We start from the raw sequence: 72089 nt of genomic DNA, 5'->3' as shown, positions 1-72089 counted from the left end.
GGAATTCCAGGTGCAGACAGGCAGGAAGATTCAGGTGTGGACAGGCAGGCAACCACAGGTCCAGACAGGCCAAGGAACCACAGATACGGACAGGCAGGGAACTGCAGGCGCAGACAGGTACAGAACCATTTTTTCGAACAGGCAGGGAACTGCAGGTGGTGACAGGCAGGGAGCCGCAGATGTGGGCAGGCAGGGAATCGCAGGGGCGGACAGGTATGAAACCGCAGGTGTGGTCAGGCAGGAAACTGCAGGTGCATTCAAGCTGGGAACCGCAGATGTGGTCAGTCAGGGAACCGCAGATGTGGTCAGTCAGGGAGCCGCAGATGTGGACTTGCAGGGAATCGCAGGTGCGGACAGCTATGGGACCATACAGGGGGTACGGAAAGTATTCATACCCCTTGAAATCTTTCACTCTTTGTTTCATTGCAGCCATTTGGTAATTTCAAAAAAGTTTATTTTTTTCTCATTAACGTACACTCTGCACCCCATCTTGCCTGAAAAAAACAAATGTAGTAGTGTTTGCAAACTTATTAAAAAAGAAATGGTCAGCTGCTCCTGCTGTCACTGTTATTAGCACCAGCAGGGGTAGGCTGATGGGAATAATAGTCTTTTATTACTGAAATGTAACTCTTATCATTCTCCCCTGCTCGCACCAATCGCCAGCAGAGCAGGGAAGAATGAGGAGGGCTGTGTTCAGCACCCGGTGCTGGGAAACATCGCTTACTGTAACGCTTCTTCCCTGATGCCGATGCGTGTCACATGGATGACACCCATGTGTGTTATGTGTATGCATGTGTGTGGGACGTTTTATGGCCTGTGCTGACATAAAAAAATGGACATGTCAGCATGTTTTGCTCATGGACACACGGTCCATGGAAACACACTGACATGTGCACAGACCCATTTCCTTGAATAGGCAAATAGCACTCCGTTCCTCCCGAGTCTCTCCACATGACACCCATGGTGTCAATATGATCACTGCATCCCTAGCTGAAATCAATGAGAGGTGTAGTCTGTAAAATGGTGTCACTTATGGGGGGTTCTGCTGTTTTGGCACCTTATGGGCTCTCTCAGTGGGTGATGGCACCTGCAAACATAACAGTAAAATCTTGCACTCCTTCCCTTCTGAGCTCTGCCATGCATCCAAACAGTAGTTTACCCCCACAAATGGGGTATCAGCGTGCTCAGGACAAATTCCACAATTACTTTTGGGGTCCAATTTTTTCTGTTACCCTTGGGAAGATAAAAAATTTGGGGGGAAAAATCATTTTTGTGAAACAAATATTTTTTATTTTTACGGCTCTATGTTATAAACTTTTGGGGTTATAAACTTGGGGGTTCGAAGTGCTCACCACACATCTAAATAAGTTCCTTAGGGGTCTAGTTTACAAAATGTTGTCACATGTGGGGGTTTCCACTGTTTAGGCACAACAAGGGCTCTCCAAACGCGACAAGGTGTCCAATCTTAATTCCAGCCAAATTTGCATTGAAAAAGTAAAGCAGCGCTCCTTCCCTTCCGAGCTCTGCCATGCAAACAAACAGTGATTTACCCCTATATATTGGGTATCAATGTACAATGACAAATAGCACAGCAACCTTTGTGGTCCAATTTCTCCTGTTACCCTTGGTAAAAATAAAAAAAATTTGGTCTGAATTTAATTTTTTATGAAAAAAAATGCACATCACTTGGATATCATCCGAGTGATGTGCGTTATAAGCGGACTCCAGCAATGGAGGAGATGGAGAAATTATTTTCTCCGCCTCCTCCACAGCTGTGCTCTGATCCTCTCTGTGAGAGAGAATTGGAGCACAGACGCATGACACTCGGCTCCTGCTCTACTGCGAGCAGGAGTCGAGTGTCATTAGCATATCGCATCCAATGCTCTCACATCGGATGCAATATGCCAGTGTGACGCCGGCCTTACTTAGCTTGCAGTGTCTGAATCAGTATTTACTTCCACACCCACTGTGTCTGAATCAGTTCCTACCTTTAACCCCTTAACTCCAATAGGTATTTTAGTTTTTGCATTTTCATTTTTTGGTGCAATCCCACAGGTTTTTTTTGTTTTGCTTTTCTACTATGTTCACTAAATACTAATACTGACCAGCCATTATAATTCTCCATGCCATTACGAGTTTCTAAGGAGGTGAAACACAAGAAGAGTCTGGGGGCGGTTACCTTCTCAGCTCTGTGCCTGGAACCATTGAGCTGTGCTGCAGGTTCCCCAGGGGGCAGACTTAGAGACTGGGACAGGAAGGAAGCCGGAAAGGCATGCACGCAAGGGAGAGAGCAGCGTGAGCAGCGGTCAGAGCAGGGTGCAGCTGCGCTCCAGGGAGAGAGAGAGCTCCTGGTCAGAGGACAAATACAGGGAGATTGCCCAGAAAGACTGCAGCTTGTGAGTACATGAAAGTGGACTTTGCTGTGACTGGAGAGGGGTGCTTTGAGACCAGTGTAGAGACATTGGCTCGTGCATAGACTGCGACCCCCTGATACCCGCGGTATCAGTACAGAGACTGTGATTCCTGGTGAGAGACTTAACAGTGCAGAGCCCCTGATTCCTGGCTGTGCTGTAAAAGCTAAAGACTCAGAGCCTGTGCAGATCCCATTAACTCCCCAAACCCCAGGCAGTGGGCTCCTGGAGACTACTCAGCCCACGGACAACAGAGGGACGACAAGTGCCGCTGTTTCTTGGTGCCTATTTTAGAGAAGACGACCCTTCAAGCAAGTCCTCATCAGACTGATAAGTGTTCTTTTCTCAAGAAATCTTGCTTACTTCGGTTACATTGTTTGACTCCCATATCTTTGAACTGTTTTATTGCTAGTTATTTTCCATTGCTTCCTCGCTGCGAGGAGAACCTGATTCCTGTTATTAAACCCCTCATCTGTTGGTCTGTCTGTTCCGTGGTGACATACTCAGTACCTGCATACTATTACAAGTTCACAAACACCAATCATGTCTAGGTTCTTTGTTATCTGAGTGGTGAAAAAAAAATTCCAAACTTTGCAAAAAAAAACAAAAAACGCCATTTTCCCCTACCCGTAAAGTCTCCATTTTTTGTGATCTCGGGTTTGGTGAGGGCATATTTTTCGTGTGGGGGGTCTTCTTTCCAAAATGGGGTCACTTGTGGGGGGTTCCACTGTTTAGGCAAATCAGGGGCACTCCAAATGCGACATTGTGCCCGATCTCAATTCCAGCCAATTTTGCATTGAAAAGTCAAACGGCGCTCCTTCCCTTCCGAGCTCTGCCATGCGCCCAAACAGTGGTTTACCCCCACATACGGGGTATCAGCGTACTCAGGACAAATTTTAGAACAACTTTTGTGGTCCAATTTCTAATGTTACCCTTGGGAAAATAAAAAATTGGGGGCAAAAAAATAATTTTTATGAGATAAATATGATTTTTTTTTTTACGGCTCAACATTATAAACTTCTGTGAAGCATTTGGAGGTTCGAAGTGCTCACCACACATCTAGATTAGTTCCTTAGGGGGTCTGCTTTTCAAAATGGTGTCACTTGTGGGGGAAATCCATTGTTTAGGCATATCAGAGGCTCTCCAAATGTGACATGGTGTCCGATCTCAATTCCAACAAAGTTTGCATTGAAAATTCAAATGTCGTTCCTTCCTTTCCGAGCTCTGCCATGTGCCCAAACAGTGGTTTAACCCCACATATGGGGTATCAGCATAATCAGGACAAATTTTACAATGACTTTTGTGGTCCAATCTCTCCTGTTACCCTTGGTAAAATAAAACAAATTGGATCTGAAGTAAAAATTTTGTGAAAAAAAGTTAAATGTTCAATTTTTTTAAACATTCCAAAAATTTCTGTGAAGCACCTGAAATGTTAATAAACTTCTTGAATGTGGTTTTGAGTACCGTGAGGGGTGCAGTTTTTAGAATGGTGTCACTTTTGGGCATTTGCTGTCACATAGGCCCCTCAAAGTCACTTTAAGTGTGAGGTGGTCCCTAAAAAAAATGGTTTTGCAAATTTTGTTGTAAAAATGAGAAATCGCTGGTCAACTTTTAACCCTTATAACTTCCTAACAAAAATTATGTTTCCAAAATTGTGCTAATGTAAAACACACATGTGTGTAATGTTATTTATTATCTATTTTGTATGATATGACTCTCTAATTTAAGGGCATAAAAACTAAAATTTAAAAATTGCAAATTTTTCAAAATTTTTGCCAAATTTCCGTTTTTTTCACAATTAAATGCAAGTCATATCAAAGAAATTTTACCACTATCATAAAGTACAATATGTCACGAGAAAACAATCTCAGAATCACCAGGATCCGTTGAAGCGTTTCAGAGTTATGACCTCATAAAGTGACAGTGGTCAGAATTGAAAAAAAATGGCCTGGTCAGGAAGTTGAAAACAGGCTTTGGGGTGAAGGGGTTAACTGTTCAAAATAACAGTAATTGTGACCAAGGGTGCCCAAACTTTTACATGCTACTGTATTACACAGTGAAGTCTCTTAGAACCGTATCCAATCCTTCTCAAGCTTCATAGCACAAACACAGCATTATTAATGTCAGTGACCTCAACATATATGACTATATGTATGCAAATGCATGGTAATCCTTCTTTTCTTCTGTTCTGTCACACAACCTGTCTCTCTGTCTATAGCTTAGCTGTGATGTCATCCCACTATTCAGATTGATCCCCAAAATGGTTATTGCATACACTGCCTCAGCTTTTATATTGGCCATGAGAGTCCCTCCTGATAGACACTGTGTGCTCTCAGCTCCTGTAGTGTCAGATTCAAAATTTAATTCTTGCAGCACTCCAAAGTGAGCACTGTCACTCAACATAAAAGGAGGAGCTGATGATTATTTATAACTAGATGGTGGCCCGATTCTAACGCATCGGGTATTCTAGAATATGTATGCGTAGTGCACAGCCAATGTAGTATATTGCGCAGCCCACGTTGTACATTGCGCAGCCAACGCAGTACATTGTGCAGCCCACGCAGTACATTGCGCAGCCCATGCAGTACATTGCGCAGCCCACACAGTACATTGCGCAGCCCACGTTGTACATTACGCAGTACATTGCGCAGCCAATGCAGTACATTGTGCAGCCCACGTAGAACATTGCGCAGCCCAAGCAGTACATTGCGCAGCCAACGCAGTTCATTGCGCACCCAACGCAGTACATTGCGCATCCAACGCAGTACATTGCGCAGCCACGCAGTACATTGCGCAGCCCACGCAGTACATTGCGCAGCCCACGCAGTACATTGCACAGCCTGCGCAGTACATTGCGCAGCCAATGCAGTACATTGCGCAGCCCACATTGTACATTGCGCAGCCAACGCAGTACATTGCGCAGCCAACGCAGTACATTGAGCAGCCCACGTTGTATATTGCGCAGCCCACGTTGTATATTGCGCAGCCCACGTAGTACATTGCGCAGCCAACATTGTACATTGTGCAGCCCACGTTGTACATTGCGCAGCCCACGTTGTGAATTGTGCAGCCCACGTTGTGAATTGCGCAGCCCAAGTAGTACATTGCGCAGCCCACGCAGTACATTGCGCAGCCCACGCAGTACATTGCACAGCCACGCAGTACATTGCGCAGCCCATGCACTACGTTGCGCAGCCCACGCAGTACATTGCGCAGCCAATGCAGTACATTGCGCAGCCAATGCAGTACATTGCGCAGCCCATGTTGTACATTGCGTAGCCAACGCAGTACATTGCGCAGCCAACGCAGTACATTGCGCAGCCCATGTTGTATATTGCGCAGCCCACGTTGTACATTACGCAGCCCACGTTGTACATTGCGCAGCCTACGTAGTACATTGCGCAGCCCACGTTGAATATTGCGCAGCCCACGTTGTACATTGCGCAGCCCACGTAGTATATTGTGCAGCCCACGTTGTGCATTGCGCAGCCCATGTAGTATATTGCGCAGCCCATGTTGTATATTGCGCAGTCCACGTAGTATATTGCGCAGCTCACATTGTATAGTCACGTAGTATATTGCCCAGCCACGTAGTATATAGCACAGCCCATGTAGTATATTGCCCAGCCCAAGTAGTATATTGCCCAGCCACGTAGTATATAGCACAGCCCATGTGTTGTGAAATTGGATTTTGGGCTCCCCCGGTGGCCACTGGTGGAATTGAACTTGTGTGCATCATCCCCTCTGTTCACCTGTTCCCATCAGGATGTGGGAGTCGCTATTTAACCTTGCTCCTCTGTCACTTCCATGCCGGTCAGCATTGTAATCAGAAGCCTTTCTGTGCATGTTCCTGCTTCCAGACAACTTCCAGCTAAGTCGGACTTTTGTCCTTGTTTGTTTTTTGCATTTTGTTCCAGTTCACAGCTGCAGTTTCGTTTCTGTGTCTGGAAAGCTCTTGTGATCTGAAATTGCCACTCTGATGTTATGAGTTAATACTAGAGTCTTAAAGTAATTTCAGGATGGTGTATTGATAGGGTTTTCAGCTGACCATGAAAGTACCCTTTCTGTCTTCCGGCTATCTAGTAAGCGGACCTCGATTTTGCTAAACCTATTTTCATACTACGTTTGTCATTTTCATCTTAAATCACCGCCAATATATGTGGGGGCCTCCGTCTGCCTTTCGGGGAAATTTCTCTAGAGGTGAGCCAGGACTATATTTTCCTCTGCCAGGATTAGTTAGTCCTCCGGCCGGCGCTGGGCGTCTAGGGATAAAACGCAGGCTACGCTACCCGGCTACTGTTAGTTGTGCGGCAGGTTTAGTTCATGGTCAGTTTAAGTTTCCATCCTTCCAAGAGCTAGTTCCTATGTATGCTGGGCTATGTTCTCTTGCCATTGAGAACCATAACAGTTTGACCGGCCACAAAGGGTTAAATTAATTGGCAGAGAAAGGAGAGAAAAAAGAAGTCTGCTGAAAAATTTTTTTTTTTTTTTTTTTCCTTCAGTTCTGAGTGTGCTTTCAATTGAATCACTTGCAAGTCTGCCTATATTGCAGCCTTCCTCTCTCTCTCTCCTTCTAATCCTGGAATGGCTCTGTGTTCACCTGTTTAAAATGGATATTCAGAGTTTAGCTGCAGGTTTGAATAATCTCACCACGAAAGTTCAAAATTTACAAGATTTTGTTGTTCATGTTCCTATATCTGAACCTAGAATTCCTTTGCCTGAATTTTTCTCGGGGAATAGATCTTGCTTTCAAAATTTCAAAAATAATTGCAAGTTGTTTTTGTCCCTGAAATCTCGCTCTGCTGGAGATCCTGCTCAGCAGGTCAGGATTGTGATTTCCTTGCTCCGGGGCGACCCTCAAGATTGGGCTTTTGCATTGGCTCCAGGGGATCCTGCGTTGCTCAATGTGGATGCGTTTTTTCTGGCCTTGGGGTTGCTTTATGAGGAACCTCATTTAGAGCTTCAGGCGGAAAAAGCCTTGATGTCCCTATCTCAGGGGCAAGATGAAGTTGAAATATACTGCCAAAAATTCCGTAAATGGTCTGTGCTTACTCAGTGGAATGAGTGCGCCCTGGCGGCGAATTTCAGAGAGGGTCTCTCTGATGCCGTTAAGGATGTTATGGTGGGGTTCCCTGTGCCTGCGGGTCTGAATGAGTCCATGACAATGGCTATCCAGATCGATAGACGTCTGCGGGAGCGCAAACCTGTGCACCATTTGGCGGTGTCTACTGAGAAGACGCCAGAGAATATGCAATGTGATAGAATTCTGTCCAGAAGCGAACGGCAGAATTTTAGACGAAAAAATGGGTTGTGCTTTTATTGTGGTGATTCAACTCATGTTATATCAGCATGCTCTAAGCGTACTAAGAAGCTTGATAAGTCAGTTTCAATTGGCACTTTTCAGTCTAAGTTTATTCTATCTGTGACCCTGATTTGTTCTTTATCATCTATTACCGCGGATGCCTATGTCGACTCTGGCACCGCTTTGAGTCTTATGGATTGGTCCTTTGCCAAACGCTGTGGGTATGATTTAGAGCCTCTTGAAACTCCTATACCTCTGAAGGGGATTGACTCCACCCCATTGGCTAGTAATAAACCACAATACTGGACACAAGTAACTATGCGAATTAATCCGGATCATCAGGAGATTATTCGCTTTCTTGTGCTGTATAATCTACATGATGTGTTGGTGCTTGGATTGCCATGGCTGCAATCTCATAACCCAGTCCTCGACTGGAACGCTATGTCTGTGTTAAGCTGGGGATGTAAGGGGATGCATGGGGACGTACCTTTGGTTTCCATTTCGTCATCTATTCCCTCTGAGATTCCTGAATTCTTGTCTGACTATCGTGACGTTTTTGAAGAACCTAAGCTTGGTTCATTACCTCCGCACCGGGAGTGCGATTGTGCCATAGATTTGATTCCGGGTAGTAAATACCCTAAGGGTCGTTTATTTAATCTGTCTGTGCCTGAACATGCTGCTATGCGAGAATATATAAAGGAGTCCTTGGAAAAGGGACATATTCGTCCTTCGTCATCTCCCTTAGGAGCCGGTTTTTTCTTTGTGTCTAAGAAAGATGGCTCTTTGAGGCCGTGTATTGATTATCGGCTTTTGAATAAAATCACGGTTAAATATCAATATCCGTTGCCACTGCTGACTGATTTGTTTGCTCGCATAAAGGGGGCCAAGTGGTTCTCTAAGATAGATCTCCGTGGGGCGTATAATTTGGTGCGAATTAAGCAGGGGGATGAGTGGAAAACCGCATTTAATACGCCCGAGGGCCACTTTGAGTATTTGGTGATGCCTTTTGGCCTTTCAAATGCCCCTTCAGTCTTTCAGTCCTTTATGCATGACATTTTCCGTGATTATTTGGATAAATTTATGATCGTGTATCTGGATGATATTCTGATTTTTTCGGATGACTGGGACTCTCATGTCCAGCAGGTCAGGAGGGTTTTTCAGGTTTTGCGGTCTAATTCCTTGTGTGTGAAGGGTTCTAAGTGCGTTTTTGGGGTTCAAAAGATTTCCTTCTTGGGATACATTTTTTCCCCCTCTTCCATCGAGATGGATCCTGTCAAGGTTCGGGCTATTTGTGATTGGACGCAACCCTCTTCTCTTAAGAGTCTTCAGAAATTTTTGGGCTTTGCTAACTTTTATCGTCGATTTATTGCTGGTTTTTCTGATGTTGTTAAACCATTGACTGATTTGACTAAGAAGGGTGCTGATGTTGCTGATTGGTCCCCTGCTGCTGTGGAGGCCTTTCGGGAGCTTAAGCGCCGCTTTTCTTCCGCCCCTGTGTTGCGTCAGCCTGATGTTGCTCTTCCTTTTCAGGTTGAGGTCGACGCTTCTGAAATCGGAGCTGGGGCGGTTTTGTCGCAAAGAAGTTCCGACTGCTCCGTGATGAAACCTTGTGCTTTTTTTTCTCGTAAATTTTCGCCCGCCGAGCGGAATTATGATATTGGGAATCGGGAGCTTTTGGCCATGAAGTGGGCTTTTGAGGAGTGGCGTCATTGGCTTGAGGGGGCTAGACATCAGGTGGTGGTATTGACCGACCACAAAAATTTAATTTATCTTGAGTCCGCCAGACGCCTGAATCCTAGACAGGCGCGCTGGTCGTTGTTTTTCTCTCGGTTTAATTTTGTGGTGTCATACCTACCGGGTTCTAAGAATGTTAAGGCGGATGCCCTTTCTAGGAGTTTTGAGCCTGACTCCCCTGGTAATTCTGAACCTACAGGTATCCTTAAGGATGGAGTGATATTGTCTGCCGTTTCTCCAGACCTGCGGCGGGCCTTGCAGGATTTTCAGGCGGATAGACCTGATCGTTGCCCACCTGGTAGACTGTTTGTTCCTGATGATTGGACCAGTAAAGTCATTTCTGAGGTTCATTCTTCTGCGTTGGCAGGTCATCCTGGAATCTTTGGTACCAGGGATTTGGTGGCAAGGTCCTTCTGGTGGCCTTCCCTGTCACGAGATGTACGAGGCTTTGTGCAGTCTTGTGACGTTTGTGCTCGGGCCAAGCCTTGTTGTTCTCGGGCTAGTGGATTGTTGTTGCCCTTGCCTATCCCGAAGAGGCCTTGGACGCACATCTCGATGGATTTTATTTCGGATCTTCCTGTTTCTCAGAAGATGTCTGTCATCTGGGTGGTGTGTGACCGTTTCTCTAAGATGGTCCATTTGGTTCCCCTGCCTAAGTTGCCTTCTTCTTCCGAGTTGGTTCCTCTGTTTTTTCAAAATGTGGTTCGTTTGCATGGTATTCCGGAGAATATCGTTTCTGACAGAGGAACCCAATTCGTGTCTAGATTTTGGCGGGCATTCTGTGCTAGGATGGGCATAGATTTGTCTTTCTCGTCTGCTTTCCATCCTCAGACTAATGGCCAGACCGAGCGGACGAATCAGACTTTGGAGACATATTTGAGGTGTTTTGTGTCTGCAGATCAGGATGATTGGGTTGCTTTTTTGCCTTTAGCGGAGTTTGCCCTCAATAATCGGGCCAGCTCTGCCACCTTGGTGTCTCCTTTTTTCTGTAATTCGGGGTTTCATCCTCGATTTTCCTCCGGTCAGGTGGAATCTTCGGATTGTCCTGGAGTGGATGCTGTGGTGGAGAGGTTGCATCAGATTTGGGGGCAGGTGGTGGACAATTTGAAGTTGTCCCAGGAGAAGACTCAGCTTTTTGCCAACCGCCGGCGTCGGGTTGGTCCTCGGCTTTGTGTCGGGGACTTGGTGTGGTTGTCTTCTCGTTTTGTCCCTATGAGGGTTTCTTCTCCTAAGTTTAAGCCTCGGTTCATCGGCCCGTACAAGATATTGGAGATTCTTAACCCTGTGTCCTTCCGTTTGGACCTCCCTGCATCTTTTTCTATTCATAATGTTTTTCATCGGTCATTGTTGCGCAGGTATGAGGTACCGGTTGTGCCTTCCGTTGAGCCTCCTGCTCCGGTGTTGGTTGAGGGCGAGTTGGAGTACGTTGTGGAAAAAATCTTGGACTCCCGTGTTTCCAGACGGAAACTCCAGTATCTGGTCAAATGGAAGGGATACGGTCAGGAGGATAATTCTTGGGTGACTGCCTCTGATGTTCATGCCTCCGATCTGGTCCGTGCCTTTCATAGGGCTCATCCTGATCGCCCTGGTGGTTCTGGTGAGGGTTCGGTGCCCCCTCCTTGAGGGGGGGTACTGTTGTGAAATTGGATTTTGGGCTCCCCCGGTGGCCACTGGTGGAATTGAACTTGTGTGCATCATCCCCTCTGTTCACCTGTTCCCATCAGGATGTGGGAGTCGCTATTTAACCTTGCTCCTCTGTCACTTCCATGCCGGTCAGCATTGTAATCAGAAGCCTTTCTGTGCATGTTCCTGCTACCAGACAACTTCCAGCTAAGTCGGACTTTTGTCCTTGTTTGTTTTTTGCATTTTGTTCCAGTTCACAGCTGCAGTTTCGTTTCTGTGTCTGGAAAGCTCTTGTGATCTGAAATTGCCACTCTGATGTTATGAGTTAATACTAGAGTCTTAAAGTAATTTCAGGATGGTGTATTGATAGGGTTTTCAGCTGACCATGAAAGTACCCTTTCTGTCTTCCGGCTATCTAGTAAGCGGACCTCGATTTTGCTAAACCTATTTTCATACTACGTTTGTCATTTTCATCTTAAATCACCGCCAATATATGTGGGGGCCTCTGTCTGCCTTTCGGGGAAATTTCTCTAGAGGTGAGCCAGGACTATATTTTCCTCTGCCAGGATTAGTTAGTCCTCCGGCCGGCGCTGGGCATCTAGGGATAAAACGCAGGCTACGCTACCCGGCTACTGTTAGTTGTGCGGCAGGTTTAGTTCATGGTCAGTTTAAGTTTCCATCCTTCCAAGAGCTAGTTCCTATGTATGCTGGGCTATGTTCTCTTGCCATTGAGAACCATAACACCCATGTAGTATATTGCCCAGCCACGTAGTATATTGCCCAGCCCATGTAGTATATTGCCCAGCCCACGTAGTATATAGCAATGTGGGCACCATATCCCTGTTAAAAGAAATAAATAAAGTAAAAAATAGTTGTATACTCACCTACCGGAGCCCCCGGATCCAAGCGAAGCGGTTACCGATGCTGCTCATGCGCTCCTGTCTCAAGAGTGCATTGCGGTCTCGCGAGATGATGACGTAACAGTCTCGCGAGACCGCTACGTCATCATCTCGCGAGATCGCAGCATGGACCGGTTACCAGAGCGTCACGAGCGGGAAAGGCCTGTTGTCGATCTGGGGGCCGACGGACGGTGAGTATATAACTTTTTTTTTTTTAACATTACATCATTTTACTATTCATGCTGCATAGGCAGCATGAATAGTAAAAAGTTGGTCACACAGGGTTAATAGCAGCGGTAACGGAGTGCATTACACCGCGGCATAACGCGGTCTGTTACCACTGCCATTAACCCTGTGTGAGGGCAGACCGGAGGGGAGTACGGAGCGGGCACTGACTGCGGGGAGGAAGGAGCGGCCATTTTTCCGCAGGACTGTGGCCATCGCTGATTGGTCGTGGCTGTTTTGCCACGACCAATCAGCGACTTGGATTCCATGGCAGACAGAGGCCGCGACCAATGAATATCCATGACAGACAGAAGGACAGACAGACAGAAAGACGGAAGTGACCCTTAGACAATTATATAGTAGATTGAAGGAATGGAAAGCTCGACGCCTATCCACTAGAATGTTTTCATATAAAATAAAATGAGCAAAATCTACACTTCAAGTTTATTATAGGAGCACACTTGAAATTGTGCCAGAAAAGGAAGTATTTTTGCAATTACACATGGTTTGTTATACACAGTTTTATTTCCTTTGTGTGTATTGGCGTTAGGTGTCAAGTTCCTGCTTCTGCACAGGGGGTATCTCGAACCATCTCCATTGCAGTCTCCCATTCTTCTCCAGCCGCAGTGGAGCCTGCTCAGCGGAGACGTCGGTCCCAGCGACTAGCTCAGGCTGAAACTGGGCGACTGGTTACTACTGCTCTTCCAGGTTCTGCCTTTGTAGCCAGCACTGATCAGCAGCGAGCAGGTTTTTCTGGGACTAAGTCCTGCTTTTTCCATACTGAGCATGCCCACGGGACAACCTCCCATTGGATGTCGGGGTTCAGATGCTCAAGTCCTGTTGCGGCTCCTATTGGACCATCTGGAAGGTCTTGTAGCACTGCCACTACAAAAGGTTCACATGGACGCTCGGCCATGCGCTAGTGTACACTTGTAAACATGTGCGTGTTGATGTGTGAAAGTCGCTCTTTAATCATCCCCTCCCTTGTGTTTGACTTCTCGCGTAAGGTGGATGATTGCTATCTAACGCCCGACTTAGTTATCTGCACTTGAACACATAAAACAGCGTCTAATTGCTGTGACCGCCAGTGCGGCGCCGTGCGCTATCACAGTGCTTTCCTGACCCAAGTCTGGGTGGTTAGTGGCGTCCGCCAGAGCGGCACCGCAGGCACTCTCATGCATCTAAATTATTATTTCAGTCACTCTGATACCCCAGTTGCGGTGTTGTGTGCAAGAGGTCTAGATGAACTATAATCACGAGTCGTGGGATAGAGTTCTGTGACTCCTTGCTTGCGCTCTTTGTGCGGTACCGCGGCCATGTGACGCAACAGGGTTCGCTTTCTTCATACTGGGTGAAGTTAACCAGTGTGTGAATTCATATTGTACCGCCATATAGTCAGTCATTACTGAGCAGCAAGTTCTATCTCTGCACAGTGGACCCCGGGCTGCGAACGCACCTTATACTATCTTTCTAATTTTTTGGTGTGTTGCGCTAGCCCTAACAATTGGAACAACATAAAAAACTGAAAAAAAGGCAAATTGGATATAAATTCACACAAAACCTCCAAAATGGGCCTAACTAAATTGTTGACACCTTTTCAAAATTATAGGTAAACAACTTTGTTTCAACCATGTAATGCTCGTTCAAACTCACAATAAGAAAATCACACATGAAACCAAATAAAGGGAGAAGTTGACTCAACATTTGCATTGTGTATCTGTGCATGCCACACTAAGCATGGATGGACAGAAAGATGAGAAGAGTACTGTCTGAGAACTTGAGAAAAATATGAGACAGGATGGATGAAACAAAGATGGAGCTTTTTGGTAAAGCACATCATTCTACTGTTTACCAAAAATGGAATGAGGTCTGCAAAGAAAGAACGCAGTACCAAATATGGTGGGGGTTCAAAGATGTTTTCCGGTTGTTTTGCTGCCTCTGGCACTGGGTACCTTGCCTGTGTGCAAGACATCATGATATCTGAAGAATACCAAAGGGTTTTGGGTCACAATGTAGTGCCCTGTGACAGAAAGCTGGGTTTCAGTCCCAATTTATGTGTCCTCCAGCAGGACAATGACCTCAAACATACATAAAGAAGCACTCAGAAATGGATGAAAACAAAGTGCTAGAGAGTTCTGAAGTGGGCAGCAATAAGTCCAGATGTAAATTTCATTGAATACCTGTGGAGAGATTTTAAAATTGCTATTGAGAGAAGGCAACCTTCAAATATAAGAGACCTGGAGCAGTTTGCCACAGAAGAATGGTCCAAAATTCCAGTTGAGAGGTGTAAGAAGCTTGTTGATGGTTGTAAGAAGTGTTTGAATGCAGTTAATAATTCCGAAGGGTGTATAACCAAATATTAGAGGGTGCCGAAAATTTTGTCCCACCCATTTTTGGGGGTTTGTGTGAAATTATGTCCAATTTGCCCTGTTTGTTTTTTTGTGTTCTTCCAATACACACAAAGAAAATAAACATGTGTATAACAAAACATGTGTAATTGCCATAATTTTCTGGAAGAAATAACGTATTTCATTTTCTGGAACAATTTCAAGGGTACAATACTTTCAGCCATGAATGCATACAAGGTTTAACTTAAATTTTGGAGGTTTCGTATTTTATACATAGTTTATAGTCAGTAACAAAATTTTTCTGATATTGTGAAACAATGTAATAATTCTACTGCTAAATATACATTTAGTGAACTCTACACCTGATCTAAAATTTGTTTTATTTCCTCCCTTCTAAGCGAAACTGAGTCTTCTAGACTGGTGTAACTTACTGTCCTAAAAATACAGTATTTTTCATGTTGACATGGTTGCATAGTTTGATATAATCATATACAATGTATATTGGATATATTTTTAGAATACTAATTCACCTTAAGTCTTACGATGGTGGTCAAATCTCCTGAATCCCTTTTTCTGGGAATCTGTAAATTTTTTTTTTTCCTAGAATTTACTCACAGAAGTCATTGTAACATGTAATTTCTAGCCTAATCCCGCTGCATTAACCACAAATCTAAAGTTCTTCATAAGTCCATTTATAGATCTAATATAAATGGCAAAAACATCTCTGCTTAAGCTTGTACAACTGCAACGCAGCAGTTTATTTCCTATATAGGACATTACCAATAATAAAAAAAATGAGAATCTGTCACTAAAATAACTGCAGTGATCATTACTCCATATCACCCTTTATGTTATATTCCATTAACGTGACCTTTTATTTACTAATCAATGATCTCCGCAGTGCCATGCAATCGCCATCACACTAAATACTGGAAAATATTATGTATACTATTTATCAGTGCAACTATTGAGCTGCTCTAGAGACATATAGTTTACACCTTGTGCAAACCTTTGAAGTGTTGTATACTTTATATAGCAAGTTTGCATTAATCTATAATGCATGATCAAAATTCAACGTTGCTGGAACAGTTGCATGTACATAAATATAGTACATTCCTTATGTATTTTAAATATTAATATCTTCACATCAATATGAAGCTGAATGTCATATCTTAATATATACTTACCTTGTAATGTCTTCACATCCTGTTCCGTCCAGATGTGTCCGGATCCCAGAATTCCAAGCAGCGGAAGTTCACCAACCGCCATATTGGGACACCCAAGTGATGGGTGTCTCAATATGGAAACTGCTGGTGTTACCAGCCTCTTGCGCGGTACCACCAGCGGAACACAGTCGCACCACACACACACACCCACACACACACACACTGTATACGCCGTAAACACCACACACACACAAACACACACTGTATATGCCGTACGCACCACACACACATACACACACTGTATATGCCGTACGTACCCCCCACACACACTGTATACACCGTACGCAGCCTCTTTCGTGGTACCACCAGCGGAACACCATCGCGAACACGCTATTGCCGGGATCAGCTGAATGATTCACTAACCCCACCATCTTTGTACAGGAGAAGTGCATGCGCAGTTTTAATGTGACTGCCGCTATCTGTCTGCACAAAGATGGCGGTGGCCTGATTTACTGCACCTGTGTGAATTCCGCGCAGGTACAGTGAATCATTCGGCTGATCCCGGAGGCAGATGTATGACGTGTCTACACCGGCAGAGGAAGCCGGTCACATTAAAGGGGTTTTCCCGTGAACGAAAGTTTATTTTAAAAATTGCCTGTGTCTGACCGTGTATGGAGCATACCACATCTCCTTGGCAGGGGAGGAAGCAAAAGACAATACTGACATTACAGCAGGGGATCACAGAGGATTCATTTTGTCAGGTAAAATATTTCACTGACTGTTTTTAAACAATATTTTACCTTGCAAAATGTATCCTCTGCGATCTCCTGTTGTAATGTCAGTATTGTCTTTTGCTTCCTCCCCTGCCCAGGAGCTGTGGTATGTCCTGTACACGGTCAGACACAGACAATTTTTAAAATGAACTTTTGTTCGTGGGAAAGCAGCACATGAGGGAAGAACACAGCACAGGAAGGAGAAAGACAGCAGACAAGGGAGATAGCACATGGAGTAGACAGGTCAAAGAAGAACACAGATGGGAGAAGTCAGCACATGGGGAAAGAGAGAGTGGATAGGTGGGTGAGCACATGGGGGAGAGATTCTCAACACTGCAAATCCTGCTCCCATCGTGACATTACCACCCTCCATCTAGTAATCATAAAAGTGCTGAGGCTCTGTTATGTCACTACACTGTCAGTAACCCAATATGTAAGGCTAAGCTGTATGTTTAGCGCTCAGTGTGTTTGTCAGTCACTATTTCTTTTACTCCTCAATAATAAATGGGATGAGAGATGTTTGAAGTCAACTTTTTTTGTAAAAAAGGCTTTATGGTCCAGAGAACCGTCAATGGAAAAGTATGGCTGTAGGTGTTAGGGGTCGAGTTCCCGCCTCTGCACAGTGGAAATCTCAGGCCATCTCCGCTGAGGTCTCCCATTCTTCTCCTGCCGCAGTGGAGGCTGCTCAGCGGAAACGTCGGTCTCAGCGTCTCGCTCAATCTGACTCTGTGAAGAGGATTACTGCTGCTTTTCCAGCTTCTGCCATTGAAGTCAGTGCTGGGCAGCGGCGAGCAGACGCTTTTGGGACTAAGAAAAAGAAAAAGACTGACAGCACTCGCAAATTAGGGCGCCCGGTCCCGATCCAGAGAACCTTGCTGGATAATCCACATAGTCCAATAAACAAGTAAAGAACCAGCGCTCCATCCAGGTGTAGTATTCCAAGTTAGAACTTTATTGAGCCATGTTACAGCAACGTTTCGACCCAAAGGTCTTTTTCAAGCATAACAAATCCTGTCAGGGGACAGCTTTAAATAGCGTCGATGCCACACATTGCACCAATCGCGATCAAGCCAACCCCCATGCACAGTATATCACAGTTAAAAATATCAAAACAGACATCAACTATACACATAATAAAAATCCACCACCGCAAGTATAATCACCACTTAGTAAGTCCAAAAAACATATACATATATGGAATTACATAGATTGTTTACTTTTTCATCAACCAATCGGCATAATGTATCAGTCATTGCCATAGGAACACGGGCCCAATCAAAAGTAAGCCATATACTATCTCATATAATGGTTTAGGCCAATAGGTAACCTCCAAAACCAGCGCCTAAAGGACCCGATACCTATCAGAAGTCACTTACCAGCAAGCAGTCCATCAAACAACCAATCACTCAACATCTCACATAACGCACCACTCACGTCATATCTCTGCACCGGCTATGTCGTACAACAGTCCACTCCCCACCTTCAGTCATGTCGACGTCACCCCAGGAGTGCACACGCGCACACCATGCCGAAAGAGTGCACCGTGTGACGCGGTGAACCCAGCCGGCAGGAGCACCCGCCCCCACACCAAGCGGCAGCATCACATGACCGCGGCCAGAGGAAGTAACCTAGGCGATATCAGTAAGCACAACCATTCTAGCCGCATCATCCAACGCAGCCTCCTAGAAGTCACAGTTCGAGTATACACCACCGCAGAGGTGCGCACGCGCACCAACTGCCTGGTGAGGACGCCGCCTGTCGGCAGCAAACTCAGCCGGCAGGAGTACCCGCCCCCACATCCACAGCGGCGTCACACGCCTGAGACCAAAAAGAGTCACCTAGGTAACCAAAAAACAAAACATAGTCCTTCATTAATTTCATGATAGGGCGCTACATTCTAGAGATATAGACTCACCAGTCACACATCCAAAACTGCAAACAACAGCATATAACCCATCTATTATCACATAATGGGGAAAATGGAGTAGACAGGAGGCGGATCCAATAAACTGACCCCAACATACATCTTCCTCAACGAATCCAATCCCCAATCATCCGTATATATATAGAGCAACCTACAAAATAAAATCAAGGTAAGTATACAAATACTAAAACACGGAGTAGACAATATAAAAACAATACCAATGTGAGTAACTCGGATCCTATCAATGTGATGAAACTATCTCACACAAGTCTGTAAATTGAAATCCAAATTGAGACCCCTTGGTTGTAGGGATCCCAACATGTAAATCCATTTTAATTCCTTCTTTTTCAACAGTTGCAATCTGTCTCCCCCCCTCCTAAGAACCGGGACACTATCGATGACCCTAAATCTTAGCTGATTAACCGAGTGCTTATGTTCAAGAAAATGCTTCGGTACTGGTAACTCAGTAAGCCCTGTTCTCACGGTACTCTTGTGCTTACTGATGCGAACCCTAACCTCCATGGTAGTCTCACCCACATAGGTGAGTCCACACGGGCATACAATCATGTACACAACCCAACTCGAACTACACGTGTACCTCTCTTTAAGGAAAATCTTTTTACCAGTATGGGGATGGCAAAAAAATTCCCCCTTCAGCATGTTGTTACAGCACGCACAGCCCAAGCATGGGAAGTTACCATACTTGACTGTGCTAAGAGTCTTTTGTATTGAAATTGTTGATGTTCCAATATCAGAGCGAACTAACTTGTCCCTCAAATTTCGTCCTCTTCTGAAGGACATCAATGTGTATGCCCCGAAGCTAGGAATCGACGGGAGACCTCGTCGACGCTATTTAAAGCTGTCACCTGACAGGATTTGTTATGCTTGAAGCATCGACGCTATTTAAAGCTGTCCCCTGACAGGATTTGTTATGCTTGAAGCATCGACGCTATTTAAAGCTGTCCCCTGACAGGATTTGTTATGCTTGATGCATCGACGCTATTTAAAGCTGTCCCCTGACAGGATTTGTTATTCTTGAACGCATCAACGCTATTTAAAGCTGTCCCCTGACAGGATTTGTTATGCTTGAAAAAGACCTTCAGGTCGAAACGTTGCTGTATGATGTCTGTTTTGATATTTTTAACTGTGATATACTGTGTATGGGGGTTGGCTTGATCGCGATTGGTACAATCTGTGGCATCGACGCTATTTAAAGCTGTCCCCTGACAGGATTTGTTATGCTTGAAAAAGACCTTCGGGTCGAAACGTTGCTGTAACATGGCTCAATAAAGTTCTAACTTGGAATACTACACCTGGATGGAGCGCTGGTTTTTTACTTGTTTATTGGACTATGTGGATTATCCAGCGAGGTTCCGGGTGCCCTAATTTGTGAGTGCTGTCAGTCTTTTTCTTTTTCTTGACTGTTTGATCCTGGATTGACGTGCACACTATTACCATGATGGATACAAATGTTAACCCGGATGTGGGTGATTTGGGTAATGCCATGACTTTTTCTTATACCGACGATGATGCTGCTCGGATTTTATCTAATACCAATATGGACAGTGAGTTTCTGAGCAAACCAACAACTGAGATGCTCAGGAGGAAGCTAGAAAATGAGAAACGGAGATTAATCTCCTTTGAGCTTCATATTGTAACTTTGATGGAATACTTTAGGGTCCGTAGGATTCCACGTGGGTTGCGACCACACCTAAGACCTACTTTGCTCCCGGATAACATACAGTTTTGTATGAAATTTGAGTCCATTTCCAACAAATATGCATTTGACATCATGCTGCTGAATATTGAATTTTTAAAGGCAGAAACTGTGACTATTAATCAGAACATTGTTGGATTGGAGGAGCAATTAAAAATCCAACTGACAGCACAGGATTGGGGCTCCCTGGAAGCCAAGATGGATGAGAACCTGTCCAAATTCAGGAATGATATTGAAACCACTAAGAGAACTAAGTGGTTTTGTGATGCTGATGACTACAAACTAGGTCATATATTTTCTTGGCAGTCAGGTCCTAACCAACATCCCAGTGGTGGTAGGAAGAAATTCATGGCACCAAGGAGACGGAAAAAATCACAGAACAGGAAACAATCGAATTTTGTCTTTACTATGCCTGACTCCGAATCTACGGATGATTCCAGTTTGGGAGGAGCCAAGATGGATCATCGTCATTTTTTGGAGAAGGAGAGAACAGACAAAACAACTCCAGAAAGCGTGGCCGGAGAGGTGGCCATAAGCACAGGAGGTGGCAACACATCTCGAGGACAACGAGCGGGGCAGAATACCACAATGCGGACAAGGAACATGAAGGACAATTAACAACCAGCAGGGAACTGGTAGTTAACATCTCATCTGTTGCATTATTGGATATTGAACTTAAAGTTTTGTCTAAGGGTCTTTCTTTTTGTCCATCAAATAATCTGTATTGGTTTGGTCTGGAGGTTGATTTGCAGCCTTTTTTCAGGAGACTGAGGCTGTTATCCTATTTTTCTGATAGGGTGGATAGCCATAGCACTAATGGTGAGGTTTCAACACAGGGCTTCACTTTACGTGAGCTAGGTTTATATAACAAGAGTATGTTCCAACCACCGAGTAAGAATCATTTTGTAGAGTCCTATATTGAATTGGTGCAAAAGGAAGTTGATAAAATAAAAAAAGACTTTAGACCCTTGACAGCTGATAACTTAACATACATGGAGAGACAAACTGTGGATGCTTGTTGTGAATTCCGTTCTGGAGCTCCCTCCTGTGGTTGCTTATGGTATTTTTGTGAGTTCTGCCCTTGGGCTCCCACTGGTGGTTTCGAGTGGAACTGCTGCTGCTTCAGCTGGCTGTGCCTTCACTAATCGCCTTGCCTGGGTTTGTTATTTAAACCTGCTCTGGGCTTTAGTTCATGCCAGCTGTCAATGTTCTTGGTTGGATTTGGTTCTCTCCTTGGAATTCTCATATGGCCTGTCCTTGTCAGCAAAAGATAAGTTTTTGCTAGTCCTTGTTTGTCCATTTGTTTTGGACTTTATTGCTCTGCAAATATGTCTCTTTTTGTCCAGCTTGTCACTATGTCATATTCAGGCTAGCTGGAAGCTCTGGGAAAGCAGATTTGCCCCTCCACACCGTGAGTCGGTGTGGAGTTCATTTTTGTAAACTCTGCGTGGATTTTGTAGTTTTTAATACTGACCGCACAGTATCCTTTTCTCTCTGTCTATCAAGTTTAGTATTGGCCTCCTTTGCTGAAACCTGATTTCATTTCTGTGTACGTCATTTCCCTCTCCACTCACAGTCAATATTTGTGGGGGGCTATCTTTCCTTTTGGGGTTTTCTCTGAGGCAAGATAGCTTTCTATTTCCTTCTTTAGGGGTAGTTAGTTCTTAGGCTGTGAAGAGGTGTCTAGGGAGAGTCAGGAACATCCCACGGCTATTACTAGTGTTGTTGTTAGGATTAGGGACTGCGGTCAGTAGAGATACCACCTTCTCAGAGCTCGTCCCATGTTGCGTTTTAGCCACCAGGTCATATCAGTGCGGCCTCTTAACCACCAGGTCATAACAGTACAGCTGGCCCACAATGTGTTTAAATGCATCTCAAAAGAGGGAAAAGAAAGTTCTGAGTCATTTTTTTTTCCTTTGTAGCTTGTTTTGTCTTTTTTTCCCCTTAATCTCTGGGTGGTTCAGGATTTTGGTGCTGATATGGAGGTTCAGGGTCTGTCCTTGCGCGTGGATCAACTCGCTGCAAGGGTACAGAGTATCCAAGATTATGTTGTCCAGACTCCGGTATTAGAGCCTAGAATTCCTATTCCTGATTTATTTTCTGGGGATAGATCGAAATTTTTGAACTTTAAAAATAATTGCAGATTGTTTTTTGCTCTGAGACCCCGTTCCTCTGGTGACCCTATTCAGCAGGTGAAGATTGTTATTTCCTTGCTGCGTGGCGACCCGCAGGACTGGGCATTCTCCCTTGAGCCAGGAAATCCTGCATTGCTCAATATTGACGCATTTTTTCAAGCGCTCGGATTGCTGTATGACGAGCCTAATTCTGTGGATCTGGCAGAAAAAACTTTGCTGGCTCTGTGTCAGGGTCAGGAAGCAGCAGAAGTATACTGCCAGAAATTTAGAAAGTGGTCTGTGCTCACAAAATGGAATGAGTATGCCCTGGCAGCGATTTTCAGAAAGGGTCTTTCTGAAGCCCTTAAAGATGTTATGGTGGGGTTTCCCACGCCTGCTGGTCTGAATGAGTCAATGTCTTTGGCCATTCAGATTGATCGGCGCCTGCGTGAGCGCAAGGTGGTGCACCATATGGCAGTGTCCTCTGAGCAGAGTCCTGAGCCTATGCAATGTGATAGGATTTTGACTAGAGCAGAAAGGCAGAAATTCAGACGTCAGAATGGCCTGTGTTTTTACTGTGGTGATTCTGCTCATGCTATTTCTGATTGCCCTAAGCATACTAAGAGGGTCCCTAGGTCTGTTACCATTTGTACTGTACAGCCTAAATTTCTCTTGTCTGTTACCCTGATTTGCTCATTGTTGTCCTTTTCTGTTATGGCATTTGTGGATTCTGGCGCTGCCCTGAACTTAATGGACTTAGAATTTGCCAAGCGCTGTGGTTTTTCCTTGGAGCTTTTGCAGAGTCCTATTCCCTTAAGGGGGATTGATGCTACGCCATTGGCCAAGAATAAACCTCAGTACTGGACACAGTTAACCATGTACATGGCTCCAGCACATCAGGAAAATATTCTCTTTTTGGTGTTGCATAATTTGCATGATGTTGTTGTGCTGGGTTTTCCATGGTTACAGGTACATAATCCAGTGCTGGATTGGCGATCTATGTCTGTAACTGGTTGGGGTTGTCAGGGGATACATAGTGATATTCCTTTGATGTCCATTTCCTCGTCCCCTTCTTCTGAAGTTCCTGAGTTTTTGTCGGATTTCCAGGATATATTTGATGAGCCCAAGTCCTGTTCCCTGCCTCCTCATAGGGACTGCGATTGTGCCATTAATTTGATTCCTGGCAGTAAGTTCCCTAAGGGCCAACTTTTCAATCTGTCTGTGCCAGAGCATGCCGCTATGCGGAGTTATGTAAAGGAATCCTTGGAGAAGGGGCATATTCACCCGTCTTCGTCACCGCTGGGAGCGGGATTTTTTTTTGTTGCCAAGAAGGATGGCTCCTTGAGACCCTGTATAGATTATCGCCTTCTCAATAAGATCACGGTCAAATTCCAGTACCCTTTACCTTTACTTTCTGATTTGTTTGCTCGGATTAAGGGTGCCAGTTGGTTTACTAAAATCGACCTTCGAGGGGCGTATAATCTCGTGCGTATTAAACAAGGTGATGAATGGAAAACAGCATTTAATACACCCGAAGGCCACTTTGAATATCTTGTGATGCCATTCGGGCTCTCTAATGCTCCATCGGTATTTCAGTCCTTTATGCATGATATCTTCTGGAATTATCTGGATAAATTCATGATTGTGTATTTGGATGATATTTTGGTGTTTTCTGATGATTGGGAGTCTCATGTGAAGCAGGTTAGGATGGTATTTCAGGTCCTTCGTGCTAATGCATTGTTTGTGAAGGGGTCTAAGTGCCTCTTTGGAGTTCAGAAGGTTTCTTTTTTGGGTTTCATTTTTTCTCCCTCGGCTATTGAAATGGACCCTGTTAAAGTCCAGGCCATTCATGATTGGACTCAACCCACATCTGTAAAGAGCCTTCAGAAATTTTTGGGCTTTGCTAATTTTTATCGCCGCTTTATTGCTAATTTTTCTAGTGTGGAGAAACCTCTGACCGATTTGACGAGGAAGGGCGCTGATGTGATGAATTGGTCATCTGCGGCTGTTGAGGCCTTTCAGGAGCTTAAATGTCTTTTACTTCTGCCCCTGTGTTGCGTCAGCCAGATGTTTCTCTCCCTTTTCAGGTTGAGGTTGATGCTTCTGAGATTGGGGCAGGGGCCGTTTTGTCTCAGAGAAATTCTGATGGCTCTTTGATGAAACCATGTGCTTTCTTCTCCAGAAAGTTTTCGCCTGTTGAGCGTAATTATGATGTCGGCAATCGGGAGTTGTTGGCTATGAAGTGGGCATTTGAGGAGTGGCGACTGTCACGATATGGTATGAAATATCATAAGTTAGTTTTCTTGCTAGCATGCGGGGGCTAAACCCCCCCCCCTCTCTCCGGTTCTCTTTCCTTCCCTGTGTTTCTGTCTGTCTGTGTAGAAGAGCTTGCCTTGTGGGGGAGTTTTATTGACGAAAGGTATTTACGACTAGCATAGCTGCAAGAGAAATTTGTGTTAGCAGGAACTGTTAGAGAAACTTCTAGAACGCAGGGAAGGTCTTTGTTCTGTTTTTGGAAGATATTATGCAAACCGTTTAAGTTACGAACACCAAAATATATCGTCATAATCACACTCGGAGGATCTACGCATCACTCTAATCACAGGCTTGTAGCTCCATCTGGTACAGAGGTAGGGATTTCTCTGTCAGTGTGCGTGACAAATAGGACATATTTGATCTCATCGGAATGCCCACGATACTATGAGATGAACGATGGGTATGGTGCGATTATTTTATGTTCTGTAGCGAAGTTACGGGCATCAGATATATTTAATGCCCAGTTAGTGAAACCGAAGAGGTAGGAGGAGTTGGAAAACCAAGCCCTTTCTGTGAGGTCACAGACTGTAGGTTTTAAGTGCTGGCAGGCATCCAAGAGAGCAGAGTTGTGAGTTTTTACCTGAAGCGACCAGACTGCGAGTGCCAATGCACTGGGATAGATGGAAAGCTCCTAGCCTGTTGCCTGCAATGCAATGATCTGAGAAATGTGAGTGTTATCTTTTCTTCATTTAATCCTTTTATTTTCATAATTACCTTGTACATATTTGCAATTGTCTCATTTGTAACATCTTTGTAAAATATTTTATAAACACTGCCTAAAAATCATTTATGGGGTATACTCTTTAATACTAGTTAGTTCTTCCTGCCCTAAACCGTACCCTGTCTCTGAAGGGAATTACGCTACTATTTTGGGGGTTAGCAGCCGAACCCGTTTAATCGGCGCTGGTGGCAGCTTACCGTGTGCCGGCTGTTGGGGGGGGTCACTGTAGTGACTGCGGCTTGATAATTATTGTTCCTGCCTGAGTGGGAGTAGTTATCGCGTTGCTGTAGTGCGCCCAATAGCCAGTACATAGCAGGCAGCCTTTCTGGCGACTAATTACCCCAGGTGCAGTACCTAATCTGACCTGAGAGTAAGGGGGGCGCCAGAGAGCTGCAAGTGTTAAGTGGAACTGTAAGCGGGATAGACACAAATCCCTGCAGTTCATGGTATATTGAAGAGCAGTGGGATACCTAAAATAAGCCCCTGCTGTAAACAAGAGGTCAATAGCCTCGTGTGTGTTTTTTCATTACATTGTGGCAGTGGAGGGATAACTAGGATAAGCCCCCCTGCACATGTGATAGCTGTCTGCTGGTCTAAAGTCACCCCAATCCGTGACATATTGTAGGCAGCGGCTGAGGGATCTTGACAGTCACGGTGTGAATCGTGACAAATTGGTGGCAAGGCGGTGGGATATTAGAGCATTAGTGATTTGGTTTGAGTAATCATTCCTCTCACTAAAAACTTGCAGGAAGTTCTTGCGAGAACTCTGCGCAAATAAGTTTGGAGAACGAACTCAGTGTTTATTAGTCTTGAGACAATTGTGTGTACTGGTGATTATCCCCTCCCTTTTTCTTCGTTTTTCTATCCTATCTTTTATTTGGCAACCATGGCAACGAAAGGAGAAGCCTGGTACACCCAGCAGAAGAGGGACACTCTTGCTGTGATATGCATGTACCATGGCCTGAAACCCCACGACAAGTCCAAGGCTCAAATGGTCGCTGAACTGGTGCAATTTGAAGCAGACCAAGCCAGGCCACAGAGCCCAGAGGCCGCAGAAGCTGGCACAAGCGAGCATGGTGCTGCAGCCGAGGTCCAACCACAGAATACGGGCCCTACTGGCAACCAGGGGGGCGCAGACCTCCGCCTGCAGCTGGCTCTGCAACAATGCTCTGCAGATGACCTAGAGAGACGTCTGCAGCTGATCCAGCAATACCAGGAGCAAGCCGAGCGAGAGGCCCAGCGAGAGGCAGAGAGAGCCGAGCGAGAGGCCCAGCGAGCCGAGCGAGAGGCCCAGGCCCAGCGAGCCGAGCGCCAAGCCCAGCGAGAACATGAACTGGAGATGCTCCGGCGGGGGGGGAACCCTTCCACTGCCCAGAGCCGTGAGCCCAGCAGCGCTCAGACACCAAAGCCCCGGCCCGACCACTTTCCTGTTATGGAAAAGGATGGGGACTTGGACACTTTTCTGCGGGCCTTTGAGAAAGCCTGCAGACAGTACCAGCTGCCTACACAAGAATGGGCACGATACCTGACACCAGGGCTGAGAGGAAAAGCTCTGGAGGCGTTTGCTGCACTCCCTCAAGAACAAGATGGTGACTATGAGGCCATCAAGCAGGCTCTCATAGCTAAGTACCAGCTTACACCCGAGGTGTACCGTAAAAAGTTTCGGACCCTCCTACGTGGCCCACACGACAGTTACAGTGATGTGGTGCATAGACTGGGGACCCACTTTGACCAGTGGACCCAAGGACTGTCAGTGACCACCTTTACACAGCTGCGAGACCTGATGATCAAAGACCAGTTCTTCCGTCTTTGCCCAACTGAAGTGCGACAGTTCGTGATGGACAGAGAACCCAACGATGTGACGAAAGCAGCGCAGATTGCCGATGCCTATGAGGCCAACCGTAGATCGGAAGTGCGGAAGCCAGTCACCACCAGCTGGAGAGGGGGTAAGCCTGCAGCCAACGCCAGTACCCCTGCCAGCCAACACACCAGAGGTCCTGTCCCCGTGGCCAACAGCACCAGACCTACCACCGAACTTCGCCAGTGTTACCACTGCAGGCAGACTGGACACCTCAGTCACCAATGTCCAGCCAGGCAGAAGAACCCCTCATCCCAGGCCCCAGGGCCTAATGCAGCTGTTCTTTTGGTGGGTGGTGTGGTTGGGAGGGGGTGTGATAACGTACAGCATGTCACTGTGGGAGGTCGTGTTGCTACAGGCCTCAAGGACACCGGGGCTGAACGAACCCTCATCCGACCCGAACTGGCGGCCCCTGAAGAAATCATTCCGGGGAAAACCCTAACTGTCACTGGGATTGGGGGCATCAGCTGTCCCTTACCGATGGCCCGGGTTTTTATTGATTGGGGTGCTGGGAGCGGGGTGAAGGAAGTGGGGCTGTCTGATAATTTGCCCACTGATGTTTTGTTGGGGACTGATTTGGGGAGGTTGGTTGCATACTTCGTGGATGACCCTCCTCCCCAATCTACTAATGAGGGTAAAGTTAACCCTGGGGATGATGATGACGATGATGATGATGGGAAATCGCATGTGTTACCTGACCATGCTTTATCTTGTAGTGATGCATCTGCTAACCATTTTTTCCCTAGGATTGATGGTGAAAATGTTGTACCTGTGCCAACTGTATCTGATAATGATGTTTCTGTAAAAGTTGATGTGTCCATAGGTACAGGAGTGCTCAGCCACGTTGCTCTGCGGAGTGAGATGGCTGAGGAACCCCTAGCAGGGGCAAGTGTCGGTGCTACAAGAAATGGGGAGATACATGGGAACCGTGAGACAGGTGACGCCATGAAATTGACCAGTGCCACCGAGGAAGGTAACTGGCCCATAAGTAGCAATGCTCCTGAGGTAACGGGGGTGGATGGGGAGGTAGAGCCCATAGCAGCGTCGGCTGTTGGGTCTGTAGAAATCCCCGGGGAGACAGCCTACGTAGCTGCTGTCACCCGCAGTCAGAGTGCCCGGAACACAGATACCTGTCTGCCTTCCGGACCCTCCTCAGTCATCAGTGTGACTGAACCAGAGGTGGACCCAGTGCAGGTCCCAGAGGGCTCCCGTGGGGAAGGGACCCTGATGTCGCTTCTGGCTTCCCCTAGCCAGGAGTTTCAGGCCGCTCTGCACACAGATGCGAGCCTAGAGAGTTTGAGACAACTCGCCGAGACGCGCTTCTCCGAGACTGATAAGGAGAAGGTGTTCTGGGAAGGAGGAAGGTTGTACCGGGAGACAGTACCCGGAGAATCACAAAAGGAGTGGTTGAGGGAAAGACAGCTGGTCGTCCCGCAGCAATTCCGGGGTGAGTTGTTGCGGATTGCCCTTGAGATCCCGCTAGCTGGACACTTGGGGATCAGCAAAACTAAGGCCCGGCTGTCTCAACACTTCTATTGGCCTAAGATGGGGACAGATGTGTCAAACTACTGCCGCTCTTGTGTCACCTGCCAAAGAGTGGGGAAGGCGGGGCCTGCTCTTAAGGCTCCCCTGATCCCTTTGCCAGTGATAGAGGAGCCTTTCCAGAGGATTGCGGTGGACATTGTGGGCCCGCTGGCCGTCACCAGCAGCTCTGGAAAGCAATATATTCTTACTGTGGTAGACTACGCTACCCGGTACCCAGAGGCAGTAGCTCTGTCGTCAATTAGGGCAGATAAGGTGGCGGATGCCCTGTTGGCCATCTTTTCACGTGTAGGATTTCCCAGGGAAATGCTTACTGATCGAGGGACCCAATTTATGTCTCACCTAATGGAGGCTCTCTGTAAGAAAATGCAGGTGAAGCACCTGGTATCGAGTGCGTATCACCCACAGACCAATGGCTTGTGTGAACGCTTCAATGGTACTCTCAAACAGATGCTACGCATGCTGGTTGAGACACAAGGGCGCGACTGGGAGCGGTACCTCCCACACCTGCTATTCGCTTACAGAGAGGTTCCGCAGGCCTCGACGGGGTTCTCACCCTTCGAGCTCCTGTACGGCAGGCGAGTCCGGGGACCCCTTGGGTTGGTAAGAGAATCCTGGGAAGAGGAGCCGAACCCTTCCGAAGTGTCCATAGTGGAGTATGTCATGCGCTTCCGTGACAAGATGCAGACCTTGACGCAGTTGGTGCATGACAACATGACGCAGGCTCAGGCTGATCAGAAGCACTGGTACGACCAGAACGCCCGGGAGCGGACCTACCACGTGGGTCAAAAGGTGTGGGTGCTGGTTCCGGTACCAACGGATAAGCTTCAGGCAGCCTGGGACGGCCCGTACGTTGTCCACCAACAGCTCAATCCGGTCACCTACGTGGTCACCCTTGACCACACTCGGGGTAGGCGAAAGGCCTTTCACGTCAACATGATGAAGGCTCATCACGAACGTGAACCTTTCATCCTACCGGTCTGCAGCGCACCCGAGGACGGGGAGGAAGACGCCCTCCTGGACATGCTGGCCCAAGCCAAGGCCCGTGGGTCCATTGAGGACGTGGAGGTAAGCGCCTCGCTAGATGAACCACAGCGGTTGCAGTTGCAAACCACACTGGAACCCTTCCGGGTCGTGTTCTCCAACCGGCCTGGAAGGACTGAGTTAGCGGTCCATGAGGTGGACACCGGGAACCACGCCCCACTACGGCGAACACCCTATCGAATCTCTGACCAGGTGCAGCAGATTATGCGCCAGGAGATCGATGAGATTTTACAGTTGGGGGTGATTCGACGGTCAAAGAGCGCGTGGGCCTCACCTGTAGTTCTCGTGCCAAAGAAGGACCGGACCACCCGGTTCTGCGTGGACTACAGGGGGCTCAACGCCATTACAGCCTCTGACGCGCACCCAATGCCGCGCATCGAGGAACTGCTTGAGAAGTTAGCTGGCGCAGAATACCTGACAATAATGGATCTGAGTCGCGGATACTGGCAGATTCCCCTGAGCCCCGAGGCGCAGGAGAAGTCCGCCTTTATCACACCCTTTGGACTGTACGAGTCCACGGTCATGCCCTTCGGCATGAAGAATGCCCCTGCCACTTTCCAGCGGATGGTCAATCTCCTGCTTCAGGGACTGGAGAAGTACGCTGTGGCGTACTTAGATGACATTGCCATCTTCAGTCCCTCCTGGGATGAACACCTGCAGCATCTCGAAGAGGTGCTCGGGCGAATTCACCGAGCAGGACTGACTATCAAGCCGGGAAAGTGCCAGATGGGCATGAGGGAGGTTCACTACCTGGGGCACCGGGTAGGTGGAAACACCCTAAAGCCAGAGCCTGACAAAGTGGGCGTGATCGTGAACTGGCCCACTCCCAGGAACAAGAAACAGGTGATGTCCTTCCTGGGCACTGCAGGGTACTATAGGCGCTTCGTGCAGCACTATAGTAGCCTGGCAAAACCTTTGACGGACCTCACCAGGAAGAAGCTACCCCACATCGTCAACTGGACAGATGGCTGTGAGGGGGCCTTCCAGGCGTTGAAAACAGCACTGTGCAACGCCCCTGTGTTGAAAGCCGTCGACAGCAGTCGACCGTTCTTGGTACAGACCGACGCCAGTGAGTTTGGCCTTGGTGCTGTGCTCAGCCAGGTTGACTCGGAGGACCAAGAGCACCCCGTGCTGTACCTGAGCCGGAAACTTTTGCCGAGGGAAGTGGCCTACTCCACCATCGAGAAGGAGTGCCTGGCCATAGTCTGGGCCCTGCAGCGCTTGCAGCCCTACTTGTACGGTCGCACCTTCACCGTGGTGACCGACCACAACCCTCTGCGCTGGCTAAGCACCATGTGTGGAACCAATGGCAGGTTGCTACGCTGGAGCCTTGCCCTTCAGCAATTTGACTTCACCGTTAAACACAAAGCGGGCAAAGAGCATGGTAATGCAGATGGACTCTCCCGCCAGGGTGAACCCACGGAGGTGCGCATGGAGGCATACCGAGAGGTCCTGCCGCCGTAGCGCACGCCAAAAGGGGGAGGTGTCACGATATGGTATGAAATATCATAAGTTAGTTTTCTTGCTAGCATGCGGGGGCTAAAACCCCCCCCCTCTCTCCGGTTCTCTTTCCTTCCCTGTGTTTCTGTCTGTCTGTGTAGAAGAGCTTGCCTTGTGGGGGAGTTTTATTGACGAAAGGTATTTACGACTAGCATAGCTGCAAGAGAAATTTGTGTTAGCAGGAACTGTTAGAGAAACTTCTAGAACGCAGGGAAGGTCTTTGTTCTGTTTTTGGAAGATATTATGCAAACCGTTTAAGTTACGAACACCAAAATATATCGTCATAATCACACTCGGAGGATCTACGCATCACTCTAATCACAGGCTTGTAGCTCCATCTGGTACAGAGGTAGGGATTTCTCTGTCAGTGTGCGTGACAAATAGGACATATTTGATCTCATCGGAATGCCCACGATACTATGAGATGAACGATGGGTATGGTGCGATTATTTTATGTTCTGTAGCGAAGTTACGGGCATCAGATATATTTAATGCCCAGTTAGTGAAACCGAAGAGGTAGGAGGAGTTGGAAAACCAAGCCCTTTCTGTGAGGTCACAGACTGTAGGTTTTAAGTGCTGGCAGGCATCCAAGAGAGCAGAGTTGTGAGTTTTTACCTGAAGCGACCAGACTGCGAGTGCCAATGCACTGGGATAGATGGAAAGCTCCTAGCCTGTTGCCTGCAATGCAATGATCTGAGAAATGTGAGTGTTATCTTTTCTTCATTTAATCCTTTTATTTTCATAATTACCTTGTACATATTTGCAATTGTCTCATTTGTAACATCTTTGTAAAATATTTTATAAACACTGCCTAAAAATCATTTATGGGGTATACTCTTTAATACTAGTTCGTTCTTCCTGCCCTAAACCGTACCCTGTCTCTGAAGGGAATTACGCTACTATTTTGGGGGTTAGCAGCCGAACCCGTTTAATCGGCGCTGGTGGCAGCTTACCGTGTGCCGGCTGTTGGGGGGTCACTGTAGTGACTGCGGCTTGATAATTATTGTTCCTGCCTGAGTGGGAGTAGTTATCGCGTTGCTGTAGTGCGCCCAATAGCCAGTACATAGCAGGCAGCCTTTCTGGCGACTAATTACCCCAGGTGCAGTACCTAATCTGACCTGAGAGTAAGGGGGGCGCCAGAGAGCTGCAAGTGTTAAGTGGAACTGTAAGCGGGATAGACACAAATCCCTGCAGTTCATGGTATATTGAAGAGCAGTGGGATACCTAAAATAAGCCCCTGCTGTAAACAAGAGGTCAATAGCCTCGTGTGTGTTTTTTCATTACATTGTGGCAGTGGAGGGATAACTAGGATAAGCCCCCCTGCACATGTGATAGCTGTCTGCTGGTCTAAAGTCACCCCAATCCGTGACATATTGTAGGCAGCGGCTGAGGGATCTTGACAGTCACGGTGTGAATCGTGACAGCGACATTGGCTTGAGGGAGCCAAGCATCGCGTGGTGGTCTTCACTGATCATAAGAATCTGATTTACCTCGAGTCTCCTAAGCGGTTGAATCCTAGACAAGCTCGGTGGTCTCTGTTTTTCTCCCGTTTTGATTTTGTGGTCTCGTATATTCCGGGATCTAAGAATGTAAAGGCTGATGCCCTTTCTAGGAGTTTTTTGCCTGATTCTCTGGGAGTTCTTGAGCCGGCTGGGATCCTCAAGGAGGGGGTGATTCTTTCTGCCATCTCTCCTGATTTGCGGCGGGTACTTCAGGAGTTTCAGGCTGATAAACCTGACCGCTGTCCAGTGGGGAAACTGTTTGTTCCTGATAGATGGACTAGCAGGGTAATTTCTGAGGTTCATTGTTCGGTGTTGGCTGGTCACCCTGGGATTTTCAGTACCAGAGATTTGGTGGCTAGGTCCTTTTGGTGGCCTTCCTTGTCGCAGGATGTGCGTTCGTTTGTGCAGTCCTGTGGGACCTGTGCTCGGGCTAAGCCTTGCTGTTCCCGTGCCAGTGGCTTGCTTTTGCCTATGCCTATTCCTGAGAGGCCCTGGACGCATATTTCCATGGATTTTATTTCTGATCTTCCTGTTTCTCAGAAGATGTCTGTCATCTGGGTGGTTTGTGACCGGTTTTCTAAGATGGTCCATTTGGTACCGTTGCCTAAGTTGCCTTCCTCCTCTGATTTGGTTCCATTATTTTTTCAGCATGTGGTTCGTTTGCATGGTATTCCGGAGAATATTGTGTCTGACAGAGGTTCCCAGTTCATTTCTAGGTTTTGGCGGTCCTTTTGTGCTAGAATGGGCATTGATTTGTCTTTTTCTTCAGCATTCCATCCTCAGACAAATGGCCAAATGGAGCGAACCAATCAGACCTTGGAAACCTATTTGAGATGCTTCGTGTCTGCTGATCAGGATGATTGGGTGACCTTTTTGCCATTGGCCGAGTTTGCCCTTAATAATCGGGCTAGTTTGGCTACCTTGGTTTCACCTTTCTTTTGTAACTTTGGTTTTCATCCTCATTTTTCTTCGGGGCAGCTTGAGCCTTCTGACTGTCCTGGTGTGGATTCTGTGGTGGACAGGTTGCAGCAAATTTGGACTCATGTGGTGGAATTTGACGCTGTCTCAGGAAAAGGCTCAACGTTTTGCTAACCGTCGTCGGTGTGTTGGTCCCCGGCTTCATGTTGGGGATTTGGTCTGGTTGTCCTCTCGTCATGTTCCTATGAAGGTTTCTTCCCCTAAGTTCAAGCCTCGCATTATTGGGCCTTATAAGATTTCTGAAATTATCAATCCAGTGTCTTTTCGTTTGGCCCTTCCAGCTTCTTTTTCCATTCATAATGTGTTCCATAGATCCTTGTTGCGGAGATATGTGGTACCTATGGTTCCCTCCGTTGATCCTCCTGCTCCGGTGTTGGTTGAGGGGGAATTGGAATATGTGGTGGAGAAGATTTTGGATTCTCGTTTTTCGAGGCGGAAGCTTCAGTATCTGGTCAAGTGGAAGGGTTATGGCCAAGAGGATAATTCTTGGGTTGTTGCCTCCGATGTTCATGCTGCCGATTTGGTTCGTGCTTTCCATTTGGCTCGTCCTGAATGGCCTGGGAGCTCTGTTGAGGGTTCGGTGACCCCTCCTCAAGGGGGGGTACTGTTGTGAATTCCGTTCTGGAGCTCCCTCCTGTGGTTGCTAATGGTATTTTTGTGAGTTGTGCCCTTGGGCTCCCACTGGTGGTTTCGAGTGGAACTGCTGCTGCTTCAGGTGGCTGTAGCAGCTGCCTTCACTAATTGCCTTGCCTGGGTTTGTTATTTAAACCTGCTCTGGGCTTTAGTTCATACCAGCTGTCAATGTTCTTGGTTGGATTTGGTTCTCTCCTTGGAATTCTCATATGGCCTGTCCTTGTCAGCAAAAGATACGTTTTTGCTAGTCCTTGTTTGTCCATTTGTTTTGGTCTTTATTGCTCTGCAAATATGTCTCTTTTTGTCCAGCTTGTCACTATGTCATATTCAGGCTAGCTGGAAGCTCTGGGAAAGCAGATTTGCCCCTCCACACCGTGAGTCAGTGTGGAGTTCATTTTTGTAAACTCTGCGTGGATTTTGTAGTTTTTAATACTGACCGCACAGTATCCTTTTCTCTCTGTCTATCAAGTTTAGTATTGGCCTCCTTTGCTGAAACCTGATTTCATTTCTGTGTACGTCATTTCCCTCTCCACTCACAGTCAATATTTGTGGGGGGCTATCTTTCCTTTTGGGGTTTTCTCTGAGGCAAGATAGCTTTCTATTTCCTTTTTTAGGGGTAGTTAGTTCTTAGGCTGTGAAGAGGTGTCTAGGGAGAGTCAGGAACATCCCACGGCTATTACTAGTGTTGTTGTTAGGATTAGGGACTGCGGTCAGTAGAGATACCACCTTCTCAGAGCTCGTCCCATGTTGCGTTTTAGCCACCAGGTCATATCAGTGCGGCCCCTTAACCACCAGGTCATAACAGATGCTCTGACCGGGAATCCATTAATAACCATCAAACCGGCCGATAAAGGTGGGGCGGTGGCGGTGATGGATAGTGCCAAGTATAGAGCTGAGATACTGCGACAATTGGATGATGTTTCTGTATGTGAAAAACTGTCTTGTAATCCGACTTTGAGGTTCCAGAGGGAGCTACAGCTTGTGGTCAGTGACTCCCTGGCCATGGGACTTATTGACCACAAGCTGTCTGAATTTTTGATTGTTGATTTCCCGGTTACACCGGTTATATATGTGTTGCCCAAAATACATATAAGAGTTTGAGTGATCCCCCGGGTCGCCCGATAGTTTCTGGGCGGGGTTCTTTATTCAATAAGATGGCCATCTTTTTGGATCGTGTACTATGACCTTTTGCAGCTGCAGCAAGGTCATATGTAAAGGATACGAATGACTTTCTTGACAAGATTGAGGATGTGAATATTTCTGAGACAACTGTTCTAGCGTCCTTTGATGTTGTGTTTTTATACACTTCCATTGAGCACGAGAAGGGTTTGGATGCTGTCTCGTGCATGCTATCAGGCTCTGATGTGGCCCCTGAGTGTGCACGTCTTGTCCTCACACTGCTGGAATTCGTCCTAAGGAGGAATTTTTTCCTTTTTTGGGACGACTTTTTCCTGCAGTTGAGGGGTACCGCCATGGGGTCCAATGTGGCCCCCACGTATGCCAACATCTATATGGCATAACTCGAGGACAAGTTCGTGTACAATTCCATCCTCTGGCGCCACGTCAGAGCTTGGTGGCGTTATATTGATGACATTTTTGATATTTGGGAAGGTAGTTTGGAGGAGCTGCATGATTTTCAGGTATACTTGAATCAGATACACTCTGAGTTACAGTTTACTCTAACACACTCAACTACACAAATACAGTTCCTTGATACTCTGGTTTATAAGGATGGGGACAAGTTGAGAACTGACATCTTTGTGAAGGAAATGGATAGGAACAGTTTGTTGATGTTTGGTAGTAACCATCCGAGGAGAATGGTGAATTCTCTACCGTGGAGCCAACTGTTGAGGGTTCAGAGGATAGTATCTGATGAGGGTAAAGTGGACCAACGTTTGGATGAGATGTGCTCTAAATTTCTGGCGAGGGGGTATCCTGTGAAGGAGGTGGTAAGATTTAAGGAAAAGACTCTGAGTTGCTCCCATGAGAGCATTCGCAACAAAACACTTGTCAAACGGACCTGTGACCGTACTCCGTTTGTGACTACATACAATCCAGCGAGTAACCAAATTGGTAGAGTGATTAGGAAACATTGGTCTCTCTTGCAACGAGGTCTCCCGTCGATTCCTAGCTTCAGGGCATACCCATTGATGTCCTTCAGAAGAGGAAGAAATTTGAGGGACAAGTTAGTTCGCTCTGATATTGGAACATCAAAAATTTCAATACAAAAGACTCTTAGCACAGTCAAGTATGGTAACTTCCCATGCTTGGGCTGTGCGTGCTGTAACAACATGCTGAAGGGGGAATTTTCTTGCCATCCCCATACTGGTAAAAAGATTTTCCTTAAAGAGAGGTACACGTGTAGTTCGAGTTGGGTTGTGTACATGATTGTATGCCCGTGTGGACTCACCTATGTGGGTGAGACAACCATGGAGGTTAGGGCTCGCATCAGTAAGTACAAGAGTACCGTGAGAACAGGGCTTACTGAGTTACCGGTACCGAAGCATTTTCTTGAACATAAGCACTCGGTTAATCGGCTAAGATTTAGGGTCATCGATAGTGTCCCGGTTCTTAGGAGGGGGGAGACAGATTGCAACTGTTGAAAAAGAAGGAATTAAAATGGATTTACATGTTGGGATCCCTACAACCAAGGGGTCTCAATTTGGATTTCAATTTACAGACTTGTGTGAGATAGTTTCATCACATTGATAGGATCCGAGTTAGTCACATCAGTATTGTTTATATATTGTCTACTCCGTGTTTTAGTATTTGTATACTTACCTTGATTTTATTTTGTAGGTTGCTCTATATATATATGGATGATTGGGGATAGGATTAGTTGAGGAAGATTTATGTTGGGGTCGGTTTATTGGATCCGCCTCCTGTCTACTCCGTTTTCCCCATTATGTGATAATAGATGGGTTATATGCTGTTGTTTGCAGTTTTGGATGTGTGACTGGTGGGTCTATATCTCTAGAATGTAGTGCCCTATCATGAAGTTAATGAAGGACTATGTTTTGTTTTTTGGTTACCTAGGTGACTCTTTTTGGTCTCAGGCGTGTGACGCCGCTGCGGATGTGGGGGCGGGTACTCCTGCCGGCTGAGTTCGCTGCCGACAGGCGGCGTCATCTCCGGGCTGGTGGTGCGCGTGCGCACCTCTGCGGTGGTGTATACTCGAGCTGTGACTTCTAGGAGGCTGCGTTGGATGATGCGGCTAGAATGGTTGTGTTTACTGATATCGCCTAGGTTACTACCTCTGGCCGCGGTCATGTGATGCTGCCGCTTGGTGTGGGGGCGGGCGCTCCTGCCGGCTGGGTTCACCGCGTCACACTGTGCACTCTTTTGACATGGTGTGCGCATGCGCACTCCTGGGGTGACGTCAACATGACTGAAGGTGGGGAGTGGACTGTTGTACGACATAGCTGGTGCAGGGATATGACGTGAGTGGTGCGTTATGTGAGATGTTGAGTGATTGGTTGGGTGACGGACCGCTTGCTGGTAAGTGACTTCTGATAGGTATCGGGTCCTTTAGGCGCTGGTTTCGGAGGTTACATATTGGCCTAAACCATTATATGAGATAGTATATGGCTTACTTTTGATTGGGCCCGTGTTCCTATGGCAATGACTGATACATTATGCCGATTGGTTGATGAAAAAGTAAACAATCTATGTAATTCCGTATATGTATACTTTTTTGGACTTACTAAGTGGTGATTATACTTGCGGTGGTGGATTTTTATTATGTGTATAGTTGATGTCTGTTTTGATATTTTTAACTGTGATATACTGTGTATGGGGGTTGGCTTGATTGCGATTGGTGCAATGTGTGGCATCAACGCTATTTAAAGCTGTCCCCTGACAGGAATTGATATGCTTGAAAAAGACCTTCGGGTCGAAACGTTGCTGTAACATGGCTCAATAAAGTTCTAACTTGGAATACTACATCTGGATGGAGCGCTGGTTCTTTACTTTTTTTTTGGCTTTTGGGACTAAGTCCTGCTTTTCTCCTTCTGAGCATGCCCAGGGTAAGATCTCTCATTGGAGATCGGGGGTCACATGCTTGGATACTGCAGCAAAGCCCACTGGTCCTCCAGGAAGGTCCTGAAGGTGCTCAGGCTTTGTGGCAGCTTCTCATTGGTCCTTCTAGGAAGGTCTTGTTCTGGCTGCAGCTATAAAAGGCTCGCATGGCCGCACGGCCATGCGCTAGTATCTTTCTTAGTTATGCGCCAGTGTGGTCATGTAAGATTGTGTTTAGGGACCCGGCTGAAATAAGCCCCTAGAATGTTGGCACCTCCGGCGAGGAGTTTGTGTGTATTCAGGGGCCTGGCTGAAATAAGCCCCTAGAATGCTGGCACCTCCGGCGAGGAGTTTTGTGTGCATGCATGACCACTGACTGCTCTCTGTTGGGCAGTTAGCCTGTGCTCCTGTGAAGTCTAACAGGGCGCAGTGCTTTGCTTTCACAGCTGTTCTGTGAGTTAACAGAGCTAGCCAATACCGCCATATAGTGCTGCCATTTGCTAGCAGCAGGTTTTCCTGCACGGTGGACCCCGGGCTGTGAACGCACCAATAACAACAATAAAAAACTATATTTTCTCGGTGCATTCCGCTAGCCCTAAGGGTATGTGCACACGTCCGGATTTCTTGCAGAAATTTCCTGAAGAAAACCGGAAATTTTCTGCAAGAAATCCGCATTTTTTTTTTGCGTTTTTTTTCCGTTTTTTTCGTGTTTTTTTAGCATTCTGCAAGTGTAATTAGCTTGCAGAATGCTAAAGTTTTCCAAGCGATCTGTAGCATCGCTTGGAAAACTGACTGACAGGTTGGTCACACTTGTCAAACATAGCGTTTGACAAGTGTGACCATCTTTTTACTATAGATGCAGCCTATGTAGCATCTATAGAAAAAGATAGAATGTTTAAAAATAATAAAAAAAATTTAAAAAATGGTTATACTCACCTGCAGGCGTCCGTTCCTATAGATGCCGGTGTGGTTCAGGACCTTCCATGACCGGTCTCGACCAATCACAAGACCGTGACATCATCGCAGGTCCTTCACCGCACACCAGCTATAGAAACCGAAGCGGCAGCATGCAGCGGAGAGGCGGGAAGACATCGAAGGTGAGTATAGGACTATTTTTTATTTTAATTATTTTTTTTGGACCAATTATATGGTGCCCAGTCCATGGAGAGTCTCCTCTCCTCCACCCTGGGTACCAACCGCACATAATCTGCTTACTTCCCGCATGGTGTGCACAGCCTCGTGCGGGAAGTAAGCAGATCAATGCACTTCCAGGTGTGCGGAATCCCCTGCAATTCCGCATTTTAATGAACATGTTGCTTTTTTTCCGCGATGCGATTTTTTCACGGAAAAAAAGGCTACATTTGCACAAAAAATGCGGAATACACTGAAAATAATGGGAGGCATATGTTAGCGTTTTTTTCGCGTTTTTATCACGTTTTTATAGCGAAAAAATACTGAACGTGTGCACATGGCCTAACAGTAGGTACGTCCTACATAGCCTGTAATTTCAAGATAAAAATCTGCATAGAATCCGCAACAAGTCCTAATGTGATACAAGCAAACTTTGACTGAGGGCTGATGTTAATAATCTTGGAAGAAGCCAATAGCCATGAAGGTTCACAGGCTATTAATATGAGCTCACAACTGTTTGCTTAGCCTTTACTGGTTATTATTGGGCAGACCCCACAAAAAATGACATAGAGTCCCTCCTAATGATCTTACCGCTGATCACAGCCGGTGTGTGCCTCACTGTCATGCAGATGACAGCATAGCAAACAAGGAATGTTCGGGCCCCCGATTCCTCTGAACGGGGTCAGGGACAGTTCTGGTATCCCAACCAAACTTTTTTTATATGTTCAGCCGAAACCGAACATCCACGTGTTCGCCCATCAATACTTACAAACACTGATGTAAAATAACTCATCAAATACTGAATGTGTGAACACGGCCTAAATCGGATTTACAAAATATATGTTCTTGCTCCCAGTACTTTTCAGTTAAACTAAATAAATTGTATTTTTATCTATATTTGTATTTCTATGGGTTTAAATGATGTCTATTTATTTAGATTTATTCACAAACAGAACATTTTACAAGGAAAATAGATGTTTTCCCAATGAACAGTATGAATTGTAGAAAAAAAACATTACAGAAACACTTAGTTTAAACAGATCAAAGAATGTGACTATGGTAATGTATATGTACAACAGATTTGTTGCTAGCAGCTATGCACACAAAGCTTCTGAAATAAATTAAAACTAAGCAAATATTCGAGAGTTTTTAGGTTATGGTAGGCATTTTTTCCCTTCTTTTTTAATACTAACTGGTCAAATATATATGTACTAGATGGTAGCCCGAAATTAAGGCATCGGGTATTCTAGAATATGTATGTAGTTTATTTATGAAGATTTTAGAATAATACATTGAATACACAGGATTTGGCCAACCGCGACCAATTAGCGAAGCGTGGTTCAAATCCCGCCCCAATTAACGGCCGGACTGCGCTTGTCACTGATTGTTCGCGGCTGGCCACGTAGTATATAACACAGCCACATAGTACTGTATATAACAGCCCATGTAGTAAATAGCACAGCCACGTAGTGCATAGCACAGCCACGTAGTATATAGCACAGCCACATAGTATATAGCACAGCCACATAGTACATAGCCCAGCCCACGGAGTATATAGCACAGCCCATGGAGTATATAGCACAGCCACGTAGTATATAACACAGCCCACGGAGTATATAGCACAGCCCACGAAGTGTATAACAGCCCACATAGCATATAACATAGCCACGTAGTATATAACAGCCCATGCACGCAGTATATAAGACAGCCCACGTAGTGTATAACAGCGCACGTAGTGTATAACACAGCTCACGTAGTATATAACAGCCCATGTAGTGTATAACACAGCCACATCATTTATAGCACAGCCCACATAGTATATAGCACAGCCAAGTAGTATATTGCATAGCCTCGTAGTATATTGCACAGCCCACGTAGTATATTGCACAGCCCACATAGTATATTGCACAGCCCACGTAGTATATAACACAGCCCACGTAGTATATAGCACAGCCCACGTAGTATATAACAGCCCATGTACTGTATAACACAGCCACGTCATTTATAGCACAGCCCACATAGTATATAGCACAGCCAAGTAGTATATTGCATAGCCACGTAGTATATTGCACAGCCCACGTAGTATATTGCACAGCCCACGTAGTATATTGCACAGCCCACGTAGTATATAACACAGCCCACCGTAGTATATAGCAATGTGGGCATCATATCCCTGTTAAAAAAAAGAATTAAAATAAAAAATAGAAATATACTCACCTTTCGTTGGCCCCCGGATCCAGGCGAAGCATTTACCGATGCTCCTCGCGTGCTCCAGTCCCAATATTTCTTCATGAACTGCACATCTGAATTTCATTTAATATATCTATTAAGATTGCATTTAAAAAAAATGTAATTGATCTCTGTTAACAGATTTTATCCATGTCATTTTATGCATGTTTTAACTATCTATATATATAATCGTCTAAGGTCCATTTCCATCTGTTCATCTGTAACGGAAATCCCGCGTCGCTGATTGGTCGCGCCAGCCGGCCGCGACCAATCAGCGACAGGTGCAGGATTTGAACCGCGCTTCGCTGTTCAACAGCGAAGCCGTGTTTAAATCCCATGCCAATATCGCTGATTGGTCACAGCCGGCTGGCGCAACCAATCAGTGATGCGGGATTTCCTTTACAGACAAACAGACTGTAACGTAAATCCTGCGTCTCTGATTGGTCGCGCCCGGCCGCGACCAATCAGCGACAGGCTTTACTATTGATGCTGCCTATGCAGCATCAATAGTAAAAAGATATAATGTTAAAAATAATAAAAAAAATAAAAAATCGTGCTATTCTCACCTTCCGGCAGCCCATCCTCGTGATGCTCTTGGCAGCTCTGTTCCCAGTAATGTTTTGCGAAATTACCCCAGATGACGTAGGATCACGTGAGACCACTACATCATCACGGGTTAAAGCATCACTGGGAACGGACCTGGCGAGAGCATCGCTAACTCCTGGGCTGGATCTGTGGGCCGCCAGAAGGTGAGTATATAACTATTTTTTATTTTAATTATTTTTTAACAAGGATATGGTGCCCAAACTATATGTGCTGTGTCATTTACTACGTGGCTGTGCTGTATACTACGTGGCTGTGTTATATACTACGTGTAGTGTGCTATATACTACCTGGGCTTTGTTATATACTATGTGGACTGTACTATATTCTACATGGACTGTCCTATATACTACGTGGACTGTGCTATATACTATGTGGCTGTGCTATATTCTATGTGGCTGTGCTATATACTACATGGCTGTGCTATATACTATGTGGACTGTACTATATACTACGTGGATTGTGCTATATACTACATGCACTGTGCTATATACTACATGGGCTGTGTTATATACTACGTGAACTGTACTATATACTACGTGGGCTATGTTATATACTACGTGGACTGTACTATATATGGCATGGATTGTGCTATACACTACAAGGATTGTGCTATATATACTACGTGGCTGTGTTATATACTACGTGGACTGTACTATATACTACATGGGCTGTGTTATATGCTACGTGGGCTGCGTTAGGTACTACATGGCTGTGCTATATGCTACGTGGTTGTGCTATATGCTATGTGGCTGTGCTATATACTACGTCGGCTGTTATATGCTCTGTGGCTGTGCTATATGCTACGTGGCTGTGCTATATACTACGTGGGCTGTTATATGCTAAGTGGCTGTGTTATATACTATGTGGCTGTGCTATATACTATGTTGGCTGTTATATGCTACGTGGATGTGCTATATGCTATGTGGTTGTGTTATATGCTACATGGCTGTGTTATATACCACATGGCTGTGCTATATACTACGTGGCTGTGCTATATGCTATGTGGCTGTGCTATATACTACATGGCTGTGTTATATACTACGTGGCTGTGCTATATACTATGTGGGCTGTTATATGCTACGTGGCTGTGCTATATGCTATATGGCAGTGTTATATACTATGTGGCTGTGCTATATGCTACATGGGCTGTTATATGCTGCGTGGCTGTGCTATATGCTACATGGGCTGTGCTATTTGCTACGTGGGTTGTTATATGTTACGTTTACGTTTACTGAACAAGTTCTGTCATACACATTCTAGAATACCCGATGTGTTAGAATCGAGCCACCATCTAGTTTTACATATTTGATTAATCAACTGATCACACCAGTGCCAGTTTACGTAAAGCACTGAGATACTTGTTTATTCCATACTTACTGTTAGGGCTAGCGGAACGCACCGAATTATAAGAGAGATGGTATAAGGTGCGTTCGCAGCCCGGGGTCCACCGTGCAGAGATGGAACCTGCTGCTGAGTAATGACGGACTATATGGCAGTACAATGTGGATACACACACCGGTTAACTTCACCCTGTGTGAAGGAAGCAAACCCTGTTGCGTCACAGGACCGCGGTACCGCACCAAGAGCGCAAGCAAGGAGTCTCAGGACTCTATCCTAAGACAAAGGATTAGAGTACGTTCAGACCACTTGCGCTCGACACCGCAACTGGGGTGTCAAGAGTAACAGAAAATATAACTTAAATGCACAAGAGTGCATACTGTGCCGCTTTGGCGGACGCCACTAACCACCCAGACTTGGGATAGGAAAGGGCTCTAACAGTGCACAGCGCCGCACTGGTGGTCACAGCAATTAGACGCTGTTTCATGTGTTAATTGCTGATAGCTCAGCCGGGCGCTAGATAGCAGACATCCACCTTACGTGAGCAGTCATACACAAGGGAAGGGATGATTAAAGAATGACTTGCGCTCATCAACACACACACATTTTCAAATGTATACTAGCGCATGGCCGTGCGGCCATGCGAACCTTTTATAGCTGCAGCAAGTTCAGGACCTTCCTAGAGGACCAATGAGAACTGCTACAATAACTGAGCATCTTCGGGATCTTCTTCCTAGAGGACCAATATGAGCTACTGCAGTACCTGAGCATGTGACCCCAGACCTCCACTGAGAGGTCTTCCTTTGGGCATGCTCAGAAGAGGAAAAGCAGGACTCCCAGAAAGACCTGCTTGCTGCTGAACATTGCTGGCTACAAGGACAGAGCCTGGAAGGGCAGTAGTAACCAGTTGTCCAGTATCAGCCTGAGCTAGATGCTGGGACCGACGTCTCCGCTGAGCAGACTCCACTGCGGCTGAAGAAGAATGGGAGACCACAGCTAAGATGGTTCGAGATTCCCCCTGTGCAAAGCAATACTGCATATAAATAACATGGAGTACTTCGTAAACACTGTTTTCGATTAAAAAAAAAGCATAAAAGCCATCCCACCAGCGTCATAGTGTAACCAATAGGGATGGGCCTAATTTCTAGTATTTAAATCTATATCTTTATATTATTATTGGTGAGTGTCCCATAGTCGGGCCCTGGTTCTGCTTGACCCTTACACTGAGGTCATTTTTGACACACGGTAAGGTTTTAATACTAGAGGTTAGAACCGCCCTGATTGGGTACACCTTGACCCTGGTGGGACGGTTTTTAAGCTTTTTTTAAATCAAAAACAGTGTTTACTAAGTACCCTATGTTATTTATATACGACTAACACCGAAAAGATGATACAATGGTCAATTTAGCAAAAAATAGTATAAACTTTATTGATACCTTTATAAAAAACTACATCACACCAGATTTGAGACAGAAGGTAAAACTATGAGACAACAATTTTGCTCCGTGTAATGCATAGGTGACCAACACAGTCACCCGGCACCGCAGCCAAAACACAAGGTGTCAGTATACCTATTTAATCCTATAGATGCAGTACTACTAGCAGTGGCCTTTGTATATTCTATCCACAATTTACCAATATCCTATTGCCACGTGCTACTAGACTAGAACCAACACACCCACTACATCTCACTGATAATTCACAGTAACAATCATATAATAAGTAAATGGATCAGTAACATTACCTATGTAGCGGGGGGTATCCGTGTGAGGCTGCAGACCGGCGTGCCACCCGGTCTGCAGCCTCACACGGATACCCCCCGCTACATAGGTAATGTTACTGATCCATTTACTTATTATATGATTGTTACTGTGAATTATCAGTGAGATGTAGTGGGTGTGTTGGTTCTAGTCTAGTAGCACGTGGCAATAGGATATTGGTAAATTGTGGATAGAATATACAAAGGCCACTGCTAGTAGTACTGCATCTATAGGATTAAATAGGTATACTGACACCTTGTGTTTTGGCTGCGGTGCCGGGTGACTGTGTTGGTCACCTATGCATTACACGGAGCAAAATTGTTGTCTCATAGTTTTACCTTCTGTCTCAAATCTGGTGTGATGTAGTTTTTTATAAAGGTATCAATAAAGTTTATACTATTTTTTGCTAAATTGACCATTGTATCATCTTTTCGGTGTTAGTCGTATATCTGTACGATGATGGGTCTGGCAGTCCTGGCAGACACATGATGTGGGTTAAATAAGAGCAGGTAATTGGAATCATGTGTCTGTGTCATTTTTGCTTTATATGTTATTTATATGTACTATTGCTTTCTGCTTACTTATAGTGGGGTATATGTTCGTTTTGTTTCTATCTTAGGTTTTGTCTGTTTAATAGTCAGTTTGAATATGCTCCTACATGTTGCATGTATACCAACTTATACTCCACTTCATTTCTAGAAGGTTGTGGCCTTCCTTTCTTTGAGCTGGTTATTATGTTTATATAGCTACCCATTGCTGGGTGTCCATAGTCAGACCCCAGTCTTGCTTGGCCCTTATTCACATTGAGGTCATTTTTGACACATGGTAAGGTTTTAATACTTAAGATTAATACTGTTCCGAGTAAGTACACCTTGGTGCTGGTGGGATCGATTTTACACTTTTTTTTTTTTTAATAAAAAACAGTGTTTACTAAGTTCCCTCTCTGCTATTTATATGTACTACTGGTTTTTCCTTACTCGCAGCAGAATATATGTTCATGTTGTTTCTATCTTAGGTTTTGTCTATTTTAAACTTATAGCAGGATCCAATAGCTGAGAGGCACATATTACCAAACCACTTATAGCAAAATATTATAACAATTTACACCACATTCACACGTACATTATTTCGTCAGCATTTTTCATCAGTATTTGTAAGCCAAAACCAGGAGTGGAACAATCAGAGAAAAACCATATTAGAAACAAGTCACCACTTCTGTATTTACAGTGGGGAAAAAAAGTATTTTGTCAGCCACCAACTGTGCAAGTTCTCCCACTTAAAAAGATGAGAGGCCTGTAATTGACATCATAGGTAGACCACAACTATGAGAGTCAAAATGAGAAAACAAATCCAGAAAATCACCTTTTCTGATTTGGCAAGATTTATTTTGCAAGTTATGGTGGAAAATAAGTATTTGGTCACTAAAAACATGCAAGATTTCTGGCTCTCACAAACCTGTAACTTCTTCTTTAAGAGGCTCCTCTGTGCTCCACTTATTACCTGTAGTAATGGCATCTGTTTGAACTTGATATCAGTATAAAAGACACCTGTCCACAACCTCAAAACAGTCACACTCCAAACTCCACTATGGTGAAGACCAAAGAGCTGTCTAAGGACACCAGAAACAAAATTGTAGCCCTGCACCATGCTGGGAAGATTGAATCTGCAATAGGCAAGCAGCCTGGTCTGATTAAATCAACTGTGGGAGCAATAATAAGAAAATGGAAGACATACAAGACCACTGATAACCTTCCTCAATCTGGGACTCTACACAAGATCTCATCCCGTGAAGTCAAAATGATCACAAGAGCGGTGAGCAAAAATACCAGAACCACACGGGGTACCTAGTGAATGAACTGCAGAGAGCTGGGACCACTGTAACAATCACTGCATGGAGATCTGCATGGAGGAATGGGTCAACATACCACCAACAGTGTGTGCCAATAAGTGAAGACTTATAGAAAACGTTTGATGTCTGTCATTGCCAACAAAGGATATATAACAAAATATTGAGATGAACTTTTCTTAATGACCAAATACTTATTTTCCAACATAACGTGCAAAATAAATTTTGCCAAATCAGACAAGGTGATTTTCTGGATTTGTTTTCTCATTTTGACTCTCATAGTTGTGGTCTACCTATGAAGTCAACTACAGGCCTCTCATCTTTTTAAGTGGGAGAACTTGCACAATTGGTGGCTGACTAAATACTGAGTAGAGCAGTGATGTTTTGGGCCTGTCGCTGGGCAACATGGACTTTCAACTCCCTCCATAGTTTTTCTATGGGGTTGAGATATGGAGACTGGCTAGGCCACTCCTGGACCTTCATATGCTTCTTACGATGCCACTCCTTCGTTGCCCTGGAAGTGTGCTTGGGATCATTATCATGCTGAAAGACCCATCCACGTTTGATCTTCAATGCCCTTGCTGATGGAAGTAGGTTTACACTCAAAATCTCACGATACATGGCCCCATTCATTCTTTCATGTTCATGGATCAGTCATCCTGGTCCCTTTGCAGAGAAACAGCCCCAAAGCATGATGTTACCACCCCCATGCCTCACAGTAGGTATGGTGTTTTTTGGATGCAACTCAGCATTGTCTCCTCCAAACACGACGAGTTTTGTTTCTACCAAACAGTTCTACTTTAGTTTCATCAGACCAAACGAAAATCTCTCAATACTCTTCTGGATAATCCAAACGCTCTCTAGCAAACTTTAGACAGGCCCGGACATGTACTGGCTTAAGCGGGGGGACATGTCTGGCACTGTAGGATCTGAGTCCCTAGTGGTGTAGTGTGTTACTGATGGTAGCCTTTAATATGGTGGTCCCAGCTCTATGCAGGTCATTCACTATGTCTCCTCATGTGGTTCATGTTAGTGGTAACATTTCTTCTTAAGACTTGAGTTTATTTATGAAAAAAATGGAAATTTGGCAAAACTTTGTGAAAATTTAGCTATTTTCAAAATTTTATTTTTTGTACCCTTAAATCAGAGAGTCATTTCATACAAAATAGTTAATAAATAGCATTTCCCACATGTCTACTTTACATTAGCACAATTTTGGAAACAAATTTTTTTTTTGTTAGGAAGTTATAAGGATAAAATTGACCAGCAATTTCTCATTTTTTCAGCAAAATTTAAACATTTTTTTGGGGACCACATCACATTTTAAGTGACTTTGATTGGTGAAAATGACAGAAAATGCCAAAAAGTGAAGCCATTCTAAAAACTGCTCCCCTCAAGGTTCTCAAAGCCACATTCAAGAAGTGTATTAACCCTTCAGGTGCTTCACAAGAACTTGTTATGTCGGACGCTGTTCACACTAGGGCATCCGATAGACAGCAGTAATTCCACTTACGTCCACTACACGCTCAGTGGCGTCTGCTAGATTTTATCCAGCTTACTCGGGGTTAATCTAGCTGGTAATCAGGTTGGAGGCTGGGTCACGCCCACAGCCTTTAAATAGTTGTGCTGGACTTTGGGCGTCGCCGATTATAGCTTGTGCTTTATGCCTAGTGGTTCCGGTCTGGAGTGGTGGTCTTGTTGTAGGAATATCGTATCTGGTGGTGTATTATCCTTTGTCATATTCCTCCTTCCTACTTGTATTTGTTTTGCCCTGTGCACATTATAGTGTATTCCTGTGTGTCTGCGGCGTGGTGCGTTTTTCAGATTTCCCTGTCTGTGCTTTTTGTGGGGATTGGTGTGTGGTCTCTTCACTGGGTGGCGAGTCAGGGTCAGGCCTGGCGGCCCAGGCATGCACACCTTTAGTGTAACTTCTGGGAAAGGGACAGACAGGGTTTCCCTAGCCTCAGGGATATCACAGGGGCCCGGGTAACCAACCTTAGTCTACCCTATTCCCCCGTGACAGAACTAAAGAAATGTGGGGGAAACAAGTAACATTTAACCTTTTTCCCCAAAGAATATTTTAGACCCAAACTTTTTTTTTTCATAAGGTTATCAGGAGAAAATATACCATGAAAATTGTTGTGAAATTTCTTCTGAGTACTCCGATACCCCATATGTGGGGGAAATTCACTGCCTTTGCACATGGCAGGGCTCAGAAGGGAGGGAGCACAATTTGATGTTTTGAACTCAAAATTATCTGAAATCAATGGCAGGCACCATGTCACATTTGGAGACCCCTTAAAGTGCCTAAACAGTGGAAACCCCCAATTCTAATTTAAATTCTAACACAGCCCCAAACCTAAGCCTAACCCCAACCACAACTCTAACCCCATCTGTCATGATCCATTCCAGAGTTTAGTCCTGTCTGCTCTTTCTCTGGGTGGATCATGTCTAGGGTTAACTTGCTCTGCCTCATTCTGGGCTCGGGTTTGCTATTTAGCTCCCAGGTATCCTGAGGGTGGTGTCAGCTATAGCTCTGTCTTTTGCGTGTGAACCTGACTCTTGAAGCTCTTGATTTGTCCTGCTGTGAACCCTGACTTGTCCTGTGTCTGTTATCTTCCCCTGCCTGCCCTTTCCCAGTGTCTCTTTGTTTGTCTGTAGATCTGCTTGACTCCCTGGTTCTGACCTCCCGGCTTGGCATTTTGACTCCGTCTCAGCTTGTCCCTATGGTACCGTATTTTGCCTGTCCTGGTTTACTGATCCCTTGCTACGTCCTGACTATCCATTCTGTCTAAACCATTTTGTACTGTAGTGCTATTTTGTGTTCTGACTTGGCTATCCTGACCTCTCTCTCTCGCCACTAGGTGGCGTCTGTTCAGCTGCTCTGTGTGTGCAGTCTCGCTTCTCTACCAAGCTCCCCCTGGTGGAGGTTGCACTGTACTGCACTGCAGCTGCACGACACCATCACAATCCTATCCCCAACCGTAACCCTAACTGCAAATAATGGAAAAAGTAAAAATAAAATTATTTTTATCTAAATAAGGGGGTGAAAAAGGGAGGTTTGATTTACAATTTTTTTGTTGTTTTGATCATTGTGATAGGGTCTATCAGAGTGATCAAAATGAAAAAATAGGAAAAATCTCCTATTGGTGCCAGGTACCGGAAGTCAGATCTTGGCAGGTGCACTGCTCATGCGCCCACCATTTTCTTCCAGAATAACTTTGTTTTTGATACATATTTTATATCTGCTGTTGCCTTTGTATATATAATTACGAATTACAGTAATACTTTTTTGGTTTCTTAGTTTGGACTACATACTCCATTTCTTTTGTATTTATTTATAAAGAAGGTTGTAAGTTTCTGGAAAGTAGTCATGGCTTTTTCAGAAATATTAATTGAAATTTGGTTCAAGTGTAGTTGACTAATACACAATATAGGTCTCATGCACACAATAGTTGTGGCAGCAGTAGTAATAGTCATTCTGTGCTTGTTGCATCATAATAATAGGAAACATGCAGCACAATGCTCTGCTTTGCATAGAAAATGTTTTCTAGTATTAAGAAATCAATTATATATATTCAAATATAAACTCCTTTACAACCGATACTTTCACTACATTCACTCACAGTGCATGGAAATCTAGGTAGGAGGCCTGAGCTGGGTGTCCATAGTAACGATCTTCACATGTTGACCATGCTGAGACTAATCAAGGTTGATCAGAGCGCCTGTACACACATATGCAACATTTCGGGGGGTGGGGCTGGTTCCCCTTCTTCAAGCATATGCAGGTTACCCTATTTCACAGATACATAGCCATTACCATGTTACCACCATTACCTGATCCATATAATTTAAAAATAGCATAACATTTTATACAACAACAAAAAAAGAATAACTTTGAATCTCACATGTCTATATACCAATATACATCACTGATCACTATTTCAGCTATAAATGTTTTTTAGACAGAAAATTAATTCCATAGATCAAAATTTAAAGCAGAATATAAAACATCAACTTCGCTAACAGTCCATAAATACACAAAGAAATGTAAAACTACAAAAACACACTGAAACTGCAAGTTTCATTTAATCTTTTAGGCTTTAATGTTTCAAGAGTATTAATCCACTATCACATTGTAGTAAGCAAATGTTAATCTGCTGTGCATCACTCCCATTAATCTCTTTGATTACTAGCCAGCTGAGGTCTTATACTGCATCTCCTTCTAAAACTTTACATGCATAAAAAAGAATTCACAATCTTTCCCTATCTCACTCAATCTCCCCAACGGACCTATCCATCAAAGTCAATGGCTGCATATTCTCCCTAGTCCCGCAAGCTCATTGCCTCGGAGTAACCCTTAAATCTGATCTCTCTTTCAAACCACATATCCAAGCCCTTTTCATTTCCTGCTAACTCAAAAACATATCCCAGGTCTACACATTTCTAAATCAAGAATCTGCAAAAACACTAGTGCGTGCCCTCATCATCTCCCGTCTCGACTACTGCAATCTCCTGCTCTATGGCCTACTTTGTAACACTCTTGCACCCTTCCAATCTATCTTAAACTCTGCTGCCCAACTAATCCACCTATTCCCCCTGCTATTCACTGGCCTCTCCTTCCTGTCAATCCCTTCACTGGCTCCCCATAGAAAAGAGACTACAGTTCAAAACCTTAATCATGGCATAGAAAGCCATCCAAAACCTGTCTCCTCCATACATCTGTGACCAGTGTCGGACTGGGGTGAAAAGGGCCCACCAATAACATTACATTTGGGGGGGGGCATTTTTCACCTGTATGCAAACATTATACTACCTTTGTTCACAAATTTACCTACATCTCTATATAATAGTAAACTGGGTAGTGTGGTTAATGAATGATGAGATGCTGCTTTTTTCTGTACAGAGTGAATCAAGTGAATTATGCCAAGTACTGCCCATACAGTGTGGTTGGGGGCCCAGATCTACACAGGAGCCCACCAGGGGATTCCCTTGTTACCCTGTGAGCCAGTCCGAGACTGTCTATGACCTAGTCTCCCGATACTTACTTGAATGCAACCAATGATCCTACTTCCCTCTTATCTCCTCTACCCTCAATCACATGCAAGATTTTTCCCGTGCAATCCCTCTACTCTGAAACTCTCTACCCCCAACATATCTGACTCTCGCCTACCATGGAAACCTTCAACATGAACCTGTAGACCGACATCTTCTAACAAGCCTAAAACTTGCAGTAACCCTCAATCCACCATACTGCTGCATGACCAGCTCTACCCTCACCTACTGCATCTTCACCCATCACTTGTAGACTGTGATCCCTCGTGTGCAGGGTCCTCTCTCCTCCTGTACCAGTGGGTGATTTGTTTTGTTAGAGATTATTGCACTTGTTTTTTATTATGTATACCGCTTTTCACATGTAAAGCACCATGAAATAAATGGAGCTATAATAATAAATAATAATAATCTCCTGTCTCATAGGAGTAGTGTGCCACATGTGTTCCCCCAAACTTTTTCTTTTTCTTCGTTTGCTATCATCCTGATCTTTTTTCTTTTTCTGTGTTTGTTCAAAACTCCAAATAACTGTGCAATGTTCGGTAAGTCAGGTTTTGATTTGATGAGAAGACTGCCCTACATACATTATTCCACAAGGGCATTTAAGCACATATATTACATTACATCCACTGCATGTGGAAAAACCCTTGGCATTTAGTATTGTACCCTTGAGAGGGGTGTGCAAAGCAATCACGTCTATTTATCATTGTACAATTTTGAAAGCGCAAACAGGGGTGAGAACTTTAAATACATAAAATCATTTGTTTGGACTTTTATACTCACCTTGCTGATTACCTCTACAGCCCCTATTCTCTTTACCGTCTCCTGTCAGGTCCTCATCACATCTTCTTATCACTACTGCAAGCACTGAATTCCCAGACGTTTACATGCTACTCTGAGACTTCATGCATGTGCACGCAAAGCACGTAGCATCATGATTTTACGCGTACTTGCGTAGAACCATTCCAAGCTTCTTCACAGTTGGACGTCACAGCCAAGTGTAAAGAGGCGAAGGGACGGAACAGAGGACCTGGAGTGGTGAGTGGTAAAGTGAGTATAAGTACCTGTTCTATTTTTTACATCTTACATTTACTATGTTCTTGAGTCTGAAGAGACCGCAGACCACAGTAACGGACAGTCAATTCGTAGAGAGTAACTTTTCTGAGAATCGAATTTGCCTTGTAATATTCATGTAAATAGGCAAATTTGAATTATTTTACTGATCCTATCATCGCTACTTAATGAGATAAAAATTGCCAAAATGTCCAAATGAAATATGATGGCCTATACATGTCCATAGATATTGTGTTATCGATTCTTAAAACACAGATCTAAAAAATGTCTGTGTGCATGAATTCAGAGGTGGACTCAAATTTTTGTTTACCAGTCCCATTTTCACAGTTTCCTCAAAACAAAGTGCAAATAACGTAGCTAAAAGTCAAAGTGTTTTACCATTCTTATCCTACCTATACCTTTGTTAATAGTCTCATTACCTACTGTTAGGTACACGTTGATCCAATCAAACTGTCAGTCACTTCTTAGTATGGTGAGTAGTATTAAAGGGTTTAGAAAATTATTACTAAAGGAACCCTTTGACTAGCTCTATCCTCGCCTACTGCATTCTCACCCATCCCTTGTAGATTGTGAGCCTTCGTGGGCAGGGTCCTCACTCCTCCTGTACCAGCTGTGACTTGCATTGTTTAAGATTATTGTACTTGTTTTTATTATGTATACCCCTCCTCACATGTAAAGCGCCATGGAATAAATGGCGCTATAATAATAAATAATAATAATAATAACCCTGCTCAAATTGGAATGGATGACCTCCCACCCATAAGTAACATTAACTGTCTACTGCACCTAATCACTGACCTCAGCAGCCAGAGACCAAATATGCATGAATACTTCAATACTGATCATTAACAAAAAAAAACACAATGCTAATAGCACTATTTTTACCATCAGTGCCATTATACACAGGAGCTTTGTGTACAGTGTATAGTGTGCAGACAATACAGTGATCACCAGTGATATTATATACCGGAGCTCTGTATGTAGTATATAGTGTATACTCTACATGTAATACAGTGATTTCCAGTGATATTATACACAGAAGCTTTGTATATAGTGTATAGTGTGCATGCACATGTAATACACTGAATTATCAGTGACGTCTGTAGTTGTAGTCATTCATCTTTGCTTTTCTTCTTCACCGGTGCAGATTTCTATCACTTCTTCCGGCCCAGTCTTGTCTCTGCAAAAAGTAACACACAGGCATCTATAGCTCGAACACATTCTTGAACACGTTCCCCACTTTTTCCCCAACTTCTACATTACGCCTGATGAAGAAAAAAGTGACATAGTGCTGTCTTACAGAGTAACAGAAACTGCCTTTTGTTCTGCCCATGGAAAGCAATATCCTCAAAAGTAAAATATATTACAGCTGTAATCATGGCACCTAATTGGCCCCTACAATAACCATGTCCCCCACATGCCAATCTGTGTTCCTCATTTTGGCCCCATGCAGTAATTATGTCTCCCATCCTGGCCCCTTTCTCTAATAATGTCTCCCATCCTGTAATAATTTTCTCCATCCTAACCCCTTTCTGTAATAATGTCCCCATCCTGTAATAATGCCCTCCATCCTGGTCCCCTTCCTGTTGTAATGTCCCTCATTCTGGCACCTTCCTGTGATAATGTCACTCATCCTGGCCCTTTTATTTAATGTCCCCCTTCCTGGGTCCCTTCCTGTAATAATTTTCTCTATCTTGGGACCCTTCCTGTAATAATGCCCCCCTATCCTGGGCCACTTCCTGTAATGTCCCTCATCATAGGCCTCTTTATTTAATAATGTCCCCCATTCTGACCCCTTTATGTAATAATGTACTCCATCCTGGGTCCCTATGTCCTCCATCCTGGTCGTTTATGTCCCCCCATCCTGGGCGTTTATATCATCTATCCTGGTTTCTATGTCCTCCATCCTGGGTCGCTATGTCCCTCATTGAGTCCTTATATCCCCCCATCCTGGGCCCATATGTCCTCCATCCTGCACTCTTATGTCTCCCATCCTGGGCCCTTATATCCTCTCTCCTGGTCCCCTATGTTCCCAAATAAGGGCCTGTATATTCCCTATCCTGAGCCTTTGATGTCTTTCTTCCTTGTACCTTATGTCATCATATTGTCATTCTTCTGTATTACACACCAAAAAAAATACTTCTAACCTCTCCGTACACCCGCGGAATCCTCTTCTTTCTACATATGCGGTGTGGAACAGGCCAGCAGCTGACATTGGAACACATGTCACCGTATGACGTCACTGCTATGCACCACCGGCGTGCACGCTGATGTCATCTGCTGACCTCTGATAGGTCCGTGGGCATTTTAACTGTAGTGGTGCAGGAAGCCAGATGTTTCGCTCGCCACAATACATTTCAACTGACTGTGCGTCCAATACACATTCAGTTGAAACCAGCAGGCTCTCGGTCTTCAGTACCAGATCGGGGCTCTTCTTCTTGCTGGTTCAGGGAACTGGCAGTAACTTTATCAACAGGTTCACAACAACAGGTAAGAACAGGCCTAATCCCACCTCTGCATGAATTTTTAATTCCACCTTTGGATGACCTACAGTGGCTATGTGCTTTATTTAAGCCCATCATTCATGAACAGAAAGCTTATAGACAATAATGCCTTTTTTTAACTTGTTCCACAATTCTATAGCCTCACTGTATAAATGATTTGTACGCCAAACAATACGATAGGGATTGATCTACTGTATACACTCTTAGATGACAAATAGATTTTGTAGTGCAGAAAATATCATCTCAGGTTTGTGCTTAACCCCAGCCGTTGAAGGTTGCAAGGTTGTGAGCATGCTTTTTGATTCATTTTCTGGCTACCACAACTGTCGGGAATGTTACTTAAGGTATGACAACACAGTTCAGCTTCTAAAACATGTGGAAATGTTTCTGGCATTTAGTTCCTCTTAAATCTTGAGGCTTTGCTTGTCAGAATGACATCCAGTGGATATGCCGTCAGCTTCATTTGCATCTGCTAAGGCTTTATCTGCTGCTCTTATTTCTTCTATAATTGAGCGCTTTAGCTTCATTACAAATTCTAAATAAAACAATTCTTTTTTTGCTATTCTGTGTACATGATAGGGTTACATAACAGCTTGCTTTTTTATTTTTAGGAAGGAGTCACCAGAGTATTACATTAAGTGAACATCATACTGCAGCTTAGGGGCATATTAAAAGAGGTAAGAAGTGTGTTGCAACTATTATGCAAAAATAGCCTTTAATTTTTTATGTCTTATACTGCAACATGTATATTATTCATTGCATCGTAGAATTTGTCTATCATTCTGCAGCTCATGATATTATATATTTGATAAGCTGTGAAACCATGTGTTCTAAACTATGGTTACTCTCCGCTCTGTCGTCATTACAAGATCCCTTAAGGAGCTCTTCTTTGGTTATGAGTAATCTTCCATAATCCAGGACATGTGACAGTGAACAATTGATTGGTTTTACAATAATGCTGCTTTTTCACTGTGCAATCAGATAGTAATTACAGACCCGGTAGCTTATGAATAGTCGTAACGGATGGGTAACGCTGCTGCTCTTATGGCACGCACAGAATGGTTATATCTCAGGCATCTATTCCCACTTAAGAAGTTGTTTTTTTCTTCCCTCAAAGCCCCACTAGATGAATTTTCTTCACTAGACCAGGCTGGGATCTGAAGCAGCATTAGAGAGCCATATGCTGTTGTTTGAGAAGTAAATGAATGCCATAAATTATCTGTTTAATAATTTATAGCGAGTGTTGCCAGCTTGCTACGCTTATAACCCCACTCTTGGAGTTTTACATGCTGGGAAGAAGAGTATAATTATTTGAACACAGCTACTGGCATTTCAAAAAGAACATACTATTATTATTATTATTATTATTATTTATTGTTATAGCGCCATTTATTCCATGGCACTTTACATGCAAGGAGGGGTATACATAATAAAAACAAGTACAATAATCTTGAACAATACAAGTTACAACTGGTACACATATGTATTATTATTAGTGTTGAGCGATACCGTCCGATACTTGAAAGTATCGGTATCGGAAAGTATCGGCCGATACCGGCAAAGTATCGGATCCAATCCGATACCGATACCCGATACCAATACAAGTCAATGGGACTCAAGTATCGGACGGTATCCCTGATGGTTCCCAGGGTCTGAAGGAGAGGAAACTCTCCTTCAGGCCCTGGCATCCATATTAATGTGTAAAAGAAAGAATTAAAATAAAAAATATTGCTATACTAACCTCTCCGACGCAGCCTGGACCTCACGGAGGGAACCGGCAGCGTTCTTTGCTTAAAATTCGCGCGTTTACTTCCTTCCGTGAAGTCCCGGCTTGTGATTTGTCATTTTAAAATGCGCGCGTGTCCTGCCTCCCATGACGTCACGGCTTGTGATTGGTCGCGTCGCCCATGTGACCGCGACGCGACCAATCACAAGCCAGAACGTAATTTTAAAATCCTGAAGGACCTGAAATTACGTCACGGCTTGCTGTGATTGGTCGCGTCGGGGCCACATGGGCGACGCGACCAATCACAAGCCGGGACGTCACGGGAGGCAGGAAACGCGCGCATTTTAAAATGCGCGCGTTTCCTGCCTCCCGTGACGTCACGGCTTGTGATTGGTCGCGTCGCCCATGTGACCGCGACGCGACCAATCACAAGCCAGAACGTAATTTTAAAATCCTGAAGGACCTGAAATTACGTCACGGCTTACTGTGATTGGTCGCGTCGCGGCCACATGGGCGGCACGCGACCAATCACAAGCCGGGACTTCACGGAAGGAAGTAAACGCGCGAATTTTAAGCAAAGAACGCTGCCGGTTCCCTCGGTAAGGTGCAGGCTGCGTCGGAGAGGTGAGTATAGCAATATTTTTTATTTTAATTCTTTCTTTTACACATTATTACATTAATGTTGTTTCGATACCGATACCCGATACCACAAAAGTATCGGATCTCGGTATCGGAATTCCGATACCCGCAAGTATCGGCCGATACCCGATACTTGCGGTTCCTACAGACTTGTTCAGTATGCAAGTAGCCCATTTGTTTCTGGTTCTATAATTGTTCTCTTGTTTCTACAAGACTGGGGAGTCCACCACTCCTCTGTGGGTCATTTGCATTTAAGCTGTTCCATCCTGCATGTCCACATGTATATTTTTTTCTCTCTGAACCCTGCTTATACAGGTACTATACAGATAATCAGGTTTTAAATACATCAGATAGGGATTGCATACATTAGTTAGGACTGCTCTATAAGGGTATACCTTGGCGATTTGGTGGAGCAGCTTAGTATACATTTTTTTGCAAAAAAACGTATCAACTAAATACCCTGTTTTCTTTACATCTTTTGACTAGCACTTGCTTATTACTGTGATTTTTTTACAACAGAGTATTTTTGACCTCACTGTGCTTTTTTGTGTCTTCAAGTTTTCTGGTGGTGTGAACAGGTTCCTACAGACTTGTTCAGTATGCAAGTAGCCCATTTGTTTCTGGTTCTATAATTGTTCTCTTGTTTCTACAAGACTGGGGAGTCCACCACTCCTCTGTGGGTCATTTGCATTTAAGCTGTTCCATCCTGCATGTCCACATGTATATTTTTTTCTCTCTGAACCCTGCTTATACAGGTACTATACAGATAATCAGGTTTTAAATACATCAGATAGGGATTGCATACATTAGTTAGGACTGCTCTATAAGCGTATACCTTGGCGATTTGGTGGAGCAGCTTAGTATACATTTTTTTGCCAAAAAACGTATCAACTAAATACCCTGTTTTCTTTACATCTTTTGACTAGCACTTGCTTATTACTGTGATTTTTTTACAACAGAGTATTTTTGACCTCACTGTGCTTTTTTGTGTCTTCAAGTTTTCTGGTGGTGTGAACAGGTTCCTACAGACTTGTTCAGTATGCAAGTAGCCCATTTGTTTCTGGTTCTATAATTGTTCTCTTGTTTCTACAAGACTGGGGAGTCCACCACTCCTCTGTGGGTCATTTGCATTTAAGCTGTTCCATCCTGCATGTCCACATGTATATTTTTTTCTCTCTGAACCCTGCTTATACAGGTACTATACAGATAATCAGGTTTTAAATACATCAGATAGGGATTGCATACATTAGTTAGGACTGCTCTATAAGCGTATACCTTGGCGATGTGGTGGAGCAGCTTAGTATACATTTTTTTGCCAAAAAACGTATCAACTAAATACCCTGTTTTCTTTACATCTTTTGACTAGCACTTGCTTATTACTGTGATTTTTTTACAACAGAGTATTTTTGACCTCACTGTGCTTTTTTGTGTCTTCAAGTTTTCTGGTGGTGTGAACAGGTTCCTACAGACTTGTTCAGTATGCAAGTAGCCCATTTGTTTCTGGTTCTATAATTGTTCTCTTGTTTCTACAAGACTGGGGAGTCCACCACTCCTCTGTGGGTCATTTGCATTTAAGCTGTTCCATCCTGCATGTCCACATGTATATTTTTTTCTCTCTGAACCCTGCTTATACAGGTACTATACAGAAAATCAGGTTTTAAATACATCAGATAGGGATTGCATACATTAGTTAGGACTGCTCTATAAGGGTATACCTTGGCGATTTGGTGGAGCAGCTTAGTATACATTTTTTTGCCAAAAAACGTATCAACTAAATACCCTGTTTTCTTTACATCTTTTGACTAGCACTTGCTTATTACTGTGATTTTTTTACAACAGAGTATTTTTGACCTCACTGTGCTTTTTTGTGTCTTCAAGTTTTCTGGTGGTGTGAACAGGTTCCTACAGACTTGTTCAGTATGCAAGTAGCCCATTTGTTTCTGGTTCTATAATTGTTCTCTTGTTTCTACAAGACTGGGGAGTCCACCACTCCTCTGTGGGTCATTTGCATTTAAGCTGTTCCATCCTGCATGTCCACATGTATATTTTTTTCTCTCTGAACCCTGCTTATACAGGTACTATACAGATAATCAGGTTTTAAATACATCAGATAGGGATTGCATACATTAGTTAGGACTGCTCTATAAGGGTATACCTTGGCGATTTGGTGGAGCAGCTTAGTATACATTTTTTTGCAAAAAAACGTATCAACTAAATACCCTGTTTTCTTTACATCTTTTGACTAGCACTTGCTTATTACTGTGATTTTTTTACAACAGAGTATTTTTGACCTCACTGTGCTTTTTTGTGTCTTCAAGTTTTCTGGTGGTGTGAACAGGTTCCTACAGACTTGTTCAGTATGCAAGTAGCCCATTTGTTTCTGGTTCTATAATTGTTCTCTTGTTTCTACAAGACTGGGGAGTCCACCACTCCTCTGTGGGTCATTTGCATTTAAGCTGTTCCATCCTGCATGTCCACATGTATATTTTTTTCTCTCTGAACCCTGCTTATACAGGTACTATACAGATAATCAGGTTTTAAATACATCAGATAGGGATTGCATACATTAGTTAGGACTGCTCTATAAGGGTATACCTTGGCGATTTGGTGGAGCAGCTTAGTATACATTTTTTTGCAAAAAAACGTATCAACTAAATACCCTGTTTTCTTTACATCTTTTGACTAGCACTTGCTTATTACTGTGATTTTTTTTACAACAGAGTATTTTTGACCTCACTGTGCTTTTTTGTGTCTTCAAGTTTTCTGGTGGTGTGAACAGGTTCCTACAGACTTGTTCAGTATGCAAGTAGCCCATTTGTTTCTGGTTCTATAATTGTTCTCTTGTTTCTACAAGACTGGGGAGTCCACCACTCCTCTGTGGGTCATTTGCATTTAAGCTGTTCCATCCTGCATGTCCACATGTATATTTTTTTCTCTCTGAACCCTGCTTATACAGGTACTATACAGATAATCAGGTTTTAAATACATCAGATAGGGATTGCATACATTAGTTAGGACTGCTCTATAAGGGTATACCTTGGCGATTTGGTGGAGCAGCTTAGTATACATTTTTTTGCCAAAAAACGTATCAACTAAATACCCTGTTTTCTTTACATCTTTTGACTAGCACTTGCTTATTACTGTGATTTTTTTACAACAGAGTATTTTTGACCTCACTGTGCTTTTTTGTGTCTTCAAGTTTTCTGGTGGTGTGAACAGGTTCCTACAGACTTGTTCAGTATGCAAGTAGCCCAATTGTTTCTGGTTCTATAATTGTTCTCTTGTTTCTACAAGACTGGGGAGTCCACCACTCCTCTGTGGGTCATGTGCATTTAAGCTATTCCATCATGCATGTCCACATGTATATTTTTTTCTCTCTGAACCCTGCTTATACAGGTACTATACAGATAATCAGGTTTTAAATACATCAGATAGGGATTGCATACATTAGTTAGGACTGCTCTATAAGGGTATACCTTGGCGATTTGGTGGAGCAGCTTAGTATACATTTTTTTGCCAAAAAACGTATCAACTAAATACCCTGTTTTCTTTACATCTTTTGACTAGCACTTGCTTATTACTGTGATTTTTTTTACAACAGAGTATTTTTGACCTCACTGTGCTTTTTTGTGTCTTCAAGTTTTCTGGTGGTGTGAACAGGTTCCTACAGACTTGTTCAGTATGCAAGTAGCCCATTTGTTTCTGGTTCTATAATTGTTCTCTTGTTTCTACAAGACTGGGGAGTCCACCACTCCTCTGTGGGTCATTTGCATTTAAGCTGTTCCATCCTGCATGTCCACATGTATATTTTTTTCTCTCTGAACCCTGCTTATACAGGTACTATACAGATAATCAGGTTTTAAATACATCAGATAGGGATTGCATACATTAGTTAGGACTGCTCTATAAGGGTATACCTTGGCGATTTGGTGGAGCAGCTTAGTATACATTTTTTTGCCAAAAAACGTATCAACTAAATACCCTGTTTTCTTTACATCTTTTGACTAGCACTTGCTTATTACTGTGATTTTTTTACAACAGAGTATTTTTGACCTCACTGTGCTTTTTTGTGTCTTCAAGTTTTCTGGTGGTGTGAACAGGTTCCTACAGACTTGTTCAGTATGCAAGTAGCCCATTTGTTTCTGGTTCTATAATTGTTCTCTTGTTTCTACAAGACTGGGGAGTCCACCACTCCTCTGTGGGTCATTTGCATTTAAGCTGTTCCATCCTGCATGTCCACATGTATATTTTTTTCTCTCTGAAACCTGCTTATACAGGTACTATACAGAAAATCAGGTTTTAAATACATCAGATAGGGATTGCATACATTAGTTAGGACTGCTCTATAAGGGTATACCTTGGCGATTTGGTGGAGCAGCTTAGTATACATTTTTTTGCCAAAAAACGTATCAACTAAATACCCTGTTTTCTTTACATCTTTTGACTAGCACTTGCTTATTACTGTGATTTTTTTACAACAGAGTATTTTTGACCTCACTGTGCTTTTTTGTGTCTTCAAGTTTTCTGGTGGTGTGAACAGGTTCCTACAGACTTGTTCAGTATGCAAGTAGCCCATTTGTTTCTGGTTCTATAATTGTTCTCTTGTTTCTACAAGACTGGGGAGTCCACCACTCCTCTGTGGGTCATTTGCATTTAAGCTGTTCCATCCTGCATGTCCACATGTATATTTTTTTCTCTCTGAACCCTGCTTATACAGGTACTATACAGATAATCAGGTTTTAAATACATCAGATAGGGATTGCATACATTAGTTAGGACTGCTCTATAAGGGTATACCTTGGCGATTTGGTGGAGCAGCTTAGTATACATTTTTTTGCAAAAAAACGTATCAACTAAATACCCTGTTTTCTTTACATCTTTTGACTAGCACTTGCTTATTACTGTGATTTTTTTACAACAGAGTATTTTTGACCTCACTGTGCTTTTTTGTGTCTTCAAGTTTTCTGGTGGTGTGAACAGGTTCCTACAGACTTGTTCAGTATGCAAGTAGCCCATTTGTTTCTGGTTCTATAATTGTTCTCTTGTTTCTACAAGACTGGGGAGTCCACCACTCCTCTGTGGGTCATTTGCATTTAAGCTGTTCCATCCTGCATGTCCACATGTATATTTTTTTCTCTCTGAACCCTGCTTATACAGGTACTATACAGATAATCAGGTTTTAAATACATCAGATAGGGATTGCATACATTAGTTAGGACTGCTCTATAAGGGTATACCTTGGCGATTTGGTGGAGCAGCTTAGTATACATTTTTTTGCAAAAAAACGTATCAACTAAATACCCTGTTTTCTTTACATCTTTTGACTAGCACTTGCTTATTACTGTGATTTTTTTACAACAGAGTATTTTTGACCTCACTGTGCTTTTTTGTGTCTTCAAGTTTTCTGGTGGTGTGAACAGGTTCCTACAGACTTGTTCAGTATGCAAGTAGCCCATTTGTTTTTGGTTCTATAATTGTTCTCTTGTTTCTACAAGACTGGGGAGTCCACCACTCCTCTGTGGGTCATTTGCATTTAAGCTGTTCCATCCTGCATGTCCACATGTATATTTTTTTCTCTCTGAACCCTGCTTATACAGGTACTATACAGATAATCAGGTTTTAAATACATCAGATAGGGATTGCATACATTAGTTAGGACTGCTCTATAAGGGTATACCTTGGCGATTTGGTGGAGCAGCTTAGTATACATTTTTTTGCCAAAAAACGTATCAACTAAATACCCTGTTTTCTTTACATCTTTTGACTAGCACTTGCTTATTACTGTGATTTTTTTTACAACAGAGTATTTTTGACCTCACTGTGCTTTTTTGTGTCTTCAAGTTTTCTGGTGGTGTGAACAGGTTCCTACAGACTTGTTCAGTATGCAAGTAGCCCATTTGTTTCTGGTTCTATAATTGTTCTCTTGTTTCTACAAGACTGGGGAGTCCACCACTCCTCTGTGGGTCATTTGCATTTAAGCTGTTCCATCCTGCATGTCCACATGTATATTTTTTTCTCTCTGAACCCTGCTTATACAGGTACTATACAGATAATCAGGTTTTAAATACATCAGATAGGGATTGCATACATTAGTTAGGACTGCTCTATAAGGGTATACCTTGGCGATTTGGTGGAGCAGCTTAGTATACATTTTTTTGCCAAAAAACGTATCAACTAAATACCCTGTTTTCTTTACATCTTTTGACTAGCACTTGCTTATTACTGTGATTTTTTTACAACAGAGTATTTTTGACCTCACTGTGCTTTTTTGTGTCTTCAAGTTTTCTGGTGGTGTGAACAGGTTCCTACAGACTTGTTCAGTATGCAAGTAGCCCATTTGTTTCTGGTTCTATAATTGTTCTCTTGTTTCTACAAGACTGGGGAGTCCACCACTCCTCTGTGGGTCATTTGCATTTAAGCTGTTCCATCCTGCATGTCCACATGTATATTTTTTTCTCTCTGAACCCTGCTTATACAGGTACTATACAGATAATCAGGTTTTAAATACATCAGATAGGGATTGCATACATTAGTTAGGACTGCTCTATAAGGGTATACCTTGGCGATTTGGTGGAGCAGCTTAGTATACATTTTTTTGCAAAAAAACGTATCAACTAAATACCCTGTTTTCTTTACATCTTTTGACTAGCACTTGCTTATTACTGTGATTTTTTTACAACAGAGTATTTTTGACCTCACTGTGCTTTTTTGTGTCTTCAAGTTTTCTGGTGGTGTGAACAGGTTCCTACAGACTTGTTCAGTATGCAAGTAGCCCATTTGTTTTTGGTTCTATAATTGTTCTCTTGTTTCTACAAGACTGGGGAGTCCACCACTCCTCTGTGGGTCATTTGCATTTAAGCTGTTCCATCCTGCATGTCCACATGTATATTTTTTTCTCTCTGAACCCTGCTTATACAGGTACTATACAGATAATCAGGTTTTAAATACATCAGATAGGGATTGCATACATTAGTTAGGACTGCTCTATAAGGGTATACCTTGGCGATTTGGTGGAGCAGCTTAGTATACATTTTTTTGCAAAAAAACGTATCAACTAAATACCCTGTTTTCTTTACATCTTTTGACTAGCACTTGCTTATTACTGTGATTTTTTTTACAACAGAGTATTTTTGACCTCACTGTGCTTTTTTGTGTCTTCAAGTTTTCTGGTGGTGTGAACAGGTTCCTACAGACTTGTTCAGTATGCAAGTAGCCCATTTGTTTCTGGTTCTATAATTGTTCTCTTGTTTCTACAAGACTGGGGAGTCCACCACTCCTCTGTGGGTCATTTGCATTTAAGCTGTTCCATCCTGCATGTCCACATGTATATTTTTTTCTCTCTGAACCCTGCTTATACAGGTACTATACAGATAATCAGGTTTTAAATACATCAGATAGGGATTGCATACATTAGTTAGGACTGCTCTATAAGGGTATACCTTGGTGATTTGGTGGAGCAGCTTAGTATACATTTTTTTGCCAAAAAACGTATCAACTAAATACCCTGTTTTCTTTACATCTTTTGACTAGCACTTGCTTATTACTGTGATTTTTTTACAACAGAGTATTTTTGACCTCACTGTGCTTTTTTGTGTCTTCAAGTTTTCTGGTGGTGTGAACAGGTTCCTACAGACTTGTTCAGTATGCAAGTAGCCCATTTGTTTCTGGTTCTATAATTGTTCTCTTGTTTCTACAAGACTGGGGAGTCCACCACTCCTCTGTGGGTCATTTGCATTTAAGCTATTCCATCATGCATGTCCACATGTATATTTTTTTCTCTCTGAACCCTGCTTATACAGGTACTATACAGATAATCAGGTTTTAAATACATCAGATAGGGATTGCATACATTAGTTAGGACTGCTCTATAAGGGTATACCTTGGCGATTTGGTGGAGCAGCTTAGTATACATTTTTTTGCAAAAAAACGTATCAACTAAATACCCTGTTTTCTTTACATCTTTTGACTAGCACTTGCTTATTACTGTGATTTTTTTACAACAGAGTATTTTTGACCTCACTGTGCTTTTTTGTGTCTTCAAGTTTTCTGGTGGTGTGAACAGGTTCCTACAGACTTGTTCAGTATGCAAGTAGCCCATTTGTTTCTGGTTCTATAATTGTTCTCTTGTTTCTACAAGACTGGGGAGTCCACCACTCCTCTGTGGGTCATTTGCATTTAAGCTGTTCCATCCTGCATGTCCACATGTATATTTTTTTCTCTCTGAACCCTGCTTATACAGGTACTATACAGATAATCAGGTTTTAAATACATCAGATAGGGATTGCATACATTAGTTAGGACTGCTCTATAAGGGTATACCTTGGCGATTTGGTGGAGCAGCTTAGTATACATTTTTTTGCAAAAAAACGTATCAACTAAATACCCTGTTTTCTTTACATCTTTTGACTAGCACTTGCTTATTACTGTGATTTTTTTTACAACAGAGTATTTTTGACCTCACTGTGCTTTTTTGTGTCTTCAAGTTTTCTGGTGGTGTGAACAGGTTCCTACAGACTTGTTCAGTATGCAAGTAGCCCATTTGTTTCTGGTTCTATAATTGTTCTCTTGTTTCTACAAGACTGGGGAGTCCACCACTCCTCTGTGGGTCATTTGCATTTAAGCTGTTCCATCCTGCATGTCCACATGTATATTTTTTTCTCTCTGAACCCTGCTTATACAGGTACTATACAGATAATCAGGTTTTAAATACATCAGATAGGGATTGCATACATTAGTTAGGACTGCTCTATAAGGGTATACCTTGGCGATTTGGTGGAGCAGCTTAGTATACATTTTTTTGCCAAAAAACGTATCAACTAAATACCCTGTTTTCTTTACATCTTTTGACTAGCACTTGCTTATTACTGTGATTTTTTTACAACAGAGTATTTTTGACCTCACTGTGCTTTTTTGTGTCTTCAAGTTTTCTGGTGGTGTGAACAGGTTCCTACAGACTTGTTCAGTATGCAAGTAGCCCATTTGTTTCTGGTTCTATAATTGTTCTCTTGTTTCTACAAGACTGGGGAGTCCACCACTCCTCTGTGGGTCATTTGCATTTAAGCTGTTCCATCCTGCATGTCCACATGTATATTTTTTTCTCTCTGAACCCTGCTTATACAGGTACTATACAGATAATCAGGTTTTAAATACATCAGATAGGGATTGCATACATTAGTTAGGACTGCTCTATAAGGGTATACCTTGGCGATTTGGTGGAGCAGCTTAGTATACATTTTTTTGCCAAAAAACGTATCAACTAAATACCCTGTTTTCTTTACATCTTTTGACTAGCACTTGCTTATTACTGTGATTTTTTTACAACAGAGTATTTTTGACCTCACTGTGCTTTTTTGTGTCTTCAAGTTTTCTGGTGGTGTGAACAGGTTCCTACAGACTTGTTCAGTATGCAAGTAGCCCATTTGTTTCTGGTTCTATAATTGTTCTCTTGTTTCTACAAGACTGGGGAGTCCACCACTCCTCTGTGGGTCATTTGCATTTAAGCTGTTCCATCCTGCATGTCCACATGTATATTTTTTTCTCTCTGAACCCTGCTTATACAGGTACTATACAGATAATCAGGTTTTAAATACATCAGATAGGGATTGCATACATTAGTTAGGACTGCTCTATAAGGGTATACCTTGGCGATTTGGTGGAGCAGCTTAGTATACATTTTTTTGCCAAAAAACGTATCAACTAAATACCCTGTTTTCTTTACATCTTTTGACTAGCACTTGCTTATTACTGTGATTTTTTTACAACAGAGTATTTTTGACCTCACTGTGCTTTTTTGTGTCTTCAAGTTTTCTGGTGGTGTGAACAGGTTCCTACAGACTTGTTCAGTATGCAAGTAGCCCATTTGTTTCTGGTTCTATAATTGTTCTCTTGTTTCTACAAGACTGGGGAGTCCACCACTCCTCTGTGGGTCATTTGCATTTAAGCTGTTCCATCCTGCATGTCCACATGTATATTTTTTTCTCTCTGAACCCTGCTTATACAGGTACTATACAGATAATCAGGTTTTAAATACATCAGATAGGGATTGCATACATTAGTTAGGACTGCTCTATAAGGGTATACCTTGGCGATTTGGTGGAGCAGCTTAGTATACATTTTTTTGCAAAAAAACGTATCAACTAAATACCCTGTTTTCTTTACATCTTTTGACTAGCACTTGCTTATTACTGTGATTTTTTTACAACAGAGTATTTTTGACCTCACTGTGCTTTTTTGTGTCTTCAAGTTTTCTGGTGGTGTGAACAGGTTCCTACAGACTTGTTCAGTATGCAAGTAGCCCATTTGTTTCTGGTTCTATAATTATTCTCTTGTTTCTACAAGACTGGGGAGTCCACCACTCCTCTGTGGGTCATTTGCATTTAAGCTGTTCCATCCTGCATGTCCACATGTATATTTTTTTCTCTCTGAACCCTGCTTATACAGGTACTATACAGATAATCAGGTTTTAAATACATCAGATAGGGATTGCATACATTAGTTAGGACTGCTCTATAAGGGTATACCTTGGCGATTTGGTGGAGCAGCTTAGTATACATTTTTTTGCCAAAAAACGTATCAACTAAATACCCTGTTTTCTTTACATCTTTTGACTAGCACTTGCTTATTACTGTGATTTTTTTACAACAGAGTATTTTTGACCTCACTGTGCTTTTTTGTGTCTTCAAGTTTTCTGGTGGTGTGAACAGGTTCCTACAGACTTGTTCAGTATGCAAGTAGCCCATTTGTTTCTGGTTCTATAATTGTTCTCTTGTTTCTACAAGACTGGGGAGTCCACCACTCCTCTGTGGGTCATTTGCATTTAAGCTGTTCCATCCTGCATGTCCACATGTATATTTTTTTCTCTCTGAACCCTGCTTATACAGGTACTATACAGATAATCAGGTTTTAAATACATCAGATAGGGATTGCATACATTAGTGAGGACTGCTCTATAAGGGTATACCTTGGCGATTTGGTGGAGCAGCTTAGTATACATTTTTTTGCCAAAAAACGTATCAACTAAATACCCTGTTTTCTTTACATCTTTTGACTAGCACTTGCTTATTACTGTGATTTTTTTACAACAGAGTATTTTTGACCTCACTGTGCTTTTTTGTGTCTTCAAGTTTTCTGGTGGTGTGAACAGGTTCCTACAGACTTGTTCAGTATGCAAGTAGCCCATTTGTTTCTGGTTCTATAATTGTTCTCTTGTTTCTACAAGACTGGGGAGTCCACCACTCCTCTGTGGGTCATTTGCATTTAAGCTGTTCCATCCTGCATGTCCACATGTATATTTTTTTCTCTCTGAACCCTGCTTATACAGGTACTATACAGATAATCAGGTTTTAAATACATCAGATAGGGATTGCATACATTAGTTAGGACTGCTCTATAAGGGTATACCTTGGCGATTTGGTGGAGCAGCTTAGTATACATTTTTTTGCCAAAAAACGTATCAACTAAATACCCTGTTTTCTTTACATCTTTTGACTAGCACTTGCTTATTACTGTGATTTTTTTACAACAGAGTATTTTTGACCTCACTGTGCTTTTTTGTGTCTTCAAGTTTTCTGGTGGTGTGAACAGGTTCCTACAGACTTGTTCAGTATGCAAGTAGCCCATTTGTTTCTGGTTCTATAATTGTTCTCTTGTTTCTACAAGACTGGGGAGTCCACCACTCCTCTGTGGGTCATTTGCATTTAAGCTGTTCCATCCTGCATGTCCACATGTATATTTTTTTCTCTCTGAACCCTGCTTATACAGGTACTATACAGATAATCAGGTTTTAAATACATCAGATAGGGATTGCATACATTAGTTAGGACTGCTCTATAAGGGTATACCTTGGCGATTTGGTGGAGCAGCTTAGTATACATTTTTTTGCCAAAAAACGTATCAACTAAATACCCTGTTTTCTTTACATCTTTTGACTAGCACTTGCTTATTACTGTGATTTTTTTACAACAGAGTATTTTTGACCTCACTGTGCTTTTTTGTGTCTTCAAGTTTTCTGGTGGTGTGAACAGGTTCCTACAGACTTGTTCAGTATGCAAGTAGCCCATTTGTTTCTGGTTCTATAATTGTTCTCTTGTTTCTACAAGACTGGGGAGTCCACCACTCCTCTGTGGGTCATTTGCATTTAAGCTATTCCATCCTGCATGTCCACATGTATATTTTTTTCTCTCTGAACCCTGCTTATACAGGTACTATACAGATAATCAGGTTTTAAATACATCAGATAGGGATTGCATACATTAGTTAGGACTGCTCTATAAGGGTATACCTTGGCGATTTGGTGGAGCAGCTTAGTATACATTTTTTTGCCAAAAAACGTATCAACTAAATACCCTGTTTTCTTTACATCTTTTGACTAGCACTTGCTTATTACTGTGATTTTTTTACAACAGAGTATTTTTGACCTCACTGTGCTTTTTTGTGTCTTCAAGTTTTCTGGTGGTGTGAACAGGTTCCTACAGACTTGTTCAGTATGCAAGTAGCCCATTTGTTTCTGGTTCTATAATTGTTCTCTTGTTTCTACAAGACTGGGGAGTCCACCACTCCTCTGTGGGTCATTTGCATTTAAGCTGTTCCATCCTGCATGTCCACATGTATATTTTTTTCTCTCTGAACCCTGCTTATACAGGTACTATACAGATAATCAGGTTTTAAATACATCAGATAGGGATTGCATACATTAGTTAGGACTGCTCTATAAGGGTATACCTTGGCGATTTGGTGGAGCAGCTTAGTATACATTTTTTTGCAAAAAAACGTATCAACTAAATACCCTGTTTTCTTTACATCTTTTGACTAGCACTTGCTTATTACTGTGATTTTTTTTACAACAGAGTATTTTTGACCTCACTGTGCTTTTTTGTGTCTTCAAGTTTTCTGGTGGTGTGAACAGGTTCCTACAGACTTGTTCAGTATGCAAGTAGCCCATTTGTTTCTGGTTCTATAATTGTTCTCTTGTTTCTACAAGACTGGGGAGTCCACCACTCCTCTGTGGGTCATTTGCATTTAAGCTGTTCCATCCTGCATGTCCACATGTATATTTTTTTCTCTCTGAACCCTGCTTATACAGGTACTATACAGATAATCAGGTTTTAAATACATCAGATAGGGATTGCATACATTAGTTAGGACTGCTCTATAAGGGTATACCTTGGCGATTTGGTGGAGCAGCTTAGTATACATTTTTTTGCCAAAAAACGTATCAACTAAATACCCTGTTTTCTTTACATCTTTTGACTAGCACTTGCTTATTACTGTGATTTTTTTACAACAGAGTATTTTTGACCTCACTGTGCTTTTTTGTGTCTTCAAGTTTTCTGGTGGTGTGAACAGGTTCCTACAGACTTGTTCAGTATGCAAGTAGCCCATTTGTTTCTGGTTCTATAATTGTTCTCTTGTTTCTACAAGACTGGGGAGTCCACCACTCCTCTGTGGGTCATTTGCATTTAAGCTATTCCATCATGCATGTCCACATGTATATTTTTTTCTCTCTGAACCCTGCTTATACAGGTACTATACAGATAATCAGGTTTTAAATACATCAGATAGGGATTGCATACATTAGTTAGGACTGCTCTATAAGGGTATACCTTGGCGATTTGGTGGAGCAGCTTAGTATACATTTTTTTGCAAAAAAACGTATCAACTAAATACCCTGTTTTCTTTACATCTTTTGACTAGCACTTGCTTATTACTGTGATTTTTTTACAACAGAGTATTTTTGACCTCACTGTGCTTTTTTGTGTCTTCAAGTTTTCTGGTGGTGTGAACAGGTTCCTACAGACTTGTTCAGTATGCAAGTAGCCCATTTGTTTCTGGTTCTATA

This window comes from Ranitomeya variabilis, chromosome 3, assembly GCF_051348905.1.
Source record: "Ranitomeya variabilis isolate aRanVar5 chromosome 3, aRanVar5.hap1, whole genome shotgun sequence".
Taxonomy (NCBI): Eukaryota; Metazoa; Chordata; class Amphibia; order Anura; family Dendrobatidae; genus Ranitomeya; species Ranitomeya variabilis.
This window is presented reverse-complemented; position numbering follows the sequence as displayed.